Consider the following 70,756-nt stretch of genomic DNA (forward strand, 5'->3'; position numbering starts at 1 on the left):
ATAAAATAGGGAGCTGGAGGCAATCATGCAATGTGAGGAATCAGGCATAAAAGGGATTACTGAGACATGACTGCAGAAAAAAAAACCCATGACTGGGCATTTAACATTGCAGGGTAAAACACATTTAGAAAGGATAGGGAAAACGGGGAGGTGGAGTAGCTGTACTTATTCAGGATAATATGATGGCATTAGAGATGGAATGCAGCTATCAATAACACTAAAATAGAATCCATATGGAGAGTGACAAAAGGGAAAAAAGGATCAATCACACTAATAGGTGTAGCCTGCGGACCGCCTCATAATGGAAGCGGGATGGGGGGGGGTGGGGTGGAGAAAAAAATATGCAGACAAGTTAGGGAATTGAGCATAACATGTAGAATAATAATTATGGAGGATTTCAACCACCCTGATATTAACTGGACAGAAAGTAATAATTGAATATTTTTAAGGTAGAGGAAGATAGACTGTTGACTAACAAAGGAGCCAAAGGTTATCAGGGATAGGTGGGAAGGTGGAGTTTGTTGTAATATGTCTTTAAGAGATATCAGCATGACATCAGTAGAAGGGAAATGTACCATGTGATCCTGTCTTAGTTTCGCTTCTGCTCTCAGCAGAGCACACACTCTTTAAGCTTTATACCTTTGTATGACTGTTCCCATGGGCCTAGTCTTAATAAATGAAGCCACAATGTGTTTACCTAATCACTTATGAGCGATTGGTTCTTGTAACTCGTTCAGTAAATTAGATCAAGGTATTATAACATTATAATAATGTGACAGAGTTGAGGCCACAATCAGATCAGCCATGATATTATTGAATTGTGGAGCAAGCTTGAAGGACTGAATGGCCTACTCTGCTCCTAATTCGTATATTTGTATGTAGGAGGTAGATAAAGGGATGAGGGAATGGAGTTCCTCCAATGTGTACAGGACTCCTTTCTCACCCAGTATGTAAAAATGCCCAACAAGAGAAGATTCACTATTGGATCTAGTAATGGGGAATGAACCAGAGCAGATACGAGAAGTAAAGGCAGGGGAACATCAGTGCAATAGTGACATAATGTAATATGTTTTAAAATGATGGTAGAAAAATATATAAGCAGGAGGGTAACAAGGTTAATAGATTGGAGAAAAGCTAATTTTAACTGGCTGAGAATAGATCTTGAGAATAGACCTGGCGTGTAGCTGACACGCTGACCCGCCTTACAGTCATAAAGGTTTTTTGTATTCAGCCTGTTTCACAGGCTAGGCCAGCATTTATTGCCCATCACTAATTGCCCTTGAGAAGGTGGTGGTGAGCTGCCTTCTTGAGCCACTGCATTCCCTGCGGTGTAGGTACACCCACAGTGTTGTTTGGGAGGGAGTTCCAGGGTTTTCATTCCTTTTTATTGGCTTTTTAGTGGTTTGATACAGCTGAGTGGCTTGCTTGGCTATTTTGAAGATGGCAGATTTCCTTCCCTAAAGGACATTACTGAACCAGATGGGTTTTTACAACAATTGACAATGGTTTCATGGTCATCAGTAGACTTTTAATTCCAAATTTTTATTGAATTCAAATTCTACCATCTGTTGTGGCAGGATTCAAACCCAGGGCCCCAGAACATTAGCCTGGGTCTCTGGATTACCAGCCCTGTGAACATAATAGCACGCCACTGCCTTCCCAGTGCTGTGGGGCTGATTAATGAGGGCTGAGTGGGACCTCCGCCTCTCATTGGGGCAGATGTCCTGCTCTCTGGAGGTGCCAGCCAATTGGATTGGCCATCAACTCCATCAATCCCGGCAGCACCAGGAAGGTGTCATTAGCCACTGACGGAACTGCTGGAGAAGAAAGGGCCTCAAGGCCTTGGATTCTGGAGCAGGTAAGTCCAGGATCTCGAGTCGGGAGGGAGAGGGGTGGTGCGGGGGCGGGGAAGGTTATAGTTTTAAGGGAGTATGTGGGCAGAAAGGAAGTGTTGGGGGAGGGCGGACTTCAACATGAGGGGGGCATCACACTGCGATCACCCACCCCCCCCCCCCACCACCCCACCACTCCCTTTGCATTCTTTATTACTTGAGGTAAAAAATTGAGCTTCCATGTCCTGTCCTGCTGCTTGCACCAAATGTTTTATGGTGTGGACAGTCCATTATCAGGGTTAATTGGCTTGATAACAAGCCTAATTGACCCTTAATTGTTCATTTTGCCCCGGCTACCCCCCCCCACACCCCCACACACCGCACCCCCCCCCCCACCCCCCCCTATATTTTTGGGGGCAAGTTCAGGGACGGGCAGGAAGGTGGTGGGCAGGAAGCCCACCCTGTTTTATGTTCTCCCCCACCCCCACCACGGGAAACATGCCCACTGGGGGCATGTAAAATTCAGCCCATTTTGGGAGAAGCAAAAAAAAACACAATTAGGAGGGCAAAGATTAGGAAGGCAAAGAGGAATTCTGAAATTAAATTATTAAGGAACATAAAACAAAGTGACACCATTAAAAATCGTAAGCTGTGATGGGAATTAAGGGAGAAACAGGAAAATTCCAAAGGTAAGAATAGAGACGGCAGAAATATTCAATAACTATTTCACGTCAGTAATTACCAGGGAGATAGAACAGGTAAACATGACATTGAATGATGAGATGAGTAGTGCTCTGACTGCATTTAAGATAAAATAAAGGAACAAGTGGCAGAACGGAATGCTCATTGGCTTCAAGACAGAAAGCAGAGAGTGGGAGTAAAAGGCTAATTAATCAGAGAGGCAAAAGGTGGGAAGTAGTGTTCCACAAGGATCTGTGCTGGGGCCACTGCTGTTTACCATTTGCATTAACAATTTGGACTTTGGAATCAGAAAAAACAATTTTGAAATATGTGGATGACATAAGTAGGGAGGATAGTCAACCCTGAGAAGGACAGCAACAAATTACAGGAGAACATTGATAAACTTGCAGACTGGGCAAATAATTGGCAAATAGATAAAAACAAAAAAACTGCGGATGCTGGTAATCCAAAACAAAAACAGAATTACCTAAAAAAACTCAGCAGGTCTGGCAGCATCGGTGGAGAAGAAAAGAGTTGACGTTTCGAGTCCTCATGACCCTTCGACAGAATTGGCAAATAGAGTTCAACTCAGATAAATGTGAGGTAGCATATTTTGGTAGGAAGAATAGGAAGGTTTGAGTCTAGGTGCGGTAACTGTTTTGTTACAAAACAAATCAACTAAATTATCAAATCAAGGGACAAATTAAAAGGCAGATCCTTAAAGGGAAACTGTAAAAACAAAGAGAACAGGTAGAGGAACAAAGGGATCTTGAGGTACAAATACATCAATCACTGAAAGTTGTATCACAAGTTAGCAAGACCATAAAGAAAGCAAACCAGGCACTCAGCTTTACTTATAGAGGGATAAAATTGAAAAGTAGCCAATTTATGCTAAACCTGTAATGAATATTGATCAGACCACACTTAGAGTACGGTGTGCCACTCTGGTCACTGTATTTTCGAAAGGAAATACAGCATTGGGGAGGGTACATAGAAGATTTACAAGCAGGATATCAGAAATGTGTGGTGTGGTAATTAGGGTTTTATGTAATGTGTAGTACACCTTTAAGAAGGATGTTATAATGGAAGATCACATGATCTTATGTAACCAATAGAGGAGTAGCACAGGCTACCTCTGTAGTCAGTAGTCTGAGTTAGTAAGGAGAAGTATGGAGAGAGGGTTTGAGTTGAAAGCACACAAATGTAGCTGTTGAGTACCTTTGTAAATAAACAGAACGTGTTCCTCCTAAGGACTGTCTGCTGGTCAACTTTGTCGATCGTACCAACTCGGCCATCTCAAAACAAGCATGCAAGACGGACCCATAAGTCTCAACAAACTGATGACCTGGATCCAACAAACTGGCAATAAGGAAAAAGCAAGAAAAAAGTCAGGAAAAAGCAAAGATAAGCTGACTTCTCGAGTAAGGCAAGTTAATGAAAGAAATCAAGAGAAACTAAAGCGGGCTGTAACTCACACATTAATTGTAAGTAGAATTTCCATCTTAATTGTCAAAGCAATCCCCTCGCAGAATGCTGCATTTTGGTAGAATTGATCCTTTCGACCTAGCCAAGGACAATTGGTCTCATTATATTGAGCACCTCTTTTTCTTTTTCCAAGCAGACAACATTGCGGGGAAAGAGAAGAGGCGAGTGATCTTCTTATCCATACGTGGGAGTAAAGCCTACACCTTGATTCAAAGCTTGACGGCACCCTGTGCCCCAGATTCGAAAAGCTTTAATGACATGGTGGACCTTGTAAAGGGTCATTACCAGCCAAAGCCCTCGATAATGATGCAACAGTTCAAATTTAACTCAAGAAACAGAGCCCCTGGGGAAACAGTTGCTTGTTAAGTGGCAAGTTTGAAACAGTTTGTAGAACATCGTGAGTTTGGTACACCTTTAAATGACATGCTCAGAGATTGATTTGTGTACAGTTTATGTACATGAGGACACGATTCATAAAAGATTACTGACTGAAACAAACTAGGATTTTAAGAAGGCACTAGAAATAGAACTGACCATAGAAAGCATAGTAAGAAATTCAAAAGCCATACAAGGAGCGCAAAATGGCGCCGTTCTCCACATTGGGTGGGAAGTGCCCACAAAAAACAATGGGAAAATGCAAGGCGGGAAACAGCCACTGCTAGCAGACAAATAAAAAGAAATGACTTAGCAAGGAATCATTGCAACAGAGGTGGAAGCAGACAACCTTAGTCAGAATTTTCCTGTTGGCGTGCAGGGCCGGGACCCACACCATTGTCTATATAAATAAATTATTGGAAAAAGGGGGATCGGAAAGGGGGTGGGGATGGAGGAGAGAGTTCATGATCTAAAGTCATTGAACTCAATATTCAGTCCGGAAGGCTGTAAAGTGCCTAGTCGGAAGTTGAGGTGCTGTTCCTCCAGTTTGCTAGACATAACTGGTACAGGCATGACAGGAAGTTTACCATAGGGTAGACGGTATATGTGAAGAACTTTGGAGAAAGACCTAAGTGGTCACTGGGTGATAAAGTGCAGTGACTGGACCTCTATCTTATCACGTGAAGATAGAAGGCCGAGTCATGTGGAAATATGTGGATCATCTAAGGAAGAAGGAAACAAATTCTCAAGAAATGGTTCAACCACTGTTCACAACCGAGTCAATGTTTCATGTTGAGAGAACTCAACCTTGTACAGATGTATCAGATGTGTCTGTTGTATCTGCAAGAGTTGAGGAAATAGTTTGCAGGTACCCGCCAAAGAGCCTGATGTTCTGATAATTCCAGGAAAGGAGGTTCCTGCCAAAGCATTTGAAACGTAGAGCTGAGACATTCTACACACATAACAAAACCCCCCAGAAAGACTAAATTTGTAAATTGTCTGTGTAAATAATTTGTTATTTTGAGAAAATTGTATTTGTAAATGTACAATGTGTTTCTGAGTAGAAGGGGAGGGAGATGGTAATTATGGTTCTATGAAATGTGTAGTATACCTTTAAGAAGGATGTTATAAAGGAAGATCACCTGATCTTATGTAACCAATAGAGGAGTAACGTGGGCCACCTCTGTAATCAGTAGCCTGAGTTAGTAAGAAGTATGGAGACAGGGATTGAGTTGAAAGCACACAAGTGTAGCTGTTGAGTACCCTTGTAAATAAACAGAATGTGTTCCTCCTAAGAACTGTCTGCTGGTCAACTCTGTCTATTGTACCAACTTGGCCATCTCAAAACAAGCATGCAAGATGGATCCATAAGTCCCAACGAACTGATCCAACATGTGGGTATACATAGCAGGAAAGAATTGACAGATTGGGGCTCTTTTCTCTTGAAAAAAGGAAGCTGTGGGGCGACCTAATGGAGGTCTTTAAAATGATTAAAGACTTTGATAGAGTGGATACAGAGAGAATGTTTCCTCTTGTGGGGAAGAGTATAACTAGAGGCCATCAATATAAAATAGTCCCCAAGAAATCCAATAGGGATTTGGGAATAATCTTCTTTACCCAAAGAGTCATGAGAATGTGAAACCCGCTACCACAGGGAGTGGTTGAAGCGAATAGCATGGATGCATTTAAGGGGAAGCTGGACCAGTAGATAAGGGAGAACGGAATAGATGGTTACAATGATAGATTTAGATGAGGAAAAGTGGGAAGAGGCTTGAGTGAAGGTTAAACACTGGCATGGGCTCGTAGGGCCGAATGGCCTGTTTCAGAGCTGTATATCCCATGTAATCCTATGTAGATTGATTGCTATGAATGGTCAATAATGAACACCCAAGCTGGCGGAAGATGAACTAGATGGACTTTGGCCTTCCCTTGTCCAGCAATACCCAGAACCCTGGGATGTATTCAAACTAACTGATTTTGGAGGTGATTTAGTTAATGGTCTCCGTATTACCTAAATCTTACTGTGCACATAGAGCTGAGAAAACTACTAAATCGAGTGGCAACAAGAGTTTGCTGAGAGTAGGAATTTGAGGAGTAAGGAGGTGCTAAGTAATTTAACCCAATGGGCAGCAGAAAATATACGATTAATAAGCACAACTAATTAGGTCAAGATGGATTTTTTTAAGCAAAATCTTTTGAGTCACTGAGAACCATTGACTGCTATTCCAATGCCATGTGCAAACTCTGGGATAAACATGGGTGCAGGGAGTTGTTTGAGTGAAACATGAATTTGAGGAGCTGCTAATGTCACAGCAAAGGCATATGGGAAGTTGAGAATTTCCTGGAGTGCATATTCCAGGAGGTGGACCTCCACCTTACACGGAGCTCAGGAGGGCAGTAAATGGGTGACTACTAGGGAGGGTATAAAAGGCAGGCATATCCTCTGAGAAGATGTGGCACAATCGGTTTCATGACAGAGTGAAACTAGTTTCGGGGGAGGTGATGCATAGTGGTATTGTTGCTGAACTAGCGTTCCAGAGACCCAGGGTAATGCTCTGGAGACCCGGGTTTGGATCCCACCACAGTGGATGGTGGAATTTGAACTCAATAAGAATCTGGAATTAAAAGTCTAATGATGACCATGAAACCATCGTCGATTGTTATAAAAACACATCTGGTTCACTAATGTCCTTTAGGGAAGGAAATCTGCTGTCCTTACCCGGTCTGGCCTACATGTGACTTCAGACCCACAGCAATGTGGTTGACTCTTAAATGCCCTCTGAACTAGGGCAACTGCAGATGGGTACCAAATGCTGGCCTGGCCAGTGATGCCCATATCCCATGAATGAATAAAAAAAAAGTGTGGCACTCTCAGTGGTGCTGGTACCAGGAGAAATTCTTGAGCCGTGGTGCAGTCCAGAGTCAATCCATGACATGGTGGGGAAAACAACAGCAAAATGTGAAATACAGCGTCAGGAAATTTGATGGCCAGAGGTGTAGGCAGTAGTTTCAACAACTGTCAACGTGAGCCCCACATGGTGTGCTGTCTCCATGGTACCAGAGTAAAGGACATGCTGAGAGAGTGCAGAATATTTTGAGGGGGGAAAGAGGAACAGGCAGAATTCATGGTCCATGGAGAGAACCAATGACATGGGAAGAGAAAGGATTAATATCCTACAGTCAGAGATTCAGCATCTAGGGACAAAGTTAAAAAGCAGGTCTCAAAGGCCGTAACCTCTAAATTATGCCCAGTGCCACAGGCTGTTGAGTGTAGGGCTAGAAGTATAAGACAGACTGGTGAGTGTAGGGATAGAAGTATAACACAGGTTCATGTTCTCTGGAGAAATGATGCAGGAGTGAGTGCTTCATTAGGATCATTTCTGGGGTCAGAAAGACCTGTTCAAGGTAGACAGGTTGCACTTCAACAAGGCCAGGCAAATGTCCTCACAGGGAGGTTAACTTGTGATGTGGGCGAACATTTAAACTGATTTAGGGGCGGGCACAAGAATGAGACCTTAGAGAGGAAAATCAAGCTGCACAGAGGGCTGGGAGAGACAATGGCCAGGATTTTCTGTGTCCACCAGCGTCGGGTGTGTTTGGTGGCGTGAGCGGACAATGTGGCGCGATTGCTTTCACAACAGCTTGAAACCAATTTGCAAATGTCTGCTCAGCCCGCCGATGCTGGGCTGGGTTTCCTGCCATCAGACGTTGGGAACCTGATTGTGCATATCATTATTAGCCCAGGCCAGCAGGATCACCCCCACCCCCCATCCCCGCACTGGATCGTCCGCCCACGCCGGTGGGAAAACGTGTTTCACAACAGCACATAAGCATTATGCACTTGGCGGGCTGCACTTCACTCGGGACTTCAAGGTTTGTTTGCCTAACTTGCTTCGGACAGCACTCGCAGTCATCAGCGCCAGGCTTCACAGACAGCACCACATCACTTCTAGGTGGGGGCTCAAGGGCAGGTCTCTACCTCCCAGATCAGCCATATATGGGTGGCTTTTCAATGGCTACAGGGCTAGGGCTTGCTTGGGGAAGAGGGAGAATTGGCCTCAGGCAAGGGAAGAGGCTGCAGGGTGAGAGCTGTACTGGGGAATGAGGGTATCCCAGAGTGTGTGTGGGGGAACATGTTGATCTGTGCAAGTGGCCTTAAAATGGTGAGGGCTGAGGAGACAGTCTCCAGAGGAGATGAGGCCAGATGGAGATGTGAGGGTGTGTGTGAGAGAGTGAGTGGTGATGTCCCTTGAGCTGGCAGTGAGTGAGATGTCAGTGAATGTGTGATGGGCTTGAGTGTGAGTTTAGAGTGATGTGATGATTGCCTTAACCTGGCTGCATGGATGAGATCATTCATCCTTTAACAGCATTGGATGGCCAACCTCTTCTGTCCAACACTGGCATTGCTCACCACTGCCATCACCTACCAAGCTGGAGTGGTAATGTAGCTGCCCCTCCTGCGGCCAGAGCAGGGATAGAGGACATCAGAGCGGGGCCTGCACGGAGTCCAAAAGGTGCTCGAGGGTTGCAGTCTTCTGGCCTTTTAGGGCCATGTCTTCTTTGCTGCAGCCCTGGGCTGTACTTTAAATGTGGTGCCTGGTGTGATAAAGCAGTGAAGTGATGGCATAGCAGGTGAATTGGAACCCGCACACCATGGAAACAATGTGTTTCCTGGGAATGGAGAAGTAATGCGATGGGTTTTGGATGATACAGCGTGAAAATCCACCATCATGGCAGGCGGGTCAAAGATTGTTTGACCCGCCTGCTCCTGCACTTAGTGCAAATCTGGGACGATTCTGCCCAAAGAGTAAAGAATATTTCAGGAATAGATGGAATCACACAGAGAGATCAGAGATGAAGTGAACAGAGATGGGTTTGAAATGTCTGTGCATAAATGCACAGAGTGTGGTAAACTGGTGAGCATAATTCACCTGGTAATATCACCAGTTCAACTGGCACTTCCTACTGGGCTACCGGTTGGAACTGGGCTTAATTTTCCAGTTGAGAACTGGATCAGCTGGTACCTGTTTAATTGAAAGCCCTTTTTGGGGCTGCAGACACAAGTTGTTACATGGCATTATTATATGGTGACAATAATGGAGTCCTAACTCTAACAAAGGGAGTAATTCTACAATATATTTAGGATAGATAGGAAAGGAATAAAGAGGGGGATGGCATTATTGATCGAATAAACTATTGGAGAGGGACAGTAAGGGATGAAAGACAGAGTTTGGTAGAATTGAAGGACAGCAGAGGAGCTGTTTCAGTACTGGGTTTAAAGTATACGTACCAAATAGAGGCAAGGAGATAGAGGAGCAAACACACAGACAAATTGTAGAAAGATGCAATAACTACAATGTACAGGAGGTCCTTGCTTAACATTGTTAATTGGCTGCTGGAAAACGCGATGTTATGCGAAGTGACATTATGCGAAACTCTCTGCCTGAGGCTCAAAACCCTCTCCCAAGCTTGCCTGCTTACCTGAGACCCAGCTCTCGCAGGCTCAACATGGGAGTTACACTGGAATGCCCTGGTGTACAGTAGTGTTAATGTGAAACAAAAGAAGCACAATGCGAATACAGGATTCTAATTGGAGAGCGGCGTTAATGTGAAATGATGTTGTGTGAGACGATATTAAGTGAGGACTTCCTGTAGTGTTAATGGGGGAAATACAATTATCCGACTGGGATAGTAATAGAGCAAACTGTATACTGAAGAGGGGAATTCTTGAAATGTGCATGAGAACTTTTTTGATCAGTGTTTTTCAGCCAATCAAGGAAGGAAGCAATTTTGGATCTAGTTCTGGGGATGGCCATGAGAGAAGTAGAACATGGGTCGGTGGGAGAACATTTGAGGAACAGTGATCTTAACATCATTTGGTTGGGAATAGTTTTGGAAAAGAACAAGGTACAATCAAGCAGAATAATACTTAATTGGTGGAGGGCTATTTTCAGTGAGTTGGAAAGGGATTTGGCCCAGGCAGATTGGGATCAAAATTTGGAAGGAAAATATTAATTGAGCAATGGGAGACCTTCAGGAGGAAATGGTTTGGGTACAGACTAAACACATTCCTACTTAGGTGAAAGGAAGGGCATCAAAGCTACAGCTCATTGGATGGCAAAAGATATAGAGGCAAAAATGAGACTGGAAAGGAAACCACATGACAGTTGTGAGGTTCATAATACAGAAGAGAACCAAGCTGAATACAGGAAATACAGCAGAAATCTAAAGAAGGGAATGAGAAGCCAGAGTATGAGGAGAGATCCATCGATAATATTAAACCAAATCCAAAAGTCTTTTATAAACATATAAATAGTGAAAATGTCGTTAAAGGAAAGGTGGAGCCGATCCAAAACTGAAGTCACTTTGAGATCAGTCATTGAGCTTCAATATACAGATGGTGCTTATGTGCATGCTCACTCAAACTGAACTCCAGGGCATTATCGACTCCCTTTCTGAAGCATATGAGGAAATGGGCCTCTCACTCTACACCTGGAAAACCAAGATTCTCTTCTGAGCAGTTCCCACAGCACAACACTTCAGCCCGTCAATTAAGTTCAAAGATGGGATCCTAGAAAATATGGGCCATTTTCTATATCTTGGGATCCTGGAAAATGTTGGCCAATTGTGGAGCCAACTCTCGACGAAGGCAATGATAGACGACAAATTCATCATTACCTTCAATGTACGATCTCAGCCTTCGGCCCACTGAAGAAATTAGTTTTTGAGGACCAGAATCTCAAACCTGAGACCAAGATAATGGTTTAGTGGCAGCAGCGATCCCTGTTTCTACATATGCTTTGGAGACTTGTGCAACCAACACTAGGCACCTCAAATCATTGGAGAAGTATCGTCAGCAATGCCTTCACAAGATTCCCCAAGTCTAGTGGCAAGGAAAGCAGTCGAGCGGAAGTGTCCTTCCCCAAACCAACATGCCCGGCATCGAGAAGCTACTCACTCAACTCAAAACCAGCTCCGCAGGGCAAGGCCTGTCATTCAAAAAAATTAAATCGAAATAGTGTGAATGCTGGAGATAAAATAAAAGCAGAAAAACTCAGCAGATCTGGCAGCATCTGTGGAGAGGGAAACAGTTAACATTTTCAGTCTAATATGACTGTTCTTCAGGGCAACATATACTTTCACATGCATCTTGTACTCTGGAACTATGGGTAGCGATGGTAGAGGCTCCAATTTCCTTCTGTCGAATGCTGACCAGGAATCTCTCCCGGCCTTACCCTCTACCATTGAAATATGATGGACGGATTTACAAGTTGATGCTCAACCTTCTTTGGTCACATTATGAGCACACCTTCCTTAGCCATCGAGTCCTGGGCCAGAATCTTCTGCTTGGCATGCGGGGTAGGCCCCGCACACTGATGCGTAAAATGATGCACAGTGACACCAGGCTTGCATCTCGACATCACTGCGCGTCATTCTGCTCTTCAGTTCGGCAGGTGTGCACTGGAGTCGGCTGCGCACCCGCCGGATTGTCAAAGGCCTATTAAGGCCATTAATGAACTAATTAAACTGATTGTCAGGGCTGCCCGTCCAACCTTAAGGTTGGCGGACGGACAGGTGAAGAGCCCAGGTGGCCTTCGCGTTTTTCATGACACCCCATCCACGGGCGGGATGTGACACTGTCACATGAGGGGACATGTCTGAGTAATTTTATTGTTTCTTTTTTGCGATGTTTTATTATTAAACTAATTTCCCTGAGGCAGCTCCATGCCTCAGGGAGATTTCTGCGCTCTTTCGCACACATGCGTGAAAGAGCACAGGCCCTGACTCTCCTCCCTCCTTCCCCCCCCCACCACCCACACAAGTAGCGCTAAGCGGGTGCACATCACGCTACGCAGGCCTTAATTGGCCTGTCCATGCAAAATGGCGGCGTGCAGCCAGTCGCAGGTGACGATCGGCTACGCGCCTGCCTGCGCTCGCTCCCGAACCATCCACCTGACGGGGAGAAAATTCTCCCCTTGGAATGGGACATACACCTGGAGTTTCTGGCTCAGAGGCAGGGATGCTCCCCACTGCACCACAAGATCCACTGTTGTAAATATTACACCCCAGGTAAAAATTGGGAGAGGGATAAACCTGCCAATTTTCAGGCTAGCCAGCCCATATTCAGTGGCAGAAAACTTTTAAGAGACAATAATACAGGATAAAATTAATTTGCATTTGGAAAGTCTGGGCTAATAAATGAAAGACAACTCTGCTTTGTTACAGTAAATCCTTTTATTGACAAAAATGTTTGGGTTCTTTGACAAAGTCACAGAAAGGGTAGATGAGGTCAGTGCGATTGATGTTATGTACAAGGGCTTTCAAAAGACGTTTGACAAAGCATCAGATAATAGACTTGTTAGAATTAAAACCCATGGGATTAAAGGGATGGTGGCAGCATAGATACAAAATTGGCTAAGAGACAGAAAGCAGATAGTGGTGCTGAATGGATGTTATTCAGAATAGAGGGGAGTATGCAATGATATCCTCCAGAGTCAATGTTAGGAGCTCTGCTTTATTGGATATACATTAATTGACTGGACTTTGAATTAATGAGGCGTAATTTCAAAGTTTGTAAATGCTTCAAAATTCAAAAATGTAGTAAACAGTCAGGAGGATAGACTTCAGGGGGATAGGCAGCCATGTGAAATGGGCAGTTGCATGACAGATGACATTTAATGTGATGAAGTGACGCAGGATGGGAGAGAAAATGAGGCGAGTCAATGCGAGCTAAATGGTCAAATTTTAAATGGGTTGCTGGGACATAAAGGCCTGGGGGGGTCTATGTGCAGAAGCCTTTGAAGGTAACAGGACAAGTTGTGAAATCTGTTAAAAATCAAATGAAATTCTTGTCTTGATTAATGGAGGAATAGAACACAAAAACAAGGAAGTCATGTTAACTTTTATCGCACACTGGTTAGGCCATAGCTGGAGAACGGTGTCCGGTTCTGTGGACCACACTTTAAGAAGAATGTTAAGACCTTGGAATAGGTGGCAGAAGTGATTTACCAGTTTATTACACTGGATGAGGGACTGTGGAAAGACAACAGTTGGAGTTGTTCTTTTTAGAGTAGAGAAGGTTAGGGTGAGATTTAATAAGGGGTGATCATTCATGATTTTGACAGAGTAAATAAGGAAAATCTGTTTTCATTGGCAAAAGGGTTGATAGATGGAGGACACAGATGTAAAGTGATTGACTAAAGAATTAGAGGCAACATGAGAGAAAATATATTTTTGCACAGCCTGTTTTGATTTGGAATGCACTGCCTGAAAGGATGGTGGGGGCAGGTTCAGTAATAACGTTCAAAAGATTATTTGCTAAATACTTGAAGGGAACTGGACTATGGAATGGAGCAGGGCACTGGGATTAATTGGACAGCTCAGCCTAAGAACAAGCACAAGCATGATCTGTACTGAATCATTCTCTGGTTCTAGGACAGGGGACCAGAGCATGATTAACTAATATTAAAGTCTCACTTAGATCAGCTTACAGGGATCAAAGTAATTAATGTAGGAAATCTTTTTGAGGCATGTCAGAAGGAATTTTAAAAGCTTCTATATAAATGATGGAAATATTAGAAATAAGAGCTGGTTTGCCACCAGGTGCTTTCAGGAACAAGCTTGAGATTAATTAGTATTTCTGAAACATGATAAAGGTTAGTCCTGGATTTCAGTTAAAAGGATAAAAGTGATTGGATGGGGGGGCAAGAGGGAGGATTTACAGCTCTGTTTTATTAAGATGGAGTACAATGCTTTAATGAGGCTCACCACCACCTTTTCAAGGGCTATTAGAGATAGGCAACAAACTCTGGCCTTACCAGTGATGCTCACACCCTATGAAAAAATTTTTAAAAAGAGGATGCTGTAGTATTAGAAAAGGACAATAATGGTGAACAGAGAGGACCAGGAGCAATTTGTACGCTGTTCAATCTGCCGCTTGGCAGATGTCCCTGGGCCTATAGGATTTCATCAACAAGTTAGTAGGGCTACAGCATTCATGTGGGAGAGTTTAATTACCCAACCATTAAATTGTCAGAGGGTGAGAAGGAACATATTGACACAGATTGCTTCAATACTTGGAATGCTGAGGAGAATAGTAGAAGAAATAATCTTCTGTAATTTAACCCTCAGCAGTGACTCTGGGATGACTCTGGGAAGCCCGTGGAGAATATAAAGAAAGTAGGAAGAAGCTTAAGCAAGGAGTCAGGAGGGCTAAAAGGGGTCATGAAAAGTCACTGGCAACCAGGATTAAAGAAAATCCCAAGGCCTTTTATACATATGTAAAAAGCAGGAGGGTAGCCAGGGAAAGGGTAGGGCCACTCAGGGACAGAGGTGGGAATCTGTTTGTGGAGCCAGAAGAAATGGAGGAGATAAGGTTGGACGGGCATTTTGCTCTTGGAAGGCTTGGGTTATCACTTCCTTGAAGAAGTGAAGGAGATTTGGGCAGAATTGCCTCCATTTCTGTTTCATGCTGACTGCTGTTAACCAGGTAATATTATGCAGATGACCCTGAAGTTCTGGTAATCTTACAATCAATTTAATCTTTTACATGCAATAGGAGTGTAACCTTTGGGCCTGTAGTTACCTGTGTCTGTTACGCCTCCCTTTCTGTAATGGACACCATATTAACCTGTTTACAATCTACTGGCATCTCCTAGATGCTCACTGATGCCCTTGTGACCATCATGGCCTCAGACATTTTTAATAACCTTCGCCCCCCCCCCCCCCCCCCCCCCCCCCCCCCCTCCCACGGCCTCCACAACCTGCACCCCTGCTTGGCTATCTCAGTCTCCAAGGATTCATTAATTCGGTCCTGGATTCCATCTCCTTTGTAATGAAGTCATTGATTTTATTTCATATGTATCTCTTCCAGTGAGAGCATGTGGATCATGTGAATACTTGGAGAAAATAATTATCCTGAATATTTATTATCTTATGCTCATCCTCAAGCCATTTTCCTCTTTTACAGTTTTCATCCTTCCTCTGATGACCCTCTTATTTTGGTGGTGCAGAAATACTTTTTTATTACTGTGCTTAGCTTCTGTAGAGAAGTTTTCCCAATAGGAAAAGGACTAGTAGCTTGAGTGGTTGTGTGTTCAATTCCCACTATATTAAGTCATGTAAATGAATTTAATAAATCTGGTCATTTAAGAACTGGCACTAGAACGGATGGGCCTTGAAAATTATTAGCTTGTCATAAAAACCCGACTGGTTCACTAATGTGTTTCAGGGAAGGGAACTCACCATCCCTACCAGTGTTGCCTACATTTCAGAACCAAATAGAAGTGCCATGCTCCTCTCATATGTTTATGCAATTCATTGTATTCATCCCAACAGCCTGGTTCTCCTTTTAACCTGCTGGCAGTGTTGATAGTGCTTTCTGGTTTAGCTCACTTTTTAATTTGTTTGTTAATCCATTTAAAGTCAGATTAGCTTGGTTTGAGCTGGTAAGTTTTGGAAAGGTATTTATCATGCATACTCATCACTTGTTCCACTTGTCTTGTACTGAGTGCTGTTGAACAAGCTCCTACAATTTATTTGCTGAAATTGTTCATTTGTTTCCATAAATAATGCAAAGGGGCTTTTGGCTTTTGTTTGTACTGCTGAAACAGGCAGCATAAAGCGTTCAGCTGGAGAGCCTACCTGTCTGCACAAAAGTGCCTGCTGAGGCTGGAATCTGGAAGCCCTGCCCCTGAACACAGCTCTGCCCTTTTGAGGGTATATAAATGTGCTTAACTACTTGAAATTGGAGGAGAGCAATTAAATGTGATTGGGTGAGTAGTTAGTGAAGCATTACCTGACCAGTTGTCAGTTTTGCCTTGATCCTGATGTGCTGAACTCCTTCTTCCTGAACCTTTGTAATTTTTCACTGATTTGGAAGGATTTCTTTTTTTTTCAACCACTGATATTAGACCACATTTGATGTGGTTGGAGGGGGGAAGGATGGATCACTGAACTTTACTTAATCATAGTTTGGGTGCCAAAATTCAATCGAAAATCATTATTGCTCTTGGGTTTTCTAGTGCTACTACTTCTTAATCTCATAGTCATAGAGTTATACAGCACAGAAACAGGCCCTTCGGCCCATCGTGTCTGTGCCAGCCATTGAGCACCTATCTATTCTAATCCCATTTCCAGGCAATTGGCCTGTAGCCCTGCATGCTATGGTGTTTCAAGTGATCATCTAAATATGAATAGAATGGTGAGTGTTCCTGTCTCTACCACCTCCTCGGGCAGTCTCTGCTCCTGGGTGAAAATTATTTCCTCAAATCCTCTTAACTTAAATCTATTCCTGCTGATTGTTGACACCTCTGCTAAGGGGAAAATTTTCTTCCTACCTCTGCCCCGCATAATTTTGTACACCTCCTATTCTACTGAGCTTGTCACAGGGAAGGACTCCACCTGCTCAAAACATTCGTTAAAGCGTTTTGGGTTTTCCAGTAGACAATTTAAAAACTGTTAGGTTCTGAATTCAAGGCCAGGCATTGAGGTAGAGAATAGGATGAGTTGTTAACCACGGGGCTGCTGTGTTTTTTACAGTTGGATGGCTACTTGGTCTAATTCTGACTCACGCTTTCTATTGTGCATCTCCCTGCAGTCCTCTTACTTTGACCGGGATGATGTTGCCCTGCGTCACTTTGCTGAGTTCTTCAAGGTGGAGTCACATGAGGAACGGGAACACGCTGAGAAACTGATGAAATTCCAGAATAAACGTGGAGGCCGGATCATCCTGGAGGATGTCAAGATTTGATCTTCAAATTGGAGTCTTCTGTGTGATTTTTAGATCACTGTATAGAATCTTCCTTGTTATTTAAAATGGTTCATTATTTTGCTGTTACACCCTAAGCTCTTAATCCATTGAGATTCATGACTCAAATTGTCAATGTTTGTGCAAAGTGAGGACAGTTAAAGGATGAGTTGGTGTGATGTTGATCTTTGGATAACCTGATTAATGGATAGAGGAGGATCAATAAAAATGGATATTCAGAAATAACTACTTTTGCACTGTAAAGTCTTAACCTAGACTTTGTGGTGTTTTGCACAGGAAACTGGTGTCAAATGTGGGCTGAAGATATCAGCATAGATGGGTGAAGTCCTTTTTTGAGGATTTAACAAGGACTTATAATTGGGAATAGAAGCTTTTGGCTAAAAATTGCAAAGCCAAGTCAGTGACCTGATCTTGTGTTGATCTAATAGTCTCCACTATCATCCCAGTGATTTTAAACTCTCAGTACTCCCAACATGCTGCTCTTTACGTGCACAGACTAACTTCTGTTACTTCTAAATTGCAAAATCCCTTGGAGTTTCCACTCCCAATGCCACTAACAAGACCTCTCTTCCCCTTTCAGAAACCAGAGCAGAATGAGTGGAGCAATGGTCTGGAGGCAATGCAGAGAGCTCTGCAGATGGAGAAGAATGTGAAGCAGAGTCTGCTGGACCTGCACAAGCTCTCCTCTGGGAACACTGATCCTCATGTAAGCTCCATGTTTATTTCTCCTCCTTCCCACCCCCATGGTGTTGGAGCTGATATTGGTATTTGCCATTCACTGACAGAATTCCATATATTTACATTATGCACTTGTGGATTTGTTTTTCTTTTAAGCAAAGGCCATCTGCACTGTAGACCAGGCTAACTAAACTGTCCCATTTTGAGGTATCAATGTTTCTTGAGTTCACTCAATTTTGTGACTTGTCCATAATCCATGTGCATTTTTCACCATCATGCTACTGTGCACAAAATATCCTCATCTGGACAAGTTCCAGATTAATAATACATTTTCTCTCCTATTGTCTTGTTTTCAGTTGTGTGGCTTCCTGGAGACTCACTACTTGGATGAGCAAGTGAAGATGATCAAGAAGCTTGGAGATCACTTCACCAACCTGAAGAGACTGGGAGCCCCTGAGAATGACATGGAAGAGTACCTGTTTGGCAAGCTCACTCTGAATTGACTGAATTTAGAATCATTCTGTACAGGATGGGAATAAAGTGTGATTTTGAATTTTCTGTGCTCTATTCCCATTCCCAGTTGTTGCTGTATTTGGAAATTTTTAAAAAAACATTCAATTGATTTGTCTTTGTATAATTCAGTAGTTGATTTGGCAGATTGTGGTGATTCCTAGCTGTCTAACATCTGAGCCCATTAAAACTTGCCTTTAAATTTCCTTCCTTCCTACCCAGCTTCCTAAATTTGATTCACTGTCTGTCTGGGATAATTCACTTACATCTTGCAATTTTGATTCAGAAGTTTGTGGGGGATTTCTGAAAAGTGTAATTTCTGCCACTGGAATCTGCTAATTTCAGCTGCAAAGGGCTTTCCTTCCAGCTGCAGTTGACATGTCAAGATGTTGTGGGACTGGTGGGATAGTGGTATTGTCCCTGTGGGACCACTGGAGAGCTAGGGTAAAGGTCCAGGGACTTGGGTTTGAAACCTGCCATGGCAGATGGTGAAATTTAAATCCAGTAAAAATCAAATTAAAAGTCTATTTGTGAAGCCATTGCTGATTGTTTAGAAACCCATTTCCTTCACCCATGCCCTTAGAGAAGGAAATCTGCCATCTTTACCTGGTCTGGCCTACATGTGACTCCAGACCCATAGCAATGTGGTTGACTCTTAAAATGCACCCTGAGCAAAGGCAATTAGGGATGGACAATAAATGCTGGCTTATCTGCAATCCTGTGAACGAAATTTTAAAAAGGCACTGAGTTAATGGGCAGAATTTTCCACTCCAGCACGCACTCCATTGGTGGGAGTGGGAACTCGGAATGACCTCAACTGGAGACCAGGGCAGGTGAGCACTGGTCGTCCAAGTAACTATGTGGTGGGTTGGGCAAGAAGTCACATGCCCTGCAGTCAGGTCCAGGCACCATATTTAAAAGGCACCCAGACAGCCTGTGATTCAGCACACCAAGGCTTCAGTCACTGGTCCCATAGCGGTCTGCGAAGAGGACACCACAATGGTCAGCACAGAAGCAGAGGAAGAGTGTCCTACAGTGTGGAAAATATAGCAACAATTTCAAGTGAGCACCAATGGCAAGGCCAGTTTCTGCTGCCCATCCTTAAAAGCCCTTGAGTGGGTGCTACCCATGCGGGGTGGGGAGGAGGCTGGAGTAGAGGTCAACTTGTAGATACTGCTGAGGCCATGCTTCCATTGGCTTTCTTCCTCTAGTTACTAGAGTAGGTCTGGAGGAGGCTGCCAAAGTAGCCCTGAGGACTAGCTGCAGTGTATCTTTCACCTGGCACACACACACAGCCAGCAATCAGTCAGTGGTGGAGGGTCTGAACATTGATGGTGCTGGGTGGGGTTCCAGTCAAGCGACCTGCTTCATCCTGGATGGTCTCCAGCTTCCTTAGTGCTGTTGGAGCCACGCTCATCGTGTGAGGTGGGCAGTATTGCCTCGGGCTGTGAGGACATGTGCCTTCTATATGGTGGACAGGCATTTGGGAGTCACAATGTCATGTGCCGACTTCTGGATTAGCTGCATGTGACCTACTCCTGCATCAGAAGCACTCTCAATCCATCTATCTAACTTTATGCAGGAGAAGACAGCGCACAACACGCGAGGGAGGGAGAAGATGGGAGGAGGCATGCCCGAGATCCAGCCCCTCACACAATTTGAGCAGCAGGCTGCCGAACTGTGCCTGTGCCGAGGTTGAGATCGGCCTCCCCCAAGCATCCAGTGAGAGAGCAAGGGTGATCTCTGCAAAACTGGAGGGTGAGGAGCTGTGCAACATAGGAGGCAGCCTAGGCACTCACTCATTCTCTCCTCTCCCCATTCCAGGTGCCAGCAGGAAGAAGGGAAGGCCAGATCCCACACCTCATCTCAGGCCCCAGCCCTCAGGAGAACTCGCAAGAGGACTACACACCTGTACAGCCATCCCAGCATTCACCTTCTCCCTCCGCCAGCCCACAGACACACAACTCGGTGGCTCGTCAATCTAGTTTAGGCTCGGGCTCACACTCTGGTGGTCACGTCACAGACACGTGTCCACAGCAGGAGGAGGCAGTGACAGCCAAGCTCTCTGGCACTCACAGGACTGCTGGGAAAGTGGCCCCTGATAAGTCCGAGTCAGATGATGTGCCTCTGGGAGCGGTCCTGGAGAAGATGCTGGATTATCATCGAGATGCAGGGAAACATCAGGCAGAGGTGTCAGAGGCCCTCAACAGAGTGGTAGGTAAAGCGGAGGAAACATGCGCAATTGAAGCATCTTTATATTAGGCACACTCAGTAGGTTTCAAAAGATGTGGGGCAGAATCATCCCAGATTTACACAAAGCGCAGTAGTGGGCGGGGAAAGGAATGTTTAACCGTCGGCCGCAATGGCGGCTTTTCGTGCCATATCATCCCAAACCCACCTCATTAATCATGCATTCCTGGGAAATACACAGTTTCCATGGCAGGCTGACTCGCATTTGGTCCTCACGCCATCACCTCACCACTTCCTCACACCAGGTACCACATTTAAAGTGCAGCCGCGTGCACACCTCTCAGTGCTACCAGCCCAGGACTTAGCACAGAAAACATCTCTAAGGTGTTGGAACATCAAGGGGTAGATGATCTGCTGCAGTTATATAAAGGGTGAGTTAGAGGATATCTGGAACGTTATGTTCAGTTCTGATATATTGGCTTTCGAGAGAGTACGGCAAAGATTCACCAGAATGTTACCAGGACTGAAGGGGTTAAATTATGAGGTGGTTTGCACAGAACAGTCCTGTATTCCCTTAGGTACAGAAGAATAAGCCATGATTATGATTGAGGTGTTGAAGATAATTAATAGATTTGATAGGGTAGATATAGAGGAATGATTTCTTCTGGTGAGGTAGTCCAGCACAGGGGCAGAATAATCTTAAGATTAGAGCTGGGCTGTTCAGGGAGGTTGTTAGGAAGCATTTCTTCACTCAAAGGATCAATATCTGGAACTCTCTCTCCAAAAATGCTGAGTATCATTTGAACATTTTGAAACTAATACTGCTAGTTAATTGTAAGCTAAGGGTTTGAAGGGATATGGAATCAAGGAAGGTTAATGGAGTTAGACTACCAACCAACATGATCAAATTGAATAGTGGAACAGACTTGAGGGGCTGAATGGCCTCCTCCAGTTCCAATGTTCCAATCACAGAAAAATCATCTAAACCCATCTATATTCCACAGGTGTGATTGGCTCTGGGTAACACACCCAACCCCTTCTCCTTAATAGGTAGCTGGATTCATGGCAGATTCCTGACTGGCTATTAGGGATTGATCATCATTGGTGATATCATTCCCTGTGTGAATACAGGATGTCCCAGTAGTATAAATACAAGAGCTTGTGAGGGAAGAGGTTAGGTTGCAGATTGAGTTTAGTTTCTGTCACTAGTAAAAGTAACAATGGCTTCCCAAGTGTGTCAGAACTACCATAAAGACTGTGAGGATGATGTTAATAAGCAGATCAACCTGGAGCTCTATTCCTCCTATGTTTACCTCTCCGTGGTCAGTTTTGTTGCTATTTTATAATTAAGATAATGACTTCAATGCATTGAGCAGGTAGAATTTTTTGTCAATCAGTTGGCTTTAGATTGTTAAGCTGTGATGCCACCCATTGCCTGCTTTCCCCCTGACTCAATGCAAGCACTCTCCCTGAAGATAGGATTGTGTTCTGTAATTAATTGCCCTGTTCCTGAAGTGTGAGTGTCCCATGGAGTTTTTAATAGTGGATTCATCTTGAGGTGTGAGCCTGGTCAACATGGATGGAAGCAATTAAATGTAACAGAGCGTGGAACATTCCCTGACTAGCTTATAGTCTACTATTTCTAAGGCTTCTGTTGTGCTGAACTCTTTCTCACTGGATCCTTAATATGAAGCAATGATTCAAAATCTTCAACTACTGAATTTGATGATTTATTTTCTCCACTGCTGACATTAGATTTTTGTGGAAGAAGAGAAAGAAAAAGATATATCTGATCAGTTAGTGTACAAATGAAGCTTAAATACTATGCTTTGTAATAAACTCATTCTGCTGAACTAGAGACAAGAACTTCCACTATATTGAGGAAACATTGAGGTGATATCAATTTACTTAAATTTTTAAGCTCATCATTAATTAAAAGCCAGGTATTGAGGTGGAGGGAGGGTAACTTATCTACCTGAAGCTGTTTTTAAGTTCTCTACAGGTGAGATATGGAGTTTGTTCTGAATCTTCCATTCATTCTCTACATGCAGTCCTCTTACTTTGACCGGGATGATGTTGCCCTGCGTCACTTTGCTGAGGTCTTCAAGGAGCAGTCACATGAGGAACAGGAACACGCTGAGAAACTGATGAAATTCCAGAATAAACGTGGAGGCCGGATCATCCTGGAGGACATCAAGGTTGGGTTTTAACATGAATGTTTTCTGGGATGCAATTTAGATTAATTGAACTATTTAAAGGAACCTTTTTATTATCTTGCCATTGCACTCTTTAGTTTGTAATGCATTGAGATTAATAACAAATTGCTGGTGTTGGGGAGGGCCAAGTGAGAGCTGGTATAGGGTAAATTGATTTTTTTGGATTACCTGATCTAATGGACAGAGGATGATCAATAAATCTGAATATTTGGATGGAATGATTTTCTGCACTCTGAACTATTACTCCAGAATTTGTGGTGCCTGCATAGGAGGCTGGTGTGAAATGTGGGCCAAAGCTGCAAGCATGGATGGGTGAAGTCCTTTTGAGGATTTTAAACAAGGACTAGTTAATGCAGTCATTGAATGCTCTCCAATCTTGTGTCCAGTAATGGTCTCTGTCATCCCAGTAAATATTCCAAAATGCTACTTTTCACATGTACAGACTAACTTCTGCTGCTTCTAAATTGTAACATCCTGTGGACTTTCCACTCCCAATAGCACTAACAAGACCTCTTTTCCCCCTTTCAGAAACCAGAGCAGGATGAGTGGAGCCATGGTCTGGAAGCAATGCAGAGAGCTCTGCAGATGGAGAAGAATGTGAACCAGAGTCTGCTGGATCTGCACAAGCTCTCCACTGGGAACGCTGACCCTCATGTAAGCCCCATGCTTATTCCATCTGCCCCCACCCCCATGGTGTTGGAGCTGATGTTGGTATCTGACATTCACTGACAGAACTCCATAGGTTCATTGGGAGATTTGTTTTTCTTACACCAGTCATGGATCAATAACTGTCCCGTTCTGAGACATCAATGTTTTTTGAATTCACTCAGTTTAATGGAATTGAATTGCTACTTGTGGGTAAATCTGCACATCACCATGTGCATTACATTTACCATCATCCTGGGGAGGGGGAGAAAATGAGGGTAATTCTCTTCTGGAGAAGATCCATGCTAATGATACTCACTTATTTATCTTGCCTTGTTTTCAGTTGTGTGACTTCCTGGAGACTCACTACTTGGATGAGCAAGTGGAGATGATCAAGAAGCTTGGAGATCACATCACCAACCTGAAGAGACTGGGAGCCCCTGAGAATGGCATGGGAGAGTACCTGTTTGACAAGCTCACCCTAGGGAAGAGTGACTGAATTTAGAATCATTCTATACATGGTGGAAATTAAGTGTGATCAAACAACTCCAGTTCTGGAGCTGTTGCTGTATTTGGAAATAAAAATATTTATCATTGAACTGATTTTTCCTTGTATAATTTAGAAGCTGATTTGATTATTCAAATCATGGAAACAAACATCTGACCCCATCAGAACTTGCCTTAAGTATTTATCATCTGAGCTTCCGAGACGACTGATTCCCTCAGCTTGCAACTTTGATTTAGGAGCCTGGAGGGATTTCTAAAATGTCATTTCTGCAATCATAACTCTTAATTTCTGCTACAAAGGAGTTTCCTTACAAAGTTGGGGAATGGGCACTGATTTCATGGTTACCACGTCCTACTAAGCATGGAGGTTATCTGCTTCAGACTTACACCTACCAAGGAGGAAGATGTACAATTGAGGTGTCTCTGTATTTGGCTGTAACACACAATTCACTGTTGCTAAAGCTGTTATTTTTCTCTAGCTTTGTAAACATAGAGCAGTAACCACCTGAAACCTGCCTTTCTGAGAAGGATGGCATTTATTTTACTGCCATCTGCACATTTACTCTCCAAGGGCTGTACTTCCTCAATATCTTGGCTGAGCCAATGCAGAAATTCCTGGGCCAGGTACAAAAAACACAATCTCTAGATTTAAGAATTTTATTTTTGTGTGATTCCCCTCAGCTTTTGGGGGAGATGATGGTGCAGTGATAATGTTACTGGACTAATAAACTTGTGGCCAAACTAATGCACTGGGTACATGGCACAAATTCCACCAGAAAAGTTGGTGGAATTTAAATTCAATTAATAATCAGGAATTGAAAGCTGGTCTTGGTAATGATGCCATGGAATTGTCATCAAAACCCATCTGGTTCATTAATGTCCTTTAGGAAAGGAAACCTGTCATCCATAGCTGGTCTGACTGTGACTTCTGACCCAAGCAACAAAGTTGATTCTGAACTGCCCTCTGAATCAGCCTAGCAAGCCACTCTGTCCAAGGTAATTGGAGATGGGCAACAAACACTGGCCTTGCCAGTGACACCCGCAGCCCATGAAAGTAACATTTTTAAAAAGTAGACCTGAAACGTTCAGAAAAGAAGGACTGGTGTTTATAGCCTTTAAATTTGGGGATAAAACTCCACATGACACTTTACAATGACTGAGCAGTGTTCTGTCTGAAACTCACCACTGATCCATTTTCCATCTCTCCAACTTGACAGTTGATTTGCAGATTCACTGGGGCCTGTGTGGTGCAGGTCAGTCACTTTCAATCTATTGTAGTCAATGCTGCCCACCTACAAAAATTATGTAAAACTAGTGAATAGATACAAAAAAAAAGGCTAATCGGTTTTGATTCTTCATCTTAAGGGGCCTGGGATACAGAGGGGTGGAGGTTCTGAAACAGCTATATAAAGTGTAGGTTAGATCATATCTGGAACACTGTTCAGTTTGGATAAATTGGCTTTGGAGGGGATGCAGCACAGGTTCACCAGAATAAAACCAGGGCTAAAAGGATTAAATGATGAGGACAATTTGCATAGGCTAAACTTGCTATCTCCAGAGTAGAGAAGATTAAGGGATGATTATAATTGAAATGTTGAATACAATGAATGGATTTGATAGGATTGATAGAGATGGTGGGAAGCGTTGGTGGGTATAACATTATATTTCGAATCCGGCTGTTGAGGAGTGATGTTGGGAATCGTTTATTCACACAATGGATGCTGGAAATCTGGAACTCTCTCCCACAAAGTGTTGGAGATCATTTTAACATTCCAAAACAGAGGTTGCTAGATTTTTGTTATGTAAGGGAATGAAGGGATTGGAACCAAGGTGGATTTATAGAGTTAAAATACAGTCCAACCATGATATCACTGAATGGTAGAAAATGCTTGAGGGTAGAATGGCCACCAGCTGTTCCGATGTCCTGGTCACAAAATAATCATCTTTAGCTTCCTGTATACCACATCCCTGATTGGCTCTGGGTATCACACCCCACCCCCTCTTCTCTGTTAATTGGTGCCTGGATTCATGGCAGATTCCTGAATGGCTATCAGAGAATGTCAATCATCATTGGTGATGTCATTCCCTGTTTGAATGCAGGATGTCCCAGTGGTATAAATACAAGAGCTTGTGCAGGATGAGATTAGGTTGTTGTTTGAGTTTGGTCCGATAAAGGTAATTTTTCCACCTTGAAGCTGGCTATGGATGAAATATGGATTCTGTTCTGAATCTTCCATTCTTTGTCTCTCTGCAGTCCTCTTACTTTGACCGGGATGATGTTGCCCTGCGTCACTTTGCTGAGGTCTTCAAGGAGCAGTCACATGAGGAACGGGAACACGCTGAGAAACTGATGAAATTCCAGAATAAACGTGGAGGGCAGATCATCCTGGAGGATGTCAAGGTTGGGTATTAATTTGAATATTTCCTGTGATGCAATTTAGATTAATTGAACTATTTACAGGAACCTTTTATTATCTTGCCATTACACCCTTTAGTTCTTAATGCATTGAGATTAATGAGTGACAAATTGCTGGTGTTGGGGGGGCAAGTGAGAGCTGGTATAGGATAAATTGATTTTTGGATTATTTTATCTAATGGATAGAGGATGGTCAATAAATCTGAATATTTGGATGGAATGATTTTCTGCATTCTGAACTATTACTCCAGAATTTGTGGTGCCTGCATAGGAGACTGGTGTGAAATGTGGGCTAAAGCTGTGAACATGGATGGGTGAAGTCTTATTTGAGGACATTGAACAAGGACTAGAAAACTGGGTCATTGAATGCTCTCCAATCTTGTGTCCAGTAATGGTCTCCACTGTCATCCCTGTAAATACTCCAATGTGCTAATCTTTATGTGCAGAAACTAACTTCTGCTGCTTCTAAATTGTAACACCCCTTGGACTTTCCACTCCCATAACACTAACAAGTCATCTTCCCCTTTCAGACACCAGAGCAGGATGAGTGGGGCAATGGTCTGGAGGCAATACAGAGAGCTCTGCAGATGGAGAAGAATGTGAACCAGAGTCTGCTGGATCTGCACAAGCTCTCCTCTGGGAACACTGACCCTCATGTAAGGCCCATGTATATTTCTTCCCCTGCCCCCACTACATAGTGAATGGCAGATACCAACATCAGCTCCAACACTGACAGAATTCCATATGTTTATGTTACACACTCATGCATTTGCTTTTCCCTTAAGCAAAGGGCATCTACACTAGACTTGGATCACTAAACTGTCTCATTCTGAGGCATCAATGTTTTTTGAATTCACTCAGTTTAATGGAATTGAATTTCTTCTTGTGCAGATTTAGCGAGAATTACCCATAGGCATTGTTGACCATCATCCTGGGGAGGGGGAGAAAATGAGGGTAATTCTCTTCTGGAGAAGATCCATGCTAATGATACTCATTTCTCTTGCCTTGTTTCCAGCTTGGTGACTTCCTGGAGACTCACTACTTGGATGTGCAAGTGAAGATGATCAAGAGGCTTGGAGATCACATCACCAACCTGAAGTGACTGGGAGCCCCTGAGAATGGCATGGGAGAGTACCTGTTTGACAAGCTCACCCTGGGGGAGAGTGACTGAATTTAGAATCATTCTATACATGGTGGAAATGATGTGTGATCAAATAATTCCAGTTCTACAGCTGTTGCTGTATTTGGAAATAAAAATATTTATCATTAAACTGATATATTTTCTTTGTATAATTCAGAAGCTGATTTGAATCATGAAAGCATCTCACCCCATGAACTTGCCTTAAGTATTTATCACCTGAGCTTCCAAAACTGATTCCCTCAGCTTGCAACTTTGATTTAGGAGCCTGTAGGGATTTCTGCAATTGTAACTGTTAATTTCTGCTACAAAGGAATTTCCTTACAAAGTTATGGAACAGGGGAAAGGGCACAGAATTCATGTTTACTTGCTCCTTCTAAGCATGGAGGGTATCTGCTTCAGACTTGCATCTACCAAGAAGGAAGATGTGTAATTGAATTGTCTCAGTATTTGTCTGTCACACACCAAACACGTTGCTAAAGCTGTTATTTTTTTTTCTCTAGCTTTGTAAACATAGTAAAGCATTAACCACCTTAAACCTGCCTTTTGGTGCAGGATGGCATTAGTTTAACTACTACCTGCACCTCTACTCTCCAAGGGCTGTACTTCCTCAATATCTTGGATGAGCCAATGCAGAAATTCCTGGGGCAGGTAATCTAAACACAATCTCTCGATTTAAAATAACTTTTTCTTTTTTTCCTTGTGATTCCCCTCAACCTTCGGGGGAGATGATGGTGCAGTGATAATGTTACTAGACTAATAATCCTGTGGCCAAACTAATGCACTGGGGACATGGTTTAAATCCCACTGGAAAAGCTAGTGGAGTTTAAATTCAATTAAGAATCAGGAGTTGAAAACTGGTCTCAGCAATGGTGCTATGAAATTGTCATCAAAACCCATCTGGTTCATTAATGTCCTTTAGGAAAGGAAACCTGTCATCCATAGCTGTTCTGACCGACTGTGACTTCTGACCCAGAGCAACAAGGTTGACTCTGAACTGCCCTCTGAATCAGCCAAGCAAGCCGCTCTGTCCAAGGCAATTGGAGATGGGCAACAAACACTGGCCTTGCCAGTGACACCTACTGCCCATGAAATAACATTTTTAAAAAAGTAAATTTGAAATTTTCAGAAGAGAAGGACTGGTGTTTATAGCCTTTAAATTTGGGGATAAAACTCCACATGACACTTTACAATGACTGAGCAATAGTGTTCTGTCTGAAACTCACCACAACTCACCACTGATCCATTTTCCATCTCTCCAAATTGCCAGTTGATTTGCAGATTCACTGGGGCCTGTGTGGTGCAGGTCAGTCACTTTCAATCTATTGTGGTCAATGCTTCCAATCTACGGAAATTATGTAAAACTAGTGAACAGATACAAAAAAAAGAAAAAGGCTAATCGATTTTGATTCTTCATCTCAAGGGGCCTGGGATACAGAGGGGTGGAGGTTCTGAAACAGCTGTATAAAGTGTGGATTAGACCACATCTGGAACACTGTTCAGTTTGGATAAATTGGCTTTGGAGGGGATGCAGATCACATTCACTAGAATAATACGAGGGCTAAAAGGGTTAAGAACAAAGAACAAAGAAAAGTACAGCGCAGGAACAGGCCCTTCAGCCCTCCAAGCCTGCACTGATCATGTTGCCCGTCACCTAAAACATTTTGCACTTCCGGGGTCCGTATCCCTCTATTCCCATCCTATTCATGTAATTTGTCAAAATGCCTCTTAAACACCACTATCGTATCTGCTTCCACTACCTCCCCTGGCAGCGAATTCCAGACACTCACTACCCTCTGTGTAAAAACCTTGCCCCGCACATCTCCTCTATCGTTCCCTCCTCTCACCTTAAATCTATGTCCCCTAGTAATTGATTCTTCCACCCTGGGAAAAAGCTTCTGACTATCCACTCTGTCCATGCCACTCATAATTTTGTAAACTTCTAGCAAGTAGCCCCTCAATCTCTGTCACTCTAGTGAGAACAATCCGAGTTTCACCAACCTCTCCTAATAGCTAATAACCTCCAGACCAGGCAGCATCCTGGTAAACCTCCTCTGCACCCTCTCTAATGCCTCCATATCCTTCTGGTAATGTGACGACCAGAATTGCACACAATATTCCAAGTGTGGCCTAACCAAGGTTCTATACAGCTGCAGCATGACTTCCCAGCTTTTATACTCAATACCCCTGCCAATGAAGGCAAGCATGCCATATGCCTGAACAAAAACAGAATTACCTGGAAAAACTCAGCAGTCTGGCAGCATCGGCGGAGAAGAAAAGAGTTGATGTTTCAAGTCCTCATGATCCTTCGACAGAACTTGAGTTCGAGTCCAAGAAAGAGTTGAAATATAAGCTGGTTTAAGGTGTGTTGTGGGGGGTGGGGGGGTGGGGGGGGGGGGGGGGGGGGGGGGGGGGGCGGGGGGAGAGAGAGAGAGAGAGCAAATGCCATATGCCTTCCTGACTACCTTATCCACCTGCGTTGCCACTTTCAATGACCTGTGGATCTGTACACCCAGATCCCTCTGCCCAATGCACTTAAGGGTTCTGCCATTTACTGTATAATTCCTGCCTGTATTAGACCTTCCAAAATGCATTACCTCGCATTTATCTGGATTAAACTCCATCTGCCATTTCTCAGCCCAAGTCTCCAAACGATCTATATCCCGTTGTATCCTTTGACAATCCTCTTCACTATCTGCAACTCCTCCCACCTTAGTGTTGTCTGAAAACTTACTAATTAGCCCAGTTTTTTTCCTCCAAATCATTTATGTATACCACAAACAGCAAAGTCCCAGCACTGATCCCTGCAGAACTCCACTAATCACAGCTCTCCATTCAGAAAAGCACCCTTCAACTGCTACCCTCTGTCTTCTATGACCAAGCTAATTCTGTATCCATCATGCCAGCTCACCTCTGATCCTGTGCGACTTTACCTTCTGTACCAGTCTGCCATGAGGGACCTTGTCAAAGGCCTTACTGAAATCCTTGTATATAACATCCACTGCCCTTCCATCATCAATCATCTTTGTCACTTCCTCAATAAACTCAATCAAGTTAGTGAGACACGACCTCCCCTTCACAAAACCATGCTGCTTCTCACTAATATGCCTATTTGCTTCCAAATGGTAGTAAATCCTGTCACGAAGAATCTTCTTCAATAATTTCCCTATCACTGACATAAGGCTCACCGGCCTGTAATTTCCTGGATTATCCCTGCTACCTTTCTTAAACAATGGAACAACATTGGCCATTCTCCAGTTCTCTGAGACCTCACCCATAGCCAGTGAGGATACAAAGATTTCTGTCAAGGCCCCAGCAATCTCCTCCCTTGCCTCCCTCAGTACTCTTGGGCAGATCCCATCTGGCCCAGGGGACTTATCCACCTTAATATTCTTCAAGATGCCTAACTCCTCTTTTTTGATCTCAACATGATCCAGGCTATCTACACACTCTTCCCTAGACAAATCGACCACTAAGTCCTTCTCTTTGGTGAATACTGATGAGGAGTATTCATTTAGTATTTCTCCCATTTCTTCTGGCTCCACACACAGATTCCCATCTCTGTCCCTGAGTGGGCCTACCCTTTCCCTGGCTACCCTCTTGCTTTTTACATATGTATAAAAGGCCTTGGGATTTTCCTTTATCCTGGTTGCCAGTGACTTTTCATGACCCCTTTTAGCCCTCCTGACTCCTTGCTTAAGTTTCTTCCTACTTTCTTTATAATCTCCACGGTCTCATCTGTTCCCTGCCTTCTAGCCCCTACGAATGCTTCCCTTTTCTTTTTGAATAATTTCACAATATCCTTCATTATCCAAGGTTCCTGAAACTTGCCATGCTTATCCTTCATCCTAGCAGGAATATGCCGGTCCTGAATTCTTAACAACTGACGTTTAAAAGTCCCCCACATGTCATTTGTTTATTTGCCCTCAAACATTCGCCTCGAGTCTAGATTCCTCAGTTCCTGTCTAATATTGTTATAATTAGCCTTCCCCCAATTAAGCACCTTAATCCGAGGACTCCTGTTATCCTTATCCACCAGTACCTTGAAACTTACTGAATTATGGTCACTGTTCCCAAAATGCTCCCCTACTGAAACCTCAACCACCTGGCTGGGTTCCTTCCTAATACCAGGTCCAGTATTGCCCCTTCCCTAGTTGGACTATCTACATATTATATCAGGAAGCCTTCCTGGCTGCACCTTACAAATTCTGTACCATCCAAACCCCTAGAACCATCCAAACCCCATGAAGACAATTTGCATAGGCTAATCTTGCAATGCCCAGAGTAGAGAAGATTAAGGGATGATTATAATTGAAGTGTTGAAGGTGATGAATGGATTTGATAGGATTGATAGAGTTATAGATGGTGGGAAATGTTGGGGGGTGTAACATTATGTTTCGAATCAGGCTGTTGAGGGGTGATGTTGGGAATCGCTTATTCACACAAAGGCTGCTGGAAATCTGGAACTCTCTCCCACAAAGTGTTGAAGGTCATTTTAACATTCCAAAACAGACGTTGCTAGATTTCTGTTATGTTAGGGGATGAAGGTATTGGAACCAAGTTTGGTGTATAGAGTTAAAATCCAGTCCAACCATGATGTCACTGAATGGTAGAAAATGCTTGAGGGTTGAATGGCCACCAGCTGTTCCGATGTCCTGGTCACAAAATAATCATCTTTAGCTTCCTGTATACCACAGCCCTGATTGGCTCTGGGTATCACACTCCACCCCCTCTCCTCTGTTAATTGGTGCCTGGATTCATGGCAGATTCCTGAATGGCTATCAGAGAATGTCAATCATCATTGGTGATGTCATTCCCTGTTTGAATGCAGGATGTCCCAGTGATATAAATACAAGAGCTTGTGCAGGATGAGATTAGATTGTTGTTTGAGTTTGGTCTTTATTACCAGTGAGATGGCTTCCCAAGTGTGTCAGAACTATCACAAGGACTGTGAGGATGCTGTTAACAAGCAGATCAACCTGGAGCTCTATTCCTCCTATGTTTATCTCTCCATGGTGAGTATGGTATTTTTGGGAGTCCTGCTTTAAAGTTAATACTGATTTTTTTTTTTTGTTGCATTCTGAGCATGTAGAATTTCTCTTGGTTAATGAGTTGATTTCAGATATATCCCTCCCCAGATTCAGTGAACACTTGAGTCAGGAGTTTATTCCTTGTTTTAGAATTGCTGTGTCAAGTTTGGAATAGTTTAGCTCTAAAACTAACTCCAGGTTCCATGAAGTTTCCAATGGAATAATTATGTTAAAGGTATATAAATTTGCTTAACTACCTGGAGGGGAGTAATGAAATGTGATTGGGTGAGTACTTAGTGAAACATTAGCTGACCAGTTGTGGTCAGTTTTTCCTTGATCCTGATGTGCTGAACTTTCTTCCAGAAACATTTGTAATAGGTGTTCACTGAATTGGCAGGATTTTTTTTTTTCAATCACTGATATTAGACCACAATTGGTGTGTGGAGGGAAAGGATGGAACACTGAACTTTGCCTCATCGTAGTTCTGGTGCTGAAATGAAGCTTCAATCAAAAATCATTATTGCTCTTGGGTTTTCTAGTGCCACTACTTAATCTCATAGTCAGAGTTATACAACCCAAACAGCCCCATTGTGCCTGTGCCAGCCATTGAGCACCTATCTATTCTAATCCCATTTTCTGGCACTTGGCCCATAGCCCTGCATGCTATGGTGTTTCAAGTGCTCATCTAAATATGAATAAAATGGTGAGGGTTCCATTTAGGCAGTGTTCCAGATTCCAATCTCCATCTGGGTGGAAATAATTTCCACCCATCCTCTTGCCCTAAATCTGTTCCTGCTGATTGACCCCTCCTAAGGGGGAAATTTCCTTCCTATCTGTGCCCCTCATAATTTTGTACACTTTCCTCTTTTACTGTGCTTGTCATGGGGAAGGACTTCACCTACTCAAAACATTGATTAAAGCATTTTGAGTTTTCCAGTAAACAATTTAAAAACTGTTAGGCCCTGACTTCAAGGCCAGGCATTGAGGTAGAATGGATGAGTTGTTTACCATGGGGCTGCTGTTTCTTCCAGTTGGATGGCACCTGGGTCTAATTGAGTCTTCCTTTCTGTGTCTCTCCCTGCAGTCCTTTTACTTTGACCGGGATGATGTTGCCCTGCGTCACTTTGCTGAGTTCTTCAAGGAGCAGTCACATGAGGAACAGGAACATGCTGAGAAACTGATGAAATTCCAGAATAAACGTGGAGGCCGGATCATCCTGGAGGATGTCAAGGTTTGATCTTCAACTTGGAGTTTTCTATGCGATTTAGATTGCTGTAAAGGAAGTTCCTTGTTATTTAAAATGGTTCATTATTTTGCTGTTACACCCTAAGCTCTCAATCCATTGAGATTCATGACTCAAATTGTTTTTGCAAAGTGAGGACAGTTATTGGATGAGTTGGTGTGATGTTGATCTTTGGATAGCCTGATTAATGGATAGAGGAGGATCAGTAAAAATGGATATTCAGAAATAACTACTTTTGCACTATAAAGTCTTAACCTAGACTTTGTGGTGTTTTGCATAGGAAACTGGTGTCAAATGTGGGCTGAAGATGTCAGCATATAGATGGGTGAAGTCCTTTTTTGAGGATTTAACAAGGACTAATTGGGAATGGAAGCTTTTGGCTAAAAATTGTGAAGCTGAGTCAATGACCTGATCTTGTGTTGATTTAATAGTCTCCACTATCATCCCAGTGATTTTAAACTCTCAGTACTCCCAACATGCTGCTCTTTACGTGCACAGACTAACTTCTGCAACTTCTAAATTGTAATGCCCATTAAAATTCCACTCCCGATAGCACTAACAAAACCTCTTTTTTTTTTCTCCCTTTCAGAAACCAGAGCAGAATGAGTGGAGCAATGGTCTGGAGGCAATGCAGAGAGCTTTGCAGATGGAGAAGAATGTGAACCAGAGTCTGCTGGATCTGCACAAGCTCTCCGCTGGGAAGACTGACCCTCATGTAAGGTCCATGATTGATCTTCCCCAAACCCCCATGTTGGTATCTGCCATTCACTTACAAAATTCAATATGTTTACATTACACTCATGGGGGTTTGTTCTTTTAAGTAAAGGCCATCTCACTGTAGACCTGGAGCACTAATTCTAAGGCACCAATGTTTCTTTAATTCACTCAGTTTAATGGAATTGTGACTTGTCAATTATACATAATTTTGGCTATATCTGCACATATAACCCATGAGCATTGTTTACCATCATGCTAGTGTATGCAAAATCCTCATCTGGACAAATTCTGCATTAATACACATTTTCTCCTGGCATCTTGCTTTTAGTTGTGTGACTTCCTGGAGACTCACTACTTGGATGAGCAAGTGAAGATGATCAAGAAGCTTGGAGATTACATCACCAACCTGAAGAGACTGGGAGCCCCTGAGAGTGGCATGGGAGAGTACCTGTTTGACAAGCTCACTCTGCATTGACTGAATGTAGAATCATTCTGTACAGGATAGGAATGAAGTGATCTAATTTTGAATATTGTGCTCTATTCCCATTCCCAGTTATTACTGTATTTGGGAATTAAAAAACATTTCATTGATTTTTTTTGTCTTTGTATAATTCAATAGCTGATTTGACAGATTGTGATAATTCTTAGCAGTCTAACATCTGAGCCCATTAAAATGCCTTTTTCCTTCTTTCCTGCCCAGCTTCCTAAATTTGATTCACTGTCTAGGGTAACTTACTCATCTTTTAATTTTGATTAAAAAGTTTGTGGGGGATTTCTGAAATGGCTAATTTCAGCTGCAAAGGGCTTTCTTTTGAGCTATAGAACTCCATGTCAAGGAGTTGTGGAACCACTGGACAGATGGTGGGATAGGATAGTAGCATTGTCCCTAGACATTGTAGGATCACTAGAGACAGGGTAATGCCCAAGGGACCTGGGTTTGAATCCTACCATGGCAGATGGTGAAATTTAAATCTAGTAAGTGTCTGTGATGCCATTGCTGATTGTTTAGAAACCTAATTCCTTCATGAATGCCCTTAGAGAAGGAAGCCTGGTCTACATGTGTCTCCAGACCCACAGCAATGTGGTTGACTCTTAAAATGCCCCCTGACCAAAGGCAATTAGGGGATGGACAATAAATGCTGGATTAGCTGTGCTGAATGAAACTTGAAAAAGGCACTGTTAGTGGGTAAAATTTTCCATTCCAGCCCTAAGTCCATTGGTGGGATTGGAAATTGAAGTGACTTCAACTGGAGACCAGGGTAGGTGAGCACTGATCATCTGATTAACTATGTGAAGTGGGCAGGAAGTCACATGCCCTGCAGTCAAGTCCAGGCACCATATTTAAAAGGCACCCAGACAGCTCGTGATTCAGTACACCAGGGCTTCAGACACTGAGACAGTCTCCAGGAAGCAGTATGCAAAGGTCTCATGTTTCAGCAAGGCCTCCTTGGACACTCTCCTCTGGGAACACTGACCCTCATGTATGTTCCTGATGCTTTAATGTGGATTTCTGTCTACAGTTGGTGTTAATGGAACTTTGTAGTTAAGTTCTCTCTGGTAAAGTGAGGTACCCTGTCCCTTTAAGAGAATGTATGTGACAGCACTGACTAATCACTGTACAGTGTGGGCAATGGAGAACTGTCTAGTTCTGGAGGTTTGAATGAGTACATGATCTGATGCTCTGCCCCATGTCTCAAACCAGATTCTTGCATCAGTCTCACCCCCATACTTGATTGCAAGCAGCAACTGGGGAGAACATAAGTTGTGTAGCTAGAGTTCAGTTGGCCAATGAACTCATTTACCCAAGACATAAAACTCTTTCAACAAAATTAATATTGACTGGGTTTTTTCCTAGATTCCTCGGAGGTGTGGGAAGGGGTTTGTAGACATGAGAAATAATGTGATCCTGAAGGTCTAAATACCTATTGTGTATATTAATCCATTGCACATGAGGGAAGCTCAGACATTCCTTGGTTTACTGCTGGACATGACTCGAAACGTCAATTCTTTGCTGATGCTGCCAGACCTGAGTTTTTCCAGGTAATTCTGTTTTTGTTTTATTACTAGTTTCCCTCCTTTCAGCTTTGTGACTTCCTGAAGACTCACTACTTGGATGAGCAAGTGAAGATGATCAAGAAGCTTGGAGATCACATCACCAACCTGAAGAGACTGGGAGCCCCTGAGAATGGCATGGGAGAGTACCTGTTTGACAAGCTTACTCTGCATTGACTGGGATTCTAGAACCGCTCGTTCCATATGGTGGAAATGAAGCATAACCAAATCCTAGTTGATATTTTGATTGTGGCAATTCATACCTGTGTAAACATGGAAATAAAGTATTTATTGAACTGTTGTCTTGAATTAGGTGGCTGAGATGAGCATCAATGCTCTGAATAACTGTCTATATGATACTTGATTACATATAAAACTCACTTTAACCTCATTCGCTGTCCTGATTTTTGATAACAATGAAATTGTTGCTGATCCTTGGAGGGGATTTCTTTTTCCTGTAAAAGGATTTTCTGGTAACTGACAATGAAATGTTATAAAACTGGAACTATTTTTGATTAATGGGGAAGGTACTATATCAGTGCCTTTTGTAGTGGGGCTGGTAAAACACCTGCAACTGAGATGTCTTTGTTACATGCTTTTCTTCTCCCTTCCCCAGCTTGGGCTGCATTGATCACTTTTTTAGAAGCTGTATTTTGGCCACATTGTTTGTTCAAACATTCCCCTTCCAACCATGACCCTCCTTTCAAGGGCAATACTTCTGAATGTGTCAGATGACACTGCAAAGGCTTGGGTCAGGCAGCATCAAGCAAACACTTCAGGTAGAAAACATTTTCTCCAGTCCTTGCAGGAGAAGAAGAAGGAACCAGTGCAAACTAAACACTACTCCACAAAACTTGAAATTTTTTGGGGGAGGGGGAAATGGAAACTCCACACTGCATTTTACAATGACTTAGGAAACAGCTGCATTCTTTCTGTAGCTTGCTCTATTAACCTGTGTTCCATTTTTTCCCCTGCATCTCTGCTTTGCTTGCAGACCTATTGCATGCAGCTCACCCTTTGTTCATCTCATGTGCTTGTGACAAGGGTATGAGTTCAGCAGAGATGCACCAGGATGTTGGTGGCCATCGATTCCTAAGGACTGGGTTTGCATGGATTTGACTGTGCTTGACAGGGTAAAATCTCTATTTGCAAGCTCATTGAACTTTAGTGCAGCTTTCATTCTGAGAACAGATGCTATCAGGTTCAGTAAGTCAATTAAAGCCTCACTTATTTATATCATTGACAATGTCCCACACAAGATAATTGGGGGGCTACCTTTTGACATGACTGGGGAATTGCTTAGAATGTAGCAGACAGTATGGATAAAGGGTATGAACCCCAGTTACAGTATGTGACTAGAGGTCTTTGAGAGACCTGTACTGTGTCCTTAATTTTTCAGTATACTTCTAAATGGAATAGTTGGAGTAGAGAATCCTATATCCACATTTCCTCTAAGTTAGGTGTTATCGTAAGTACTGTAGATGGGAGTATAATATTGTAAAGGGATGTTGATGGATTACATGAGTGGTCATAATTGTGGGGATGAAGTTCAATGTCGGATCAAGAAAGATAAATCAGTGTTTTCTAAATGGTGAGGAGCTAGGAACTGTGGGGGAGCAGAGAGTGTTAGGGGCCATGTACAGAAATTGCCACAAGCTAGCAGATTGATAAAGCCTAATTGATAAGGCTGAATCACATTCATTTTCATCTCAGAGCAGGGAGGGAGGTCAAATATAAAAGAGCAAATGTTATGTTACATTATGTATAAATCTCTTGTTAGACCTCATCTGGAGTGCAGTCTTCAGTTCTGATATATTGCCCTTGAGGGAGTGCAGCACAGTTTCACTAGCATTATACTAATTTTAAGTTATGAGTTTGCATGGACTAGTGTTGTAACTCTTTCAAGTACAAACACGTTTCCATCTGTTTTTTCAGATGCAGTTACATTGTTTTATAATTTGCCATTGTGAGATTTGAACTCTTGATCTTGAGGTTACAAGACCAGTACCATAACCACTTGGCTATTTAGGCCAAGCTTGGACTAGTGTTGTAACTCTTTCGAGTATAAGCCCATTTCCATCTGTTTCAGATGAAGTTACATTGTTTCATAGTTTGCCATTGTGAGATTTGAACTCTTGATCTTGGGGTTACAAACCCAGTACCATAACCACTTGGCTATTTAGGCCAAGCTTGGACTAGTGTTGTACTCCAGGAGATTAAGGGATGATTACAATTGAGGTATTTTAGATGATTAAGTGGAGTTTTAATTCCTCTGGTGAAAGGTTATACTCTTAAGATTAGACTATTCATTGGTAATGTTGGGAGACACAAAGCATACAATCCCTTCAAAACTGAGCTTGTTAAATTTTAGTTAGGTAAGGTGATGAAGGAATATGGATACAAACCAGCCATGAGCTTGGCCTAAATAGCCAAGTGGTTATGGTACTGGGTTTGTAACCCCCAAGATCAAGAGTTCAAATCTCACAATGGCAAACTATGAAACAATGTCACTTCATCTGAATAGGAACAGATAGAAACATGTTTATTTAAAAGATTATCAAGAGTTCAAATCTCACAATGGCAAACTATGAAACAATGTAACTTCATCTGAATAGGAACAGATGGAAATGTGTTTGTACTTGAAAGAGTTACAGACCAGCCATGATATAACTGAATGGTGGAACAGATCTGAGGGGCTGAATGGTCTCCTCCTACTCCTATGTTCTTATAAGGGAATAATCATCCACTGTTCTGATTGGCTCTGGATTTCACACCCCATCCCCCTCTCTCTAATTAGCTCTTGGATTAATGGAAGATTCCTGACTGGCTATCAGGGATTGCCAATTGGTGATATCATTCCCTGTTTAAATGCAGGATGTCCCAGTAGTATAAATGCAAGAGTTTGAGCATGGGGAGGTTAGGCTGTTGCTGTGTGAGCTTAATTTCTGCTACTACTAGGTTAAGATGTCTTCCCAAGTATGTCAAAACTATCACAAGGATTGTGAGAATGCTGTTAATAAGCAGATCAACCTGGAGCTCTATTCCTCCTATGTTTACCTCTCCATGGTGAGCTGGGGTCTGTCCTGTTTCAAAATTAAGATAGTAGTATGATTATATTCTGAGGAAGTAGTTCAGTAATGGCTTTAGAATGTATCTCTTTTCCTCCATGCACCCTGTCCCCACCCCCCAAACCTAATGCAATGATTATGCTTAGCATAATCCTTCTAGAAGGTCTCATCCTGTACGTGTTCCCTATTGTTACTATTCTAATTTCAGATTGTACTTCACTTCATGAATTCCCTTAAGGTTTGTAATAGAGGATTTATTGTGAACATATATTGACCTGGTCAACTATTCAACCTCTATTGAAACCATTGAATTAGTGAAAAATTGGTTTGAATAGTTACTAATTAGTTTCACTCTCCTTACAAACTGAGTGAATTACTGAGCATTCTGTTTATGTTGAAAGCTTTTCTCACTGGAGCTGGACTCTTCCACTTAACTGTGACAATGTCATATGTTTTACGTTTGAGAGAATCTCCCTTTTTTCCCCACTTTTTTTACACTTGGGACAAAGGAGGTTTCACTGTTAAGGTGACCAGGATACTTAAAATAATTAAATCCAAGGTATTAATTCATAATTTCTAGTAATACAATTTTTACCATCTTTGCTACTTTGCAAAGAAGCAACTTCCAATAAATTCAGGAGTTCCTTTTTAATGCAAGTTGATACTTTCCTTTTAATAATTGTGTAATTGAAAGAAACACAGAATATTTATCTACTTCGGTGCTGCCATTTTTTTTTGAGTTGGCCTTAGATGAGATTTGACCTGAGCCTTTCCATTTTGTCTCTACCTGCAGTCCTTGTACTTTAACTGGGATGATGTTGTCCTGCATCACTTTGCTGAGTTCTTCCAGGAGCAGTCACATGAGGAACGGGAACATGCTGAGAAACTGATGAAATTCCAGAATAAATGTGGAGGCCGGATCATCCTGGAGGATGTCAAGGTTGGATTTTGCAAATAGGGAAGGATCTATTTTGTGAACCTAAGCTAGATAGACCAGACCTCATGTAGAATCATAAGAGCAATAACAAGAGGAGAATTGAAAAAATCTGGTTTCAGACAGGTAGGTGGTTGCTGGTTTAAAATTTTAATTGGAAGGCACTTGAGAATACATCATTGGATGGTGAATTTGTGATCTATAATCTCTGAAGAGCAAGATTGGCATGAGGTTAGGGGTTGAAATGGATGAATGGGGAATGTAATTTCATGTTAGTCCATATTGGGTGAACATTTAGGGGTATGAGTGAGATTGTGGATGTCCAAATTTGGATGACATTAGAAACCAGCTTGCAAGTATGTTGTGGCTTCATTCTAAGGCATAGAATATATAAAAAGTCCAATTAGAGATGGATGAACCTCATTGGGAATATTGCTCCTTTTTGTATTGCCCCCACCTCACAGCACATACTGCTATAAATAGTCCAACTCATTACCAAGATATCTTGTGCTGTGCTAAGCAGCCTGCCAAATTATGGGGAGGGAACCTGGATCACAATGTTAAATGGCATTATCTTGTATTCCTACGGCAATGCTCAGGAATAACTCATTCTTTTTTGTAAACTAATTTCACTAATTCATTTTGTTGAATAACCTTGTTTCTTCCCCATCCTATTCCTTCATCTCCCAAACTCCAGAAGCCAGAGCAGGATGAGTGGAGCCATGGTCTGAAGGCAATGCAGAGAGCTCTGCAGATGGAGAAGAATGTGAACCAGAGTCTGCTGGATCTGCACAAGCTCTCCTATAGGAACACTGACCCTCATGTAAGGCCCTGTCTTTGTTTTCTGGACCTTAAAAGTCCATGTGTAGAATTGCAATGTTTGGTGTAGAAATTGGCTGTCCCATTTTCAATGATAAATGACCAGGTTCCTGTTAGACAAAGATAAATATTGCTCAGAACACTTGGAAGAAAATCTGCTTCTCTGACTACATTGTTACATCCACCTGAAGGCAGACAAAGACCACTATCTTTCATCTCAAAGACATCAGCTTGAGTGCAGCCTTCTCTCTCAACAGGGAGGTGTTGGCCTGGGTTATGTGCAGAAATCCAAAATGGGAGGTATAGATTGAAAGACCCTTGATGTTTCCTCTGAGCATTTTTTCCCCCCTCCTTTCAGCTTTGACTTCCTGGAGATTCACTACTTGGATGAGCAAGTGAAGATGATCAAGAAGCTTGGAGATCACATCACCAACCTGCAGAGACTGGGAGCCCCAGAGAATGGCATGGGAGAGTACCTGTTTGACAAGCTCACTCTGCATTGACTGGGATTCTAGAATCTGATGTTGACCAAATTGTAACGAATGCATATTAACAACCAAAGCAATTTATTATCTAGTTGCCGAAATGAAAATAAAGTATTTATGGAACTGATTTTTGTCTTTGTATAATTTGGTAAATGATTTGATTTGATTCCTAGCAACTTGATTCAATGCCTGGCCCTAATCACAGAATCTTAATGGCACAGAAGGAGGCCATTTAGCCCATTGTCTGCACCAGCTCTCCAATAAACATTGCCCTGCTTTTCCCTGCAACTTACTTCTAATCAAATAATCACTGAATGCCTCAAATGAACCTGCCTCCACCACACTTCCAGACATGTTGAGTTACATCTCAATCCTAAGGTTTGTAGGGGATTTCTGAAATATGCAATTCTTCCAGAATTTCTCAATTCCTGCTGTAAAAGAGGGCTTTTCATACAGTTGATTAACTACATGATACTTCATAAGTTGGGATGTAACTTTTTTTGTCGTCATATACTGTCTGGAGAATGAAGAGTATCTGCTTTAGATGTGTGTCAGGCAAGTTTAGGAATGATATTTCCTACCAGTCATCACTGGGGTGTGAATGTTTTGTGAGCTGCTTCCATAATATAGCATTGGCCACGTTTAATCTGCCTTTGGGCAGGTTGCAGATGTTTCAATACCAGTGCCCTTATTTCAAAAAGCTATATTTGGCATTCTGCAGGCGACATTTATCACTGTGCCTGCATGGTGAATTGAGAGAGATTTATGGGGCAGTCTGATTTAGGCAGGGTAAACCAAACATATGACATTTTGGGTAGATAAAGCTTTCCTCACACTAGACTTCACAGAAGAATGTGCAAATTAAACTTTGGACTTTTTTTAGCAGCTCTTAATTTGGGATTGAACTCCACACTGTAATTTGCAGTGATGGGTCTATTGTTCTGTTTGAAGTTCCCCCACTGATCTGTTTTTCCATTTCCTCCAACTCTTTGTTTATGGAGTCACTGTAGACTTCCTGGTGCCGGCCCGCATTCTGAATCTTGGTATTGGGCTCATTAGGGACCCGTCAAGATGCCCATGTATTCTCCAAGAGATAGACTATATTATGTTCTACTGTGGGGTTGCTTTGTTTGTGAACCGATTGTATGCTTGTCTGTCGGCAGGTCAGTCAATTACGATATGCTGCAGACACAGAGACCAATATGAAATGAAGCTAATGCTATTTATTTACAGACAACAGAGCACTAACGTGACGTGTGCTCCTTCAACCAGACCCAACTCGCGACTAACTTTAATATGGTAGCCCACACTACATAACTATTGGGTCTTACAGTCAGGTGGTCAGTCTGCTCGCATTCTCTTAAAGGTGTATTACACCTCAGAGTACCACAGACTAACATGGATCTGACTGTGTTCAACACCATTCATAGGATTGCATTTCTATTTGTGAACTCAGGTGTTGTGAAGGTTTGAGAACAGACACTTTCAGATTCAGTTTGTGGAAAGTCACAGAATCCAACATCAATTACATCACTGACAAGGATCCAAATAGATTATTGGGAAAAATGAAAGCATATGGAATGACTTTATATATGCATGGGGAATTGAGTGGGAGGTACGAAAAAGTGTTAGGGATAATGGGTACGTGCTCCAGTTGGCAGGTTGTAACAAGTGCTGTCCCCAGTGAGCAGCAGTGGAGCCTTAGCCTTTCATTATATTTATAAATGATATAGATGAAGGAATAAAGCACCATGTATCAATGTTTGCTGGTGACACTGTTAGGTAGCACATTCTGTAGAAGGGGGCAGACAGCTGTAGATGCATTGATAGATGAGTGGGCAAAACTGTAGCAGATCAAGTTTAATATGAGGAAGTGTGAGGTCATCCACTTCAGCCCAAGAAAAATAAACCAATGTTTTCTAAATGGTGAGGAGCTAGGAACAGTAGATGAAGAGTGAGGAATAAAGGAGCCATGTACTGAAATTACTAACACTACTGGTCAGATGTAAAAACTTCAATGAAAAGTCTAATAGAATACGAACATACAAAATAGGAGCAGAAGTAGGCCATTCGGCCCCTTGAGCCAGATCCACCATTCAACAGATCATGGTTGACCCGTTTGTGTTTTGAATCCCTCATTCCCAACTACCCCCAATAACCTGTGATTCCCTTGCCTAACAAGAATCTGTCCACCACCACCTTAAAAATATTCAATGACCCCACCACCGCCACCTTCTGAGGCAGAGAGTTCCAAAGTTGCACAACCCTCTGAGAGAAAAAAATTCTTCTCATCTCTGTCCTATAAGGGCGACCCCTAATTTTAAAACAGTGCCCCCCTAGTTCTGGGCTCACCCACAAGAGGAAACATCCTTTCCATGTCCACCTTGTCAAGACCATTCAGGACCTTAGATCCCTCTGCACCTTGGAATTCTGCGTCCGTTCTCTGCTTAAATAATATTCTTCCTGCCAAAGTGAACAACTTCACATTTTCCCATATTGTGCTCCATTTGCCAGATTTTTACCCACTCACTCAACCTATCTATATCCATCTGCAAACTCCTTTTGTCCTCCCCACAACATACTTTCCTACCTATTTTTTGGTTATCTGCAAATTTAGTTTCCATGCCTTCACTCCCCTTATCTAAGTCATTGATATAAATTATAAAAAGTTGAGGCCCCAGTACAGACCCCTGTGGGACTCCACTCATGACATCCTGTCAATCAGAACAAGACCCATTTTTGCATACTCTCTATTTCTGCCAGCCAGCCAATCTTCTATCCATGCTAATATGTTACCCTGTACACCATGAGCTTCTATTTTCTGCAATAACCTTTGATGTGACACTTTATCAAATGCCTTCTGGAAATCCAAGCATAGTACGTCTACAGGCTCCGCTTTATCCACAGCGCTTGTTACTCCTTGAAAGAACTCCAGTAATTTGGTTAAACACGATTTCCCTTTCAGAAAACCACCCTGACACTCCCAATTACTTTGAGTTTCTCTAACTGCCCAGCTATAACCTCCTTAATGATCGATTCTAACACCTTCTCCAGGACAGATGTCAAGCTAACTGGCCTTTGGTTTCCTGTTTCCTTCCTCCATCCCTTCTTGGATTATATTTGGGTTATATTTGCTGCTTTCCAGTCTGATGGAACCTTTCCAGAATCTAGCAAATTTTGGAAAATTAACACCAACGCATCTACTCAATAACCACCCCATTTAAGACCCTAGAATGAAGCCCATCAGGACCCGGAGACTTGTCAGCCGGCAGCTCCATCAGTTTGCTCAGTTCCACTTCCCTAATGATTGTAATTTCACCGAGTTCCTCTCTCTCCCCTCCACCTCCGAATTGCAGCTATTACTGCAATGTTAGTCTTCATCTCAAGGGGGCTGGAATAGAAATGGATGGAGATTTGCATGCAATTGCATGAAGCTCTGGAGTGCTGTGTTCAGTTCCGATATATTGCTTTGGAGGGGATCCAGCACAGATTCACCACAATGATATCTGTGCAAAAGTGTTAAATTATGATAGTTTGCACAAGCTAATTTTGTAGATATGATTATAATTGAAATTTTGAAGGTGACTAATAGCTTTGATAGAGTAGATAAAGAGAAACTATTACCTCTTGCTGGACTGTCCAGGATAGAGGCAGCAAAATCTTCAGAATGGAACTAAGCTGTTCAGGGGTGATGTCTGGAAGCACTTCTTCCACAAAGGAAAATGCAAATTTGGAACTCTCTCTCACCCAACAAAAATTGGGGGTCGGTTGAACATTTCAAACCTGAAATGATTAGATTTTTGTTTGGTAAGGTTATGAAGGACTATGGAAGCAGGGTTATGAAGTTAAGATGCAGATCAGCCATGATCTGATTGAATGGTAGAACAGACTTGAGGGGCTGAAAGATCTCCTCCTCTTCCTATGCTCCTATCACATAATAATTATCCAAATCTGCATTGTAAAGATCTGAATGGCTCTGGCCATCACCAGATCCATCCTATCCTCTTCATTGGTGCCTGGATTCACGTCAGATTCCTAATTGGCTATCAGGGATTGTCAATCATCATTGGTGATGTCATTTCTCGTTAGAATGCAGGATGTCCCAGTGGTATAAATACAAGAGCTTGTGGCTTGGCCTAAATAGCCAAGTGGTTATGGTACTGGGTTTGTAACCCCAAGATCAAGAGTTTAAATCTCACAATGGCAAACTATGAAACAATGTAACTTCATCTGAATAGGAACAGATGGAAACATGTTTGTACTCAAAAGAGTTATAAGAACTTGTCAGGTTTCTGTCTGAACTTAGCTTTAATCAACTGTAAAAGTTAAGATGGCCTCCCAAGTGTGTCAGAACTACCACAAGGATTGTGAGGATGATGTTAACAAGCAGATCAACCTGGAGATCTATTCCTCCTATGTTTACCTCTCCATGGTCAGTTTTGTATTTTGTGGTCCTATTTCACAATTAAGGCTGTAGCTCTGTTGCATTCTGAGCTGGTAGAATTGCTTGAGGTTGATGAATTGGCTGGAGAACCTATCTCTCTGGTCAGCCCTCTCCAGGTTTGTTCCAATGAACATTCTTAACACCTGACTTTGAAATCTAACAGTCTGTTCCCTACTCCCCCAGAATTGTTTCAGTTATAGTTGTATCCTAAATTGAGGGTTCCCGAAACAGTGGAATCACCTTGATGTGTAAACCTAGTTGACTTAATTTAGTTATAGTTGTCCAGATAATTATATGGATCACTAGCTGGTTATGCCCAGTTTCTTCTGACCTCTAATTTTAAGTCCTGAACATCCTGTTTGTGTTGGAATCACTGAGGCTGGACCCTAGTGGTAAGGAGGTTAAACTGCTGAATTTGAAAGGATGTATTTTTTCCTCAACAGGAACAAAAATACCTGGAAAAACTCAGCAGGTCTGGCAGCATCTGTGGAGAGGAACACAGTTTTCCATCAGATTGCTGATGAGTAAGTTCATATCCCATTGAAATTGAATTAGTGTGGGTTGAAAACTGATATGATAGTTTAATCCAGGAGCTATGTTCCCTCTTCTACAACCATTTGCTTTGTTCTGCTCCTGCACAAGGAGGAGCTTTCCAACATATCCAGAAAAGATCAATAAAGCAAAGTGAGTTTACTTTGCAAGAAAAATCATATTTTTCATTTAAGGGCATATGGGTGGAGTTTTGTTTGTGATTTAGACACAGAAGAGATCTGAGTCTGTTCTGACTCACTTTCCATTTTTTTTGTCTCTCTGCAGTCCTTTTACTTTGACCGGGATGATGTTGCCCTGCGTCACTTTGCTGAGTTTTTAAAGAGCAGTCACATGAGGAACGGGACACGCTGAGAAACTGATGAAATTCCAGAATAAATGTGGAGGCCGGATCATCCTGGAGGATGTCAAGGTTGGACTCTGCACATTTTGAAGATTTTTTTTTTGTGATGATAGGTGGGGTTAACTTGAGAGATTTTTGAAAGGGAGTTGAGCCTTGAAGACTTAATGTTGTATATACGGACTTTCAGAAGGTTGGAGATTGAATGCATTTCTAGTTCAGATAGCAATTAGAATGCTGTTGCATGACACCAGTGAGATAGGACACACAATGCAATTGGGGTGATGTTGAGTACTGGATGGTAAGAACTAAAGAATTTATTCTAATTTGCAAATGTATGTTAAGTTATGAATAAAAGCAAAGTGCTGGAAAAACTTAGGTCTTGCAGCATCTGTAGAATAGTTTAATGTTTTCAGTCTGTATGACATCAGTAATGGGATGTGCTTTGAATAGTCATAAGGTCTTGAGACATAACTGTTTCTCTCCTACCTCAGATGCTGCCAAACCTGAGTTTTCCAGCACGTGGTTTGTTTTGGATTTCTCGCATCTGCAGTACTTAGCTTTTATGCTAAGCTAGGGTTGATCATAAACTCTAATTACAATTGGTAGAAGGGTAGTTTAATGAGGTAGTCTACATACAATTTAAGGAGTAGGGGTTTGCAATCAGTAAACCATCAGCCCTTCCTATATCTGCAAGCTAGCTTCTAATCTGTTCCAATTCATCATTTATCATTAATGCTAAATATTTTGCCTTTGCAATATCCCATGAGATTCCCCACCTTGTAGCATACCCTAATCCAGAGTTTTATCCACAGCAGGATATCAAGAAGTGATGTGGACCTATGATCTTCTAACTCCTGAAATGCTTGTTCCTTGTTGATCAATTTTATGCACTGATTCAATTTGCTGATACCTGTTTCTCTTTCTCACCATCTCACAAACTCCAGAAACCAGAGCAGGATGAATGGAGCAATGGTCTGGAGGCAATGCAGAGAGCTCTGCAAATGGAGAAGAATGTGAACCAGAGGCTGCTGGATCTGCACAAGCTCTCCTCTGGGAACACTAACCCTCATGTAAGTTTCTATCTCGTTTCACAAAATATTCTTACCTTTGGATGTCCTGACGGTTGTAGTTGTGACATTGTCAAACATGGAAGCCAATTTTTATACTGTTAAATAACCAGATTTGGTTAAGGATAAGCATTCTTCAGGACACTGCAGTCTTACTCCTGGCAATAATACCATGTACTCTTCCAGACAACTAAAAGTTGACTTTCACTAATGGTTTCACCTGAGTGTAGCTCTTCCTCAGGGCTGGGTTATGTGTATCAGTTCTAGAAATGGGACAACCCAGGCCTTTTTGACTATGCAATGAACCATGACTTGCACATAGCCTGTGGCTTTTAAGAGGAAACTTGTGCTTAAGCTTATCTTTGGAAATATCCTTCCATAACCAGTAGTATTTAACTAAGCTACAAGATTTAACAAGTTGAGACAATCCATGAAGCAGATGGGAACTGAGGGTTCTGATATTAACTCTAAATTGATAAAATTACTCCTAGAATAAAACTAACCTGAGACACCATCCTCCAATATCTGTGGTACCAGTTAATGGATCAAAAACATTCCCTTTGGTAAATGAAGCTCAGAAGACCCTTAAGATATTAATTCTTCTTGGCTAATTCGTACTCTTTCTCTCCTTCAGCTTTGTGACTTCCTGGAGACTCACTACTTGGATGAGCAAGTGAAGATGATCAAGAAGCCTGGAGATCACATCACCAACCTGAAGAGACTGGGAGCCCCTGAGAATGGCACGGGAGAGTACCTGTTTGACAAGCTCACCCTGGGAAGTGACTGAACTGACTGCAGGGGGCAAGCCTATTGTTTGTATAATTTGAGACCTTGTCCTGTAGTGGATTTGATAACATTGCACAAGGAGGTTTTGAGATCTGGACTCAGTATTGGATTATTTTGTGTTGCCTTACCTATTTTTGACTGGGATATGGTTTGTGTAACAGGATCCACTGCTATTATAATGCATGTCATGTTGATAGTCTAAATTCAGTTGGTAAAATCCTTAATTCTTTTCTGCATCCGTTCTGGCCAGATATAAAACCGCCTTAATGTTATCCAACAAATTTGACTCATTTAAGGAACAAACCGAACCAAAGCAGGAGTTTTTTTCCAGGTAGATCTGAGCCTAGCATGCTGAGTTGCCACTAGTTTGCTTTTTTGCATCAATGGTGGATCTGGTCCTTCAAGCTGCTTAAAATACTAACTGCTGCAGCATTTAAAATACCAGGAGTGTTTTCCAGTGCATCATTTCCATCTAGAAACAGTCCTATTTAAATGTCTGTTTGCTTAGAGTAGTTTAGGTATTTTAATGTTGTGGATGGAATTATTAGTAAAATGCCCTGCAGAGCTCACTCCTGAACCAACTGCCTTGATGCTGCTGCTCCTTTAAGCATGTGGTTCTGGGAGCTCCCTGAACTCCTGGTACCACAATTGGGTTATGGGCAATGTCACAATGCAGCCTGGAATGCCATTTGGACTTGACCAGGCACAGCAGTCTTTAAATGAGCAAAAATGTTATCATGCTAGTCTCTGGAATGGTGAGCTTTTAAATTCCAGATTTAGTAATTGAACTGTTGAATTACACCAGCTGCTGTGGTGGGATTTGATGCAAGTCCCCAGAGCATTATCCTAGCCCTCTGGATTGTGTTTTTCTGGTGAAAAGTTAAATATTTCACCTGAAAAGCTTTTCCCTTAACCCTTTTTTTACCTCCAGCACCCATCCCTTCCCCCCAACCACAGTTACTTTACCAGCTTATAAACCCCAAACCAGCAGGTACTCCATTAATGCATTTTTGTTCCTGGGGTGTGGGTGTTACTGGCAAGCATTTATTGCCCATCCCTAATAGCCCTTGGAAGGTACTAGTGAGCTGCCTTGGCCCATTTGCAGTTCATGTGTAGGTACACCCACAGTGTTATTATATTAGTTCCATGATTTTGACCCAGTGACAGTGAAGGAATGCTGATTTCTTTCCAGGTTAAGATAGTGTGTGGCTTGAAGGGGAACTTGCAGGTGGTGGTGTTTCCATGCACCTGTGGTCCTGGGTTTAGGAGGTGTGGTCTGAGGTGGCTTGGTGAGTCCCTGCAGTGCATCTTGTAGATTGGACACACTTGCTACTGTGTCAGTGGTGGAGGGAGTGAATGTTTGTGGCTGGGGTGCCAATCAAGTGGGCTGCTTCGTACTGGATGGTGTCGAGCTTCTTGAGTGTTGTTGGAACTGCTCTCATGCAGGCAAGTGGGGAGTATCCCATCACAGTCCTGACATGTGCTTTGTGGATGGTGGATAGGCTTTAGAGAGCCAGGAGGTGAGTTACTCCTGCAGAATTCCTAGTCTCTGACCTCTTGTAGCCACAGTATTTATATGGCTAGTTCAGGTTATGGTCAATGGTAACCCCCAGGATGTTGATGGTGAGGAATTAAGTGATGGTAATGCCATTGAAAGTCAAGGGGTGGTGGTTAGATTCTCTATCTTTGGAGATGGTCATTGCCTGGCACTTGTGTAGTGTTACTTGCCAATTGTCAGCCCAAGTCTGGATATTGTCCAGGTCTTACTACATTTGGACAATGACTGCTTCAGTAACTGAGGAGTCATGAATGATGTTGAACATTGTGCAATCATCAGTGAACACCCCCACTTCTGACCTTATGATGGAAGGAAGGTCATTGATGAAGCAACTGAAGATGGTTGGGTCTGGGGCACTACCCTGAGGAACTCCTGCAGTGATGTCCTGAGACTGAGATGATTGATCTCCAATGGCCACAATCTTCCTTTGTACTAGGTATGATTCCAACCAACGGAGAATTTCCCCCTGATTCCTATTGTCTACAGTTTTGCTAGGGCTCATTGATGCCAAGCTCAGTCAAATGCTGCCTTGATGTCAAGGGCAGTCATTCTCACCTCACCTCGGGAGTTCAGTTCTTTTGCCCTTGTTTGAACCAAGGTTGTATTTAGTTCACAAGATGAATGAACCTGCTAAATACAAACTTAGTGTCAGTGAGCAGGTTCTTGCTAAGCAGGTGCTGCTTGACGGCACTGCTGGTGACCTCTTCCATTACTTTACTGATGATCGAGTGTAGACTGGGGGTAATAATTTGTCGGGTTGGATTTGTTCTTGTTGTGTACAGGACAAGCCTGGACAATTTTCCACATAGCTGGGTAGATGCCAGTGTTGTAGCTGTACTGGAACAGCTTGGCTAGGGGCACAGCAAGTTCTGGAGCACAAGTCTTCAATACTATTGCCAGAATATTGTCAGGGCCCATAGCCTTTGGAGTATCCAGTACCTTCAGCTGGTTCTTTATCATGCAGAGTGAATCGAATTGGCTGAAGACTGGCATCTGTGATGCTGGGGACCTCCAGAGGAGGCCAAGATGGATCATCCACTTGGTACTTCTGGCTAAAGATTGTTGAGAATGCTTCAGCCTTACCTTTAGCACTGATGTGCTGAGATCCCCATCATTGAGGATGGGGATATTTGTAGAGCCTTCTCCTCCAGTAAGTTGCTTAAGTATCCACCATCATTCACAAATGGATGTGGCAGAACTGCAGAGCTAAGATCTGATCCATTGGTTGTGGAAGCACTTAGCCCTACCTATTGCTTGCTGCTTATGTGGTTTGGCATGCAAGTAGTCCTGTGTTCCAGCTTCACCAGGTTGACACCTCATTTGTAGGTATGCCTGGTGCTGCTCCTGGCATGCCCTCCTGCACCCTTCATTGAACCAGTGTTGATCCCCTGGCTTGGTGGTAATGGTAGATTGGGGGATATGCCAGGCCGTGAGGGTACAGATTGTAATTGAGGACAATTCAGCTGCTGCTGATGGCCCACAGCGCCTCATGTTCGAAATCTATCCCACTTAGCACAGTGGTAGTGCCACACAACAAGATGGATGTATCCTCAGTGTGAAGATGGGACTTTGTCTCCAAAAGGATTGAGCAGAGGTCACTCCTACCGACGCTGACATAGACAGATGCATCTGCGACAGGCAGGTAGGTTAGGATGAAGGCAATTATGTTTTCTCTTCTTGTTGGTTCCCTCACCACCTACTGCAGGCCCAGTTTAGCATCTATGTCCTTTAGGACCCAGCCAGCTCAGTCTATAGTAGTGCTACCGAGCCACTCTTGACGATGGACATTGAAGTCCCCCACCCAGAGTATATTCAGTGCCCTTGCCACCCCCAGAGCTTCCTCGAAGTGGTGTTCAACATGGAGGAGCACTGATTCATCAGCTGAGGGAGGGCTGTATGAGGTAATCATCAGGAGGTTTCCTTGCCTATGTTTGACCTGGTGCTATGATACTTCATGGGTTCTGAAGTGGATGTTGAGGACTCCCAGGGCAATTCCGTCCCAACTGTATACCACTGTGCCACCACCTCTGCTGGGTCTATTCTGCCAGTGGGACAGGAGATATCCAGGGATGGTGATGGTGGTGTCTGGGACATTATCGGTAAGGTATGATTCTGTGAGTGTGATTATGTCAGGTTGTTGCTTGACTAGTCTGTGAGACATCTCTCCCAACTTTGGCACAGCCCCCAGATGTTAGTAAGGAGGAATCTACAGTGTCGATAGGGGTGAGTTTGCCGTTGTCATTTCTGATACCTAGGGTGATGCCCGGTGGTCTGGCCAGTTTCATTCTTTAATATCTTGTGTTTTTAGCAGTTTGATACAACTGAGTGGCTAGCTAGGCCATTTTGGAGGGCAATTTAAGAGTCAACCACATTGCTGTGGGTCTGGAGTCACATGTAGGCCAGACCGGGAAAGGACTGCAGATTTACTTCCTTAAAAGGCATTAGTGAACCAGATGAGATTTTACTACAATCGACATGGTTTCATGGCCATCATTAGACTCTTCGTTACAGTATTTAATTCTCCAGGTGTGAATCACTACCACCTCCATCAGGCCCATTTCAACCAGAATTTTAATCCAAGGGAACACATGACATCACCAAATCCAGGACTGATCCACTCCTGCAATGAAACCAGGTATCAACACATGGTATCTGAGAGAAACAGTAACATGAGGGGAAAGATCCAGAGGGAGAGATCAGAATTCTTTTTAAGCAAGCGAGTTTTTATGATCTGGAATGCACTGTTGGGGAGAATAGTGGAAGCAGATTCAGTAATACCTTTGAATAAGGAAATGGGTATATACATGAAAGTGAAATACATTGTGTGGTTATTGGAAGAGAGCAGGGAGTGGGACTAATTAGAGAACTTTTTCAAAGTACCAGCACAGGTCCCACAGGTGAATGGCCTCTTTCTGTGCTTTATAAATCGATGGTGAGTTAAAGATGAGCCAGAGAGTTAGAGAACATCCACGTATCATCATTTCAATTTGATTCAACTATTCTCCAACCACATTGAAAGTTGACCATTAAAGGATGCCCCTAACATAAAACATTGACAGGCAGGAAAAGACCAGCTGCTCCATTAGGCCTGTCCCAGAACACACTGCAGCAAATGGATGCGTGTCTGTGGGTGACACTGGATTCAGTGATGTTCACTCCCCCCCATTCTCACTGAATTTGATCAGACAATATTTCATAACAATAAAAAACAAAACTGTCACATTCCACGATCCATTGCTCAGTTAACGCCTCCATGCAGCCAGTCCTCAGACACAAACTCATTCCCTGTGTTCAAGCTGAGGCTCGTTCACACCATCAGCAGGTTGGAATTTCCATTTCTTTGCCCAATGATTGGTTTACAAATTCACTCGATGACCTGATGGCTTTGAATACTGTATCAGCTTCACCGTTCCTTAGTAACAAACTTGCCCAGATTGCTAAAACCTACTTCAGCAAAATTAACAGATTATTATTTAACTCAAAGTTCTCCTTCCAGAGCATGAAACAATGAGACTTTTAGATTTGAAGAAGGTCAATGTGGTCAAAAGCTGTGACATCATCAAGACTAAGCTCCCAAACCTGCCTGCATTCCTAAGCACTGATTGGCCCTGGGAGTTCTGCTCATCTCAATGCTCCTTTGTTAATTGGTGGCTGGATTTGTGGCAGATTCCTGACTGGCTATCAGGGAATGGCAATCATCAGTGATGATGTCATTCCCTGTTTGAATGCAGGATGTCCCAGTAGTATAAATACAGGAGCCTGTGGTAGAAAGAGCCAATTCTAGAGCTTTCTAGGTGACAGTAATATTCAAGATGGCTTCCCAAGTGTGTCAGAACTACCACAAGGACTGTGAGGATACTGTTAGCAAGCAGATCAACCTGGTGCTATATTCCTCCTATGTTTACCTCTCCATGATGAGTTTTGTATTCCTGTGATTGCATTTTGAATACTTGGATTTTTCACCAGTTCAAAGAGTTCACTTTGAGTTATATTTGTCTTGTAACTTGAGGGGAAAAGCCTTTTAGTGTGTTATACAAGGTGATGTGGAATGAATGGACTTCTCCTTCTAGCAGCTGCTCTCTATTGAGAGGTTTAATATGAAGTTAGCTCCCTGAGTTTGTAACTGTGCACTTGACCAGGTTTGTGCTTGTTAAAGTTGGTAAAAGCTTAGTTTCAATGGAGTAGCTCTAGCTGGTGAAATGTTGGTGGGTTCTCACTAGTGTTCTCTATTTGACTATTGAAATTGGAAGTGAAGCACTGAGGATCCTAATATTTGAGGCCTTATTTGTAGTGCCAAGATTACAATTACAATAGTCTAATAGTGATGTAAAATTATTGGAATAATGAAAATAAATAGGGACTATCTTCTCTAGTCAGAAAGTATTCTCTCCAGGAGTAGTGTTTAGGTTGACTTGACATGAAACCCACTCTCATACGTTAGTTGATATTTTGCTTGTTGACCTTTTTTTTCCTTTTGTGCAGTTTATATAAGATGAGAAACTATTCAATGTAAGGATTTCCTAGCTAAAATAAAATCTCATTCCAAAGAAGGGAGGTGCTTGGTGGGGCTATGGTGGTGAGGGGGGAATCGGGGGGGGTACTAAATTGCACACCCATGGTTCCCAAAGGCAGTTGCTCATAGGAATCAGCAGAGCTGCCTCCACTCATGTGATCTTGGTGAGGTAAGTGTCTGAAACCCAAAGTGGGCAGATCAGACCTGGTAATGGCAGATCTGAACTGTATGGATTTGTTTGGAGTGCTAAGATACACATTTGGCTATGACCCAGGAGAACTCTGAGAGAGGTAAGACACCTTTGGAAGAGGTCAGGTCCCCTTTGGGATTGTTAAAATTAAACATGGTTTTGAGTAAAAATTACATAAATGCATTAGAATTGTCAAGCTGTCAAAGAACTTCCATTGGAACTGTCAAAGCTCATTGAACTGTCAAAACCATCAAGGAACTCTGCTGGGCTTCAAATTATTAAAAAAAATGTGAAGTAAAAAAATTCATGCCTGCTATTTCACCCTGCCTGTTGACATAAGCCTGAGGGTTTTCATTATAGAATTTGTGCTGCATGACTGATTTTACAACCTAACATCCTCACTGTGAGGTACCTGTTAAGTGAGAAGTTTGTTTGACACCTCCAAATGGTTATAGAGTAGAAATGTTTGTTTTCATAAAAAATTAGTCAAAGGGATTTCAATATATTGATTTTTATTCCAGTAATGAGAGATTTTTTTTCAAATAGTGACATCATCAATGGACATAAGACTTTATTTTATGTCAGTATAGCCCCTGAGGTTTTCCCATGGTGGACAATAGGTGAGTTGTCATGGAAGAAATAAGAGAAAAGAATGGTGGGTGATGACATGAGTTGGCACTAAGTTGGCATGGGGGATATAAACGGCCATGGGGATGAGTTGTGGGCATGGGTTGGAATGAGTGGCCATGTGAGTGGGTAGTGGGGCACAGGATGGCATAGGGGCACAAGGAGCCATGAGGGTGGATAGAAGGGTATGGGTTGCCAAAGGGAATATGAGGGGCTGTTCTGGCTGGGTAGAGGGACATAGCATGGCATAGGGTGTATGATGGGCTAAGGAAGGTGAGTGGGGGCATGAGGTGGCATAGTGTGGCATGAATGGGGAGTGTGTGGAGGCGATAAGGGGCGTGAGGGCCGGACGGTTGTTTTATGTAGTTTTTAAATAACTTCAACCCAGTGCTGGAGCACAGGGACAGCCTCCCATCCAGCCCGTCTCTGTACTCGGCAGCCTCCATGCTCATTCAGGGGTAGCAGGCCAGAATTCTAATCCAGTCCGTCCCCCCCAAAATGAAAACCTGACCATTTGGACATTTTTTTTTTTGGGTTGGGTTGGTACAGCCAGGAAATATCCCATTTCTTCACTCCCAGGTTAGGAGTAAAAATCCAGGCCTTTGAGAGCTATGATTTGTCTTTGACACAGTCAAACTGAGAAAGTTAGATTCAATTAATGACCTTACATGTGGCAAGGGTTACAATTGTCATGAGGGAACCACAAACCAAAATAACCAAATTCACCAAATGACTCCCAAATGAAGAAATTACCAATAAGATTTCACTTTTACTAACTTTTACTTTAACATGAATCAAAACCAACACAAATTTAACATGAATTGACACCAAATTGCAGTCAGTATGAGCTATGAATTACACATGGAATAGCACTTACAACAAATATCAACTCATGAGATTACAAGCAGTTGGGCCACTCCACATACCAATATTTCACAACATGTAATCTCATTGTCTTTCCAACTTGGCCCTTGAGTCATCTGTAATGGTAGTTCCACTCCATATGAGATCATGGAGATAGTTGCCACTGAAACAGCACATTGCTGCGTAACCTCTGAAACTAGGTTCATTACAGATTTGACGGCACAGATTCCACAGAGACTCCTTTATCCCATCCTTTTAATAAATGTTCTGGCACAACTGAGGCATAGCTGTAGAATTATTTAATTTATAATTTCTATTCTGTCTTCAGCCTTCTGTCCCTTTTCACTGTATTGCAACTTCAGATCCTTGTATATGTGCCTCTCCTGCCTTTACACTGCTGCAGCTCTCCTTTGTGTCTTCCAGCTGTTACCTTCCTATTGGTACTGCTTCCAGGTCAAGCATTGTCAGGTCACATGGACTAATATTTCATTATTACAGTAGCAGATTCCACAGACATTTTGAAGAAATTACACATTTTCCTTTCTGTCCTGCGTCTGGGTCAAAGCTCCTCACACAGATAACAGTAAGATCCCAGAGAATCTATAGAGTAGGGTGGTGGAAATGGCACACAGTCTTAGGGATCTTAGTTCTTGGTATAGGCTCAAAAATTGGATTTAGTTTCAATAAACACAAGTTAGAGGAGAAATATTGACATTTTTAAAATGATGAAGGGAATGGATTCTACTTGGCTGGCCAAATTATTTGAGATGGTTAGAGATGGTAGGTCATAAAGAAATGATTATTAAATAAATTTCTAATGAGTTAAGTGAGATGTCAAGAAGAATTCAATTTCTGAGATAGCCATTATGCTTTGGAATGAATAATCAAAGAGCATGATGAGAATAGATGTCCGACAGTCCTTCAAGAGGAAGCTCAGCAATGTCTTGAGAAGGGAAATCCTTTTAAGGACTCAAAAAATAATTGCTGATTAGCTGGAAATTGGAAAGTTTCTGACATTGTGATGGTGGCATGGGGCAGGCTGGGTGACACAGATGCCTTTTCCAGCCTGTTCGTCTATGGATATCCCAGATGGTCAATTCATAATCTACACCAATTAGCCAAATTCACAAATTCCTTTCTGGTGCCTGAATATTGCTCAATCACAGTGGAGTCAGAAAAATGTTCCTGTGGGGATGTGTCTTATTGTGTTCCTGTGGGGGTGTGTGCCACACTGTGTTCCTGTGGGGGTGTGTGCCACACTGTGTTCCTGTGGGGGTGTGTGCCACACTGTGTTCCTGTGGGGGTGTGTGCCACACTGTGTTCCTGTGGGGGCGTGTGCCACACTGTGTTCCTGTGGGGGCGTGTGCCACACTGTGTTCCTGTGGGGGTGTGTGCCACACTGTGTTCCTGTGGGGGTGTGTGCCACACTGTGTTCCTGTGGGGATGTGTCTTATTGTGTTCCTGTGGGGGTGTGTGCCACACTGTGTTCCTGTGGGGGCGTGTGCCAAACTGTGTTCCTGTGGGGGTGTGTGCCACACTGTGTTCCTGTGGGGGTGTGTGCCACACTGTGTTCCTGTGGGGATGTGTCTTATTGTGTTCCTGTGGGGGTGTGTGCCACACTGTGTTCCTGTGGGGGTGTGTGCCACACTGTGTTCCTGTGGGGGTGTGTGCCACACTGTGTTCCTGTGGGGATGTGTCTTATTGTGTTCCTGTGGGGGCGTGTGCCACACTGTGTTCCTGTGGGGGTGTGTGCCACACTGTGTTCCTGTGGGGGCGATGTGCCACACTGTGTTCCTGTGGGGGTGTGTGCCACACTGTGTTCCTGTGGGGGTGTGTGCCACACTGTGTTCCTGTGGGGGCGATGTGCCACACTCTGTTCCTGTGGGGGTGTGTGCCACATTGTGTTCCTGTGGGGGTGTGTGCCACACTGTGTTCCTGTGGGGGCAATGTGCCACACTGTGTTCCTGTGGGGGTGTGTGCCACACTGTGTTCCTGTGGGGGTGTGTGCCACACTGTGTTCCTGTGGGGGCGTGTGCCACACTGTGTTCCTGTGGGGGCGATGTGCCACACTGTGTTCCTGTGGGGGCGTGTGCCACACTGTGTTCCTGTGGGGGCGTGTGCCACACTGTGTTCCTGTGGGGGTGTGTGCCACACTGTGTTCCTGTGGGGGTGTGTGCCACACTGTGTTCCTGTGGGGGTGTGTGCCACACTGTGTTCCTGTGGGGGCGTGTGCCACACTGTGTTCCTGTGGGGGTGTGTGCCACACTGTGTTCCTGTGGGGGTGTGTGCCACACTGTGTTCCTGTGGGGATGTGTCTTATTGTGTTCCTGTGGGGGTGTGTGCCACACTGTGTTCCTGTGGGGGTGTGTGCCACACTGTGTTCCTGTGGGGGTGTGTGCCACACTGTGTTCCTGTGGGGGTGTGTGCCACACTGTGTTCCTGTGGGGATGTGTCTTATTGTGTTCCTGTGGGGGCGTGTGCCACACTGTGTTCCTGTGGGGGTGTGTGCCACACTGTGTTCCTGTGGGGGCGATGTGCCACACTGTGTTCCTGTGGGGGTGTGTGCCACACTGTGTTCCTGTGGGGGTGTGTGCCACACTGTGTTCCTGTGGGGGCGATGTGCCACACTGTGTTCCTGTGGGGGTGTGTACCACACTGTGTTCCTGTGGGGGTGTGTGCCACACTGTGTTCCTGTGGGGGCGATGTGCCACACTGTGTTCCTGTGGGGGTGTGTGCCACACTGTGTTCCTGTGGGGGTGTGTGCCACACTGTGTTCCTGTGGGGGCGATGTGCCACACTGTGTTCCTGTGGGGGTGTGTGCCACACTGTGTTCCTGTGGGGGCGTGTGCCACACTGTGTTCCTGTGGGGGCGTGTGCCACACTGTGTTCCTGTGGGGGTGTGTGCCACACTGTGTTCCTGTGGGGGTGTGTGCCACACTGTGTTCCTGTGGGGGTGTGTGCCACACTGTGTTCCTGTGGGGGTGTGTGCCACACTGTGTTCCTGTGGGGGTGTGTGCCACACTGTGTTCCTGTGGGGGTGTGTGCCACACTGTGTTCCTGTGGGGATGTGTCTTATTGTGTTCCTGTGGGGGCGTGTGCCACACTGTGTTCCTGTGGGGGTGTGTGCCACACTGTGTTCCTGTGGGGGCGTGTGCCACACTGTGTTCCTGTGGGGGTGTGTGCCACACTGTGTTCCTGTGGGGATGTGTCTTATTGTGTTCCTGTGGGGGCGTGTGCCACACTGTGTTCCTGTGGGGATGTGTCTTATTGTGTTCCTGTGGGGGTGTGTGCCACACTGTGTTCCTGTGGGGGTGTGTGCCACACTGTGTTCCTGTGGGGGCGTGTGCCACACTGTGTTCCTGTGGGGGTGTGTGCCACACTGTGTTCCTGTGGGGGCGTGTGCCACACTGTGTTCCTGTGGGGGCGTGTGCCACACTGTGTTCCTGTGGGGGTGTGTGCCACACTGTGTTCCTGTGGGGGTGTGTCTTATTGTGTTCCTGTGGGGGTGTGTGCCACACTGTGTTCCTGTGGGGGTGTGTGCCACACTGTGTTCCTGTGGGGGCGTGTGCCACACTGTGTTCCTGTGAGGGTGTGTGCCACACTGTGTTCCTGTGGGGGCGTGTGCCACACTGTGTTCCTGTGGGGGCGTGTGCCACACTGTGTTCCTGTGGGGGTGTGTGCCACACTGTGTTCCTGTGGGGGCGTGTGCCACACTGTGTTCCTGTGGGGGCGTGTGCCACACTGTGTTCCTGTGGGGGCGTGTGCCACACTGTGTTCCTGTGGGGGCGTGTGCCACACTGTGTTCCTGTGGGGGCGTGTGCCACACTGTGTTCCTGTGGGGGCGTGTGCCACACTGTGTTCCTGTGGGGGTGTGTGCCACACTGTGTTCCTGTGGGGGCGATGTGACACACTGTGTTCCTGTGGGGGTGTGTGCCACACTGTGTTCCTGTGGGGGTGTGTGCCACACTGTGTTCCTGTGGGGGTGTGTGCCACACTGTGTTCCTGTGGGGGCGATGTGACACACTGTGTTCCTGTGGGGGTGTGTGCCACACTGTGTTCCTGTGGGGGTGTGTGCCACACTGTGTTCCTGTGGGGGTGTGTGCCACACTGTGTTCCTGTGGGGGCGATGTGACACACTGTGTTCCTGTGGGGGTGTGTGCCACACTGTGTTCCTGTGGGGGCGTGTGCCACACTGTGTTCCTGTGGGGGCGTGTGCCACACTGTGTTCCTGTGGGGGCGTGTGCCACACTGTGTTCCTGTGGGGGCGTGTGCCACACTGTGTTCCTGTGGGGGCGTGTGCCACACTGTGTTCCTGTGGGGGCGTGTGCCACACTGTGTTCCTGTGGGGGCGTGTGCCACACTGTGTTCCTGTGGGGGCGATGTGCCACACTGTGTTCCTGTGGGGGTGTGTGCCACACTGTGTTCCTGTGGGGGTGTGTGCCACACTGTGTTCCTGTGGGGGTGTGTGCCACACTGTGTTCCTGTGGGGGTGTGTGCCACACTGTGTTCCTGTGGGGGCGTGTGCCACACTGTGTTCCTGTGGGGGCGTGTGCCACACTGTGTTCCTGTGGGGGCGTGTGCCACACTGTGTTCCTGTGGGGGCGTGTGCCACACTGTGTTCCTGTGGGGATGTGTGCCACACTGTGTTCCTGTGGGGGTGTGTGCCACACTGTGTTCCTGTGGGGGTGTGTGCCACACTGTGTTCCTGTGGGGGTGTGTGCCACACTGTGTTCCTGTGGGGGTGTGTGCCACACTGTGTTCCTGTGGGGATGTGTGCCACACTGTGTTCCTGTGGGGATGTGTGCCACACTGTGTTCCTGTGGGGGTGTGTGCCACACTGTGTTCCTGTGGGGGCGTGTGCCACACTGTGTTCCTGTGGGGGTGTGTGCCACACTGTGTTCCTGTGGGGGTGTGTGCCACACTGTGTTCCTGTGGGGGTGTGTGCCACACTGTGTTCCTGTGGGGGTGTGTGCCACACTGTGTTCCTGTGGGGTCGTGTGCCACACTGTGTTCCTGTGGGGGTGTATGCCACACTGTGTTCCTGTGGGGGCGATGTGCCACACTGTGTTCCTGTGGGGGCGTGTGCCACACTGTGTTCCTGTGGGGGCGATGTGCCACACTGTGTTCCTGTGGGGGTGTGTGCCACACTGTGTTCCTGTGGGGGCGTGTGCCACACTGTGTTCCTGTGGGGGCGTGTGCCACACTGTGTTCCTGTGGGGGTGTGTGCCACACTGTGTTCCTGTGGGGGCGTGTGCCACACTGTGTTCCTGTGGGGGCGTGTGCCACACTGTTTTCCTGTGGGGGTGTGTGACACACTGTGTTCCTGTGGGGGTGTGTGCCACACTGTGTTCCTGTGGGGGTGTGTGCCACACTGTGTTCCTGTGGGGGCGTGTGCCACACTGTGTTCCTGTGGGGGCGTGTGCCACACTGTGTTCCTGTGGGGATGTGTGCCACACTGTGTTCCTGTGGGGGTGTGTGCCACACTGTGTTCCTGTGGGGGTGTGTGCCACACTGTGTTCCTGTGGGGATGTGTGCCACACTGTGTTCCTGTGGGGGTGTGTGCCACACTGTGTTCCTGTGGGGGCGTGTGCCACACTGTGTTCCTGTGGGGGCGTGTGCCACACTGTGTTCCTGTGGGGGCGTGTGCCACACTGTGTTCCTGTGGGGATGTGTGCCACACTGTGTTCCTGTGGGGGCGTGTGCCACACTGTGTTCCTGTGGGGGCGTGTGCCACACTGTGTTCCTGTGGGGGTGTGTGCCACACTGTGTTCCTGTGGGGGTGTGTGCCACACTGTGTTCCTGTGGGGGCGTGTGCCACACTGTGTTCCTGTGGGGGCGTGTGCCACACTGTGTTCCTGTGGGGATGTGTGCCACACTGTGTTCCTGTGGGGGTGTGTGCCACACTGTGTTCCTGTGGGGGCGTGTGCCACACTGTGTTCCTGTGGGGGCGTGTGCCACACTGTGTTCCTGTGGGGGTGTGTGCCACACTGTGTTCCTGTGGGGGTGTGTGCCACACTGTGTTCCTGTGGGGGTGTGTGCCACACTGTGTTCCTGTGGGGGCGTGTGCCACACTGTGTTCCTGTGGGGGCGATGTGCCACACTGTGTTCCTGTGGGGGCGTGTGCCACACTGTGTTCCTGTGGGGGCGTGTGCCACAGTGTGTTCCTGTGGGGGTGTGTGCCACACTGTGTTCCTGTGGGGGCGTGTGCCACACTGTGTTCCTGTGGGGGCGATGTGCCACACTGTGTTCCTGTGGGGGCGTGTGCCACACTGTGTTCCTGTGGGGGTGTGTGCCACACTGTGTTCCTGTGGGGGTGTGTGCCACACTGTGTTCCTGTGGGGGTGTGTGCCACACTGTGTTCCTGTGGGGGTGTGTGCCACACTGTGTTCCTGTGGGGGTGTGTGCCACACTGTGTTCCTGTGGGGGTGTGTGCCACACTGTGTTCCTGTGGGGGCGTGTGCCACACTGTGTTCCTGTGGGGGCGTGTGCCACACTGTGTTCCTGTGGGGCCGATGTGACAATCGCAACAGTTAGAGTATTTTGTTTGAAGCTTGTCCAAACTGCATGTGATTGAGCACAGTCTGTCTAACTATTTTTTACTATTTGGAACAATATAGTAAAAGGAAAGTACTTTAGGAATGTTAGTTGGTCATCTATTTGAAAGCAAGTGAATTGAAATGCATTGGTTTCAGAATGGATAAAAATGATTAAAGAACACACCAGATGAGTTAATACTCCCACTAGGGCCACTTACATTAATTGTAATCTGGATGGCACCTACAGTTTTCCTTCTGTCAAAATCTAATCATTAACTAATGATTGACTTGTGCGATGAGTGAAAGCACTGGAAATCGGTGCGCAAATATTTTCACACACAGCTGAGCTGGACAATATCTCCTTCATCAGAATCATACCTCATATGGATGACAAATCAGATTGTCAGTTCAATTGCAAATGTAACATTAATTTTTTAGTGTACATATTGATGACAGCCAGGCTGAAAGATAATATTACACTGAAGTGGGGGCTTGGTTGACTCAGAGATGCAGTGTATCTGTGGTATAGCGTAGAGGGCTATGACAGACAGTGTTACAGTGCATTGTGATAGCATATTTCTTCTATTCACTCATGGGATGCGAGTAGTGCTGCTGTCCACATGGTGAATGTTCTCCCACAGTGCTGTTATGGAAGGAGTTCCAGGGTTTTGTTCCGGTGACAATAAAGGAATGGAATTACGTTGTTGTTCCAACTCAGGATGGTGTGTGACCTGCAGGGAAACTTGCAGGTGGCGGTGTTCCCATGTGAGTGCTGCCCTTTTTCTTCTAGATGCTGCAGGAAGTGGTTTGGAAGGTGCTGTTGAAGAACCCTTGGTGAGTTGCTGCAATACATCTTGGATATGGCACACACTGCAGCCACTGTGTGGCAGACGGGAGAGGAAATGACAGAATTTTTACAGCGCAGGAAGAGGACATTTGGCCCATCATGTCTGCACCAGCTCTCTGAATGAGCAATTCGCTTAGTGCCAATCTCCTGCCTTTTCCTTGTATCCTGCACATTCTTCCTTTTCAGACAACATTCTAATTCCCTTTTGAAAGCCTCAATTGAGCCTGCCTCCACCACACTCTTGGGCAGTGCTCTCCAGACCTTAACCACTTGCTGGATGAAAAAGTTTTTCCTCATGTCATTTTGATTCTTTTACCAATTTAAATCTGTGTCCTCTTGTTCTGCATTCTTTCACAAGTGGGAACAGTTTCTCCCCATATAATCTGTTCAAACCCCTCAAGATCTTGAATACTTCCATCAAATCTCTTCTCAGCCTTCTTTTCTCCAAGGAAAACAGTCCCAGCTTCTCCAATCTATCTTCATAACTGAAGTTCTTCATCCCTGAAACCGTTCTTGTGAATCTTTTCCGCACTCTGTCCAATGCATTCACAACCTTCCTAAAGTGTGGCACACTGAACTGGGTGGAATACTCTAGCTGAGGCTGAACCATTGCCTTATACAAGCTTATTTAAGGTGGTGGGTGGAATACCAATCAAGCAGTCGCTTTGTCTTAGATGGTGTCGTTTTTGGAGTTGCGCTCATCCAGGTAAGTGGAGAGTATTCTGTCACTCTCCTGACTTGTGCGTTGCAGATCATAGGCGTTGGGAGTTCGGAGGTGAACAGCTTGTCATGGAATACCCAACCTCTGACCTGCTCTTGTAGCCACAGTATTTATATGGCTGGTCCAGTTCAGTTTCTGGTCAATGGTGCCCCCCAGGATGTTGATAGTGGGAGATTCAGTGATGGGAATGCCATTGAATGACAGGGGGTGATGGTCATTGCCTGGCACTTCTGTTGTGCACATGTTGTATGCTACTCATGAGCTCAAGCCTGAATGTTGTCCAGCTCTTGCTGCATGTAGGCATGGACTGCTTCATTATCTGAAGAGTTGTGAATGAGATTGAGCACTATGAAACCATCAGTTAACATCCACTTCTGACCTTATTGTGAAGTGAAGATCATTGATGAAGCAGTTGAAGATGGTTGGGCCTCGCATAACATTCTGAAGAACTGCAGCAGAGATGTGCAGTGGCACAGTGTATATGATGTTGTGTATATAATTCAGTGTGTATAACAGTGCACAATGCATAGACTGGCTCTTCCACTGCCTCACCTCCACCACCTTCTGAGTTCAGCAATCTATCCTCTTCAGAAATGCAGCAAGAAGCAGACTGTTGCTTTGGGATGGGTGGCTCCACACAGTTCTAATGCTCAGACAGTTCTAATTGTACTGACTTTAAACTTGTACTCGGTTCAAAGTTAACTAATAAAAAGATTGCAAGGAGCCTTCTCTTGCTTAGGCCTCTAACCTGAGCAATTGTGCATGAGGCACAGGAGTCAAAAATAGTGAAAGAAAATTAGCAAAAAGCTGGAAACCCAACAAAGACCAATCTTCACAATGGTCTCCTGGTCAGTGGCACTGTATATATTCGGAGGTTGTTTAAACTAGATTGGCAGGGGGCTGGGAACCTGAGGGCAAATTCAAAGCAGGGAAAGGGAGATGGAGAAGCAGTGAGTGACTCTGAAAGACAGAAGCAGCACAGGTTAAAAAGTATACAATACCAGAATTGGCAGTGTTCAAATGTTTATATGTAAATGCAAGAAGCATAGTAAACTCTGAGTTGAGGGCACAGATACACACAAGGCAGCATGATTTCATCGCTATAACGGAAACTTGGCTTAAGGAGGGGCAAAAATGACAGCTCAACATCCCTGGATATAGAGCAGGAATTCATGCGAGTGTGCGTCCGAACCAATCGGGTGTAAAATTGCATGCGATGATGTTGGGCAAGCACCCTGATGTCTCCGTGGACTCATGCAATATTTTGCTTGGTTGGGTGCTGAGCCACACCTGCCATTAAGTAACAGGCCACTTAAGGCCATTAGCAGTCCGATTGATGGCGATTTTTCATTGCCCGTGTGGTTTTGCACGCGTCAAACAGGCAGGCAGCCAGCCAACATTTTCAAAAACCTTGTCCAAGGGTGGGATAAAAAGAGTCAGCAGAATTGCCAGTGTGAGTAGTGGGGAGTTTAGAAGACCAGTTTGCTGCTGGTTGTTTATTGGTACTTGACAGCCTCATCTCTGTTCGGGGCTTCAATCTTAGTATTTCTAGGCTTCATTTTGGGTCTCCTTGGTGTCTCCAAGGCCACCAGAGGATTCAGACTATGTGGACCCTTCCAGGTATCAGACAGCCTTCTCTAATGGGGATTGTGTTCTCTGCTGTTGGCACCTCCTCTGAGGGGGAAGAGAGGGGCAGAAGAGGGAGGACGGCTGGTGTCCCAGTGCAGATTCCAGAAGAGGGAGCTGTGGCAGGAGAGGCGCAGGCACAAGGGCCTCAGGTCTAGCAGGAAGTCCAAAGTGGAAGGGGCTGCAGAAGACGCCACTATCCTGTGGCAGCGGCGATGCAGCTACCTCAACATGTCCTAAGTGCAATGACGAAGGAGGCTCTGCCTCTCCAGGGAGATTGTGACCTCCATTTGCCAGATGATTGAGCCTGAGATCAGCTTCGACTGTGTGGGTGGACACCCCATGCCAGTTTCTCTGAAGGTCACTGGACCTCAACTTTTATGCCTCCGGCTCTTTCCAACGCTCAGTGGGGGATCTGTGTGGAGTCTCCCAATCAGCTGTTCACAGTCGTGTCAAGCTGGTGACAGAAGCTCTGTTCAGGCAGGTACTGACCTTTGTCCTTTACCGTACAGACAAGGCCAGCCAAGCTGAGCTATCCAGAGGCCTTGCAGCAATTTGCTGGGTTCCCCTACATGCAGGGTGCAATTGACTGCACACATGTGGCCATCAAGGCACCAGCGGTGCCTTAGTCAACAGGAAAGGTTCCACTCTGTGAATGAGCGGATATTGCGTGTGATGTAGATTCTGCAAGTCTGTGCAAGGATCCCTGGCAGCTATCATGACTTACATCCTGAGACACTCCCAGATATCGAGGCTCTTCAGTGCTCCAGCCCGGCTGGATGGACGGCTGCTGGGTGACGAGAGCTATCCATTGAAAAGGTGGCTCATGACAACTGTCCACCGCCCAAGAACAGAGGCAGAGAAGCGTTACAATAGGAGTCATGTCTCCACAAGGGCGGTGGTAGAAAGGACAATGGGTCTTCTCAAGATGTGCTTCCAATGCCTGGACCATTCAGGGTGACAGCACTACTATACCCCCAAGAGTGGGTGTCACTGATTGTGGGGAGCACAGCATGCAGCTACTATCTGGCACTGGCAAGGGGGGACCCTCTGGAGGAAGAGGGAGTTGATGCAGCTGCACAGGCCCCAGATGATGAATCCAGTAGTGAGTCAAAGGAGCACAGTGAGGAGAACACTGAGGGTGTGGAGGCAGACCTCAGAAACCTCCATGGAGGCAGGGACACCAGGGATGCCTTGATCCAACGCTCCTTCAGCAAGGCTGCCAAATATGCGCTATCAACTCATGCCAAGGCTGCCATCTCCAACCTGGGTGTCTGAAATGACCCTTTCCTTTGCAGCCAAAGTCCACTCAGTGCCTGTGCAATGAAATATCCATCCACTCGCATCCAGCATTACAGACTGGCGTACCCTGCACCAGAAAGAAGAGATGTGAAGCATACTCAGGCCATCAGAACCAAATCAAATTTAATGTTATTGTCACATTGAAATCATTATGACATTACAATTATTGTCCACACCAGCAGACATACAAACCAAACATAAATGAACAGAAAATCACCCGTGACCCACCAGATCCTCCCTCTCATCCCTCTGGACATCCAGCATCGGCTGCCCAATGGACGACTCTGTCTTCAACTGAGCATCACCCTGGTCCTCAGCAGTCCCCTGAGTGCCGGTGCCCTGGGCACTCTCTGCCTCCACCTGCACCTCAAGCGAGTGTGAAGTGCCCTCACCAATGTGCACCGAGATACTAGCTGCCGAACTAATGCCCACTGAGGCGCTGGTCTCTGTGCTGCTTTCTGCTTCAGAGAGCGGGTGTGACGCAGGTGAAACAGAAGCTCAGTGGTCCTCTAGTGTCCAGTGGTGGCCTTTTGGTGACTGTAGAGTGAATGCCGGTTGGCGAACCCAAAAGTGAGAAGAAGGACATGTCATTGGTTAAAGTCATCACACTGTCACTGTGCATGCGAGGCACCCCGGTGAGAGAATGTAGATCTGCATCATGGTGCCACCGTCTTCCAGTGATCAATAAGGACTCCAGGTTCGAGACTACACTAGAATGGTGCACAATCAGAAACTCTCAGCTCTATGCATTGCACTGTTACCTTTGTTTGGCACCCCCGCCCCTCCACGCCCAGGCGAATAGGGAGCAGGCTGAGCAGCAGGAGGTTGGGCTGCTCTTCACCTGTACATGCCCTCTCTGTTTGGTTATGGCTTGTCTTCTCCTGAAAGTACAGAGGAGCATTGATTAGTCCACTCGGTGCCTGCAGCCCCATTGCAGCCTGGCCAACCCCGGCTGAGGGACACCTCACAGGGCACATCCGAGTCGTGGCCCTCGAGCCGCAAGGCACTCAGTCCAAGCAGCCCGGGCTCACCCACGTTGGCCAGCTCTGGTGTCATTTGACATTTGGCACTTACCCCTGAGGGTCGGTGGTGGGGGGGAAGGGCACTCCTTAAGACTTCTGCACACTGACCCATGCCAACACAGTGCTCACCTTTCCTAAACGCAGCAGGTCATTGAAGCGCTTCCGGAATTGTACCCATGTACGCGGCACCACATCATGGCTGCTCACCATTGCTGCCACCCCCTCCCATCCCTCTTGGTGAGGTACAGTGGCCTTGTCCCCACCCACCCCCCCATCTCTGGGGACAAATGTGTCCATCTTGGCAGCCACCTCCTCCAAGAGGATGGCAAGGCAATCATTGGAAAAGCGGAGGGGCCAGGTGCGCTCCCAACCTGCCTAGTCCAGCCACACTTAACTCCATAACTTAGGCTTCAAAACGCAGAGGAGACGTCCTTCCATTGGACCCTTCCAGGGGCTGCCTAGGCTGACAGGCCCCCGCCCCCACTTGCCCATTTCCCGCCAGTGCGGAGCTGTGTTTCATGCTGGGAGTACCTTAATTGGCCTGCCAGTGTGAAATCACGGTCAGGGACTGATTGCAGGAGGCAGACTGTTTCCTGGCTGTTCCCAGGCCCATCCACCCAATGACCTGAAAATCCTGCCGATAGTTTTCATGCAGGATTGGGAGGGGGGAGAAAAAAGGTGGTGGTGTAGCATTATTGGGTAAACAATCCATTACAGCTGTGAGGAAGGATGATATACTAAATGAAGCATCAAATGAGGCCATGTGGGTTGGGCTTAGAAATAAAAAAAGGGGCAGCCACGCTGCTAGGAGTGTACTATAGACCCCCAAGTAGTGGGAGGGAGTTAGAACAAATATGTAGAAAGATTTGAGTGCAAAAACAATAGGGCAGTAACCGTTGGACTTCAATTACCCTAATATCAATTGGGATACAAACAGTGTAAAGGGCACAGAGGGTGAAAAAATCTTGAACTGCATTCGAGAACTTTTTAGCTAGCACAAAACAAGCCCAACGAGAGGGGGTCATAATTCTAGATTTAGTCTTAGGAAATGAAGCTGGGCAAGTGGATGAAGACCATTTTGGAGATAGTGACCTTAATACAGTTAAATTTACCATCAATATGGAAAAGGACAAAGGTGGAACTGGAGTAAAAACTCTAAAATGGGGGAAGACAAATTTTACAAAGCTGAGAGGTGAGCTGGCGAGAGTGGACTGGCTACAGCTATTAGCTTTTCCTTCTGAGTTTAAATCAGTGGGAGGCATTCAAAGGTGAGATTCTACGGGCACAGTGTAGACATGTCCCCACAAGGAAAAAGGGCGACACTGCCAAATCTAGAGCTCCCTGGTTATCCAGAAGCATATGGGCCAAGGTAAAGCAGAAAAAGAGAGCTTATGATGGTCACAAAAGACTGAATAATGTAGAAAGCCTAGAGGAGTGTTGAAAAGTATAGGGGGAGTCAGAATGCTAGAGTTTGAAAGTCTGTCATTAACAAGGTTATATCAATAATAAGGTGGTATCATTAGTAAGCTGATTACATTGTTGATGATAATAACTGTATCGTGGGACTGGTTGCTTGGTGACCCGAGAGACCATGAAATGAGTCTAAGTTATCGCCCAAGAGCCAGAGAACTAAGGAACTAGTTATCGAGTGTGGCTGAAACTGAAAGATAAGTCCCTCAAAGCAAACAGATGCTAAAATTGATGAAAGGCCAACTGATCATGGCAGATGTGACACATTTGTGGTGCCAGCCAGTGGGTCAACCTATTAAGTGTGGTTCATGTGTAGGCTGCTTGCATGGAATGGGGTATGAGAGAAGGCACCCCAAGATGATAGCCAGCTAGCTCGGAAGCAGAGTAGACTGACCAACTTGACTAGCTTTGGAACAAAATGGCCTGATCAACTACATAGAGAGCGGAACGGGGAGGACTGACCATCCACTCAAATCCAACTCTCGGGCAGCCAGGCAACTC

The 70,756-nt window shown here is 44.5% G+C and overlaps 5 protein-coding genes and 1 pseudogene across 5 annotated transcripts; all 6 read left to right on the forward strand.

Annotated features, from left to right (window-relative positions):
• Positions 1-10,511: 10,511 nt before the first annotated feature.
• LOC121269594 (ferritin heavy chain-like) lies at positions 10,512-18,323 on the forward strand. Its single transcript, XM_041174295.1, has 5 exons — positions 10,512-10,623; positions 15,836-15,861; positions 16,972-17,116; positions 17,721-17,848; positions 18,177-18,323. Exons 1-5 carry the CDS (start codon positions 10,512-10,514, stop codon positions 18,321-18,323), a joined length of 558 nt encoding a protein of 185 aa, XP_041030229.1.
• A 3,417-nt stretch (positions 18,324-21,740) lies between these two features.
• LOC121269605 (ferritin heavy chain B-like) lies at positions 21,741-23,880 on the forward strand. The gene is made up of 4 exons (XM_041174306.1): positions 21,741-21,842; positions 22,572-22,718; positions 23,265-23,390; positions 23,725-23,880. The coding sequence occupies exons 1-4, from the start codon at positions 21,741-21,743 to the stop codon at positions 23,878-23,880; spliced, it is 531 nt and encodes a 176-aa protein (XP_041030240.1).
• Positions 23,881-26,100: 2,220 nt separating this feature from the next.
• LOC121269595 lies at positions 26,101-27,475 on the forward strand (annotated as a pseudogene).
• Positions 27,476-32,343: 4,868 nt separating this feature from the next.
• On the forward strand, positions 32,344-34,907 carry LOC121269646 (ferritin, higher subunit-like). Its single transcript, XM_041174404.1, has 4 exons — positions 32,344-32,457; positions 33,557-33,703; positions 34,305-34,430; positions 34,761-34,907. The coding sequence occupies exons 1-4, from the start codon at positions 32,356-32,358 to the stop codon at positions 34,905-34,907; spliced, it is 522 nt and encodes a 173-aa protein (XP_041030338.1). The 5' UTR covers positions 32,344-32,355.
• Positions 34,908-39,448: 4,541 nt separating this feature from the next.
• LOC121269617 (ferritin heavy chain B-like) lies at positions 39,449-41,808 on the forward strand. The gene is made up of 4 exons (XM_041174337.1): positions 39,449-39,550; positions 40,346-40,492; positions 41,184-41,314; positions 41,664-41,808. Exons 1-4 carry the CDS (start codon positions 39,449-39,451, stop codon positions 41,806-41,808), a joined length of 525 nt encoding a protein of 174 aa, XP_041030271.1.
• A 4,312-nt stretch (positions 41,809-46,120) lies between these two features.
• LOC121269729 (ferritin heavy chain, oocyte isoform-like) lies at positions 46,121-48,980 on the forward strand. Its single transcript, XM_041174589.1, is given in 6 exon segments — positions 46,121-46,222; positions 47,051-47,096; positions 47,099-47,125; positions 47,128-47,195; positions 48,071-48,196; positions 48,828-48,980. Coding segments are annotated over 6 exon segments (522 nt in total).
• The last annotated feature ends 21,776 nt before the right edge of the window (positions 48,981-70,756 follow it).

Source organism: Carcharodon carcharias, chromosome 25 (assembly GCF_017639515.1).
Source record: "Carcharodon carcharias isolate sCarCar2 chromosome 25, sCarCar2.pri, whole genome shotgun sequence".
Lineage (NCBI taxonomy): Eukaryota > Metazoa > Chordata > Chondrichthyes > Lamniformes > Lamnidae > Carcharodon > Carcharodon carcharias.

What these genes read in the sequence shown, in the direction of transcription:
- LOC121269594 (XM_041174295.1), top strand. Translation starts at nt 10,512, where the DNA reads ATGAGACTGGAAAGGAAACCACATGACAGTTGTGAGGTTCATAATACA. An exon ending in GATCATCCTGGAGGATGTCA is followed by an intron (nt 17,117 to 17,720) that starts AGATTTGATCTT and finishes TCTTCCCCTTTC; the next exon opens with AGAAACCAGAGCAGAATGAG. An exon ending in CTGGGAACACTGATCCTCAT is followed by an intron (nt 17,849 to 18,176) that starts GTAAGCTCCATG and finishes TCTTGTTTTCAG; the next exon opens with TTGTGTGGCTTCCTGGAGAC.
- LOC121269605 (XM_041174306.1), top strand. Translation starts at nt 21,741, where the DNA reads ATGGCTTCCCAAGTGTGTCAGAACTACCATAAAGACTGTGAGGATGAT. An exon ending in CCTATGTTTACCTCTCCGTG is followed by an intron (nt 21,843 to 22,571) that starts GTCAGTTTTGTT and finishes CTCTACATGCAG; the next exon opens with TCCTCTTACTTTGACCGGGA. An exon ending in TCATCCTGGAGGACATCAAG is followed by an intron (nt 22,719 to 23,264) that starts GTTGGGTTTTAA and finishes TCCCCCTTTCAG; the next exon opens with AAACCAGAGCAGGATGAGTG.
- LOC121269646 (XM_041174404.1), top strand. Translation starts at nt 32,356, where the DNA reads ATGGCTTCCCAAGTGTGTCAGAACTATCACAAGGACTGTGAGGATGCT. An exon ending in CCTATGTTTATCTCTCCATG is followed by an intron (nt 32,458 to 33,556) that starts GTGAGTATGGTA and finishes CTCTCCCTGCAG; the next exon opens with TCCTTTTACTTTGACCGGGA. An exon ending in CTGGGAAGACTGACCCTCAT is followed by an intron (nt 34,431 to 34,760) that starts GTAAGGTCCATG and finishes TCTTGCTTTTAG; the next exon opens with TTGTGTGACTTCCTGGAGAC.
- LOC121269617 (XM_041174337.1), top strand. Translation starts at nt 39,449, where the DNA reads ATGTCTTCCCAAGTATGTCAAAACTATCACAAGGATTGTGAGAATGCT. An exon ending in TCATCCTGGAGGATGTCAAG is followed by an intron (nt 40,493 to 41,183) that starts GTTGGATTTTGC and finishes CCCAAACTCCAG; the next exon opens with AAGCCAGAGCAGGATGAGTG. An exon ending in AACACTGACCCTCATGTAAG is followed by an intron (nt 41,315 to 41,663) that starts GCCCTGTCTTTG and finishes CCCTCCTTTCAG; the next exon opens with CTTTGACTTCCTGGAGATTC.